Source organism: Rhinichthys klamathensis, unplaced genomic scaffold (genome assembly GCF_029890125.1).
Source record: "Rhinichthys klamathensis goyatoka isolate OS25496 unplaced genomic scaffold, OSU_Roscu_1.1 h1tg000037l_1, whole genome shotgun sequence".
Classification (NCBI taxonomy): Eukaryota; Metazoa; Chordata; class Actinopteri; order Cypriniformes; family Leuciscidae; genus Rhinichthys; species Rhinichthys klamathensis.
In genome coordinates this window covers 687,662-759,750 of record NW_026606585.1, presented here as the reverse complement: position 1 = coordinate 759,750, position 72,089 = coordinate 687,662, and the positions used below count along the sequence as shown (strand labels likewise).

At 38.0% G+C, this 72,089-nt stretch overlaps 3 protein-coding genes across 3 annotated transcripts; 1 reads left to right on the top strand and 2 right to left on the bottom strand.

Annotated features, from left to right (window-relative positions):
* Positions 1–17,451: 17,451 nt before the first annotated feature.
* hsd17b10 (hydroxysteroid (17-beta) dehydrogenase 10) lies at positions 17,452–20,706 on the bottom strand. The gene is made up of 6 exons (XM_056246428.1): positions 20,619–20,706; positions 19,396–19,560; positions 19,112–19,276; positions 18,797–18,925; positions 18,136–18,244; positions 17,452–17,973 (listed from the first exon to the last, which is right to left on the bottom strand). Exons 1-6 carry the CDS (start codon positions 20,640–20,642, stop codon positions 17,783–17,785), a joined length of 783 nt encoding a protein of 260 aa, XP_056102403.1. The 5' UTR covers positions 20,643–20,706; the 3' UTR covers positions 17,452–17,782.
* A 3,299-nt stretch (positions 20,707–24,005) lies between these two features.
* Positions 24,006–55,765, bottom strand: fam120c (family with sequence similarity 120C). The gene is made up of 16 exons (XM_056246427.1): positions 54,436–55,765; positions 50,017–50,263; positions 49,840–49,922; positions 49,585–49,713; positions 49,360–49,462; positions 48,798–48,871; positions 48,003–48,289; positions 47,659–47,905; positions 46,993–47,164; positions 42,482–42,731; positions 42,245–42,359; positions 36,657–36,866; positions 36,349–36,568; positions 36,125–36,257; positions 29,357–29,420; positions 24,006–29,248 (listed from the first exon to the last, which is right to left on the bottom strand). The coding sequence occupies exons 1-16, from the start codon at positions 54,961–54,963 to the stop codon at positions 28,967–28,969; spliced, it is 3,144 nt and encodes a 1,047-aa protein (XP_056102402.1). The 5' UTR covers positions 54,964–55,765; the 3' UTR covers positions 24,006–28,966.
* Positions 55,766–60,082: 4,317 nt separating this feature from the next.
* On the top strand, positions 60,083–68,745 carry LOC130081674 (isocitrate dehydrogenase [NAD] subunit gamma, mitochondrial-like). The gene is made up of 11 exons (XM_056246382.1): positions 60,083–60,172; positions 63,153–63,250; positions 63,340–63,455; positions 65,729–65,789; positions 65,882–66,014; positions 66,098–66,231; positions 66,893–66,995; positions 67,605–67,751; positions 67,836–67,930; positions 68,117–68,177; positions 68,349–68,745. The coding sequence occupies exons 1-11, from the start codon at positions 60,083–60,085 to the stop codon at positions 68,451–68,453; spliced, it is 1,143 nt and encodes a 380-aa protein (XP_056102357.1). The 3' UTR covers positions 68,454–68,745.
* The last annotated feature ends 3,344 nt before the right edge of the window (positions 68,746–72,089 follow it).

The window sequence follows — 72,089 nt, the reverse complement described above, 5'->3', positions numbered from 1 at the left end:
GTTACAATATACTTTTTTTCTGTAACTGCATGCTTTGTGGTCTCTTTTTTTTTTTTTTTTTTGATGTAGTGTCTAATGAATTATCTGTATTATTGACTCATGTGTGTATGATCTGAAAGCATTTTTTGATTTTGAGCGCAGATAAAATGGTTTTGAGGCAATTGTTTGATTTTGAGTCAGATGTTCTCTGAATGTAGATGGAAGATTGGAAGGTTTTGTGTTTAAGGTTTTAAAGAAAGTGGGTGATAGTTTTGAGAAATGTGTTTTAGCAATTCAGAAAACTAAAATAGTTTTGAATTAAGTGTTTGCTTTTGCAAGAGATGTGTGACGTTTTGCATCTTGTGCGCGTGTTTTGTGGTGAGAAATGGAGCCATAGTTTCAGAAATTGTGTGTAAGCAATTTTAAAAATCTGTAATACAAAGTTCTGTCATGAAACTCTAGATGGTGCTGATCCTTAACTCAATCTGCTTGCAATCACATAATCACTATAGAGCAGCCATATCACCCTGTAGCCCAAGACTGGTTGCCCACTGAAGCTAAGCAGGGCTGAGCCTGGTTAGTATCTGGATGGGAGACCTTCTGAGAAAACCAGGTTGCTGCTGGAAGAGGTGTTAGTGAGGCCAGCAGGGGGCGCTCACCCTGTGGTCTGTGTGGGTCCTAACGCCCCAGTATAGTGACGGGGACACTATACTGTCAAAGAGCACCGTCCTTCGGATGAGACGTTAAACCGAGGTCCTGACTCTCTGTGGTCATTAAACATCCCAGGATGTCTTTCGAAAGAGTAGGGGTGTAACCCCGGCATCCTGGCCAAATTTGCCCAGTGGCCTCTGTCCATCATGGCCTCCTAATCATCCCCATATATATATATATACACTGATTGGCTTCATCACTCTGTCTCCTCTCCACCAGTAAGCTGGTGTGTGGTGAGCATTCTGGCGCACTATGGCAGCCGTCGCATCATCCAGGTGGATGCTGCACATTGGTGGTGGTTGAGGAGATTCCCCCTTCCATGTGAAGCGCTTTGAGTGCCTAGAAAAGCGCTATATAAATGTAATGAATTATTTTTATTATTATTATTAGAGCACAGCTGATTGGTTTCTGTTATATCGGTAGCCAATGAGCTTACTGCTTAACCTTCAAATTCTTGGTTAGCATTTGCTGTAGCACCTAAAGCACAATTTTCAGAAACCCTCCACCTTCCCCAGCTCCACCTGTATAGATCTGCTACAGGTAATTCATGTACGCTATATATTGTACTGGCATGTATTGTCAAAAAAGTCCTGTATACTTTCTCTGCTGCAGCAGCAGAAATAACAGAGCGTAGCGGATCTATTCCACCGAGACCAAATATATCAACATTGTCATATCCATTACCATGCCAAACACTCAGAGTTGTCATGACAAAAATACTTTTATTCAGCAAGGATGCATTAAATTGATCAAAAGTGATGGTAAAGACATTTTATAAAGTTACAACAAGATTTCTAAACTTGTTTTAATCGAGTTCACTAAAACAATAATATTTCTTAAAACACAATTAAACTTTACACTGCATTTAATAATGTATGTAGCTGAGACTTCACTTTATTGAGTAAAAACAGTGAAATGACAAACTGTAAATGAACTCAGAGCACTTGCAGTTACTTCTAGCTCACAATATCACACACAAAGTCAAATACAAGGAGTTAAACTAACTCATTACATTTGAGGAAACCGATTGCCTCAATTCATTTAAGTTTATAAAAAAAACTATAGTTATGAGTGCTCTGAAATTATTTCAGTTGAGTTCACTATATTCAGTTGAGTAAAACTATATTGCAGTCAAGAAATTAAGTGATTAATTAAGTGATCGTTGAGCATTAGTGATGAACACCTGCTGTTAACATGCAGAATCACTGAAGGACAGAGAAACACAAGAACTACAACTGATTTCCAACCACAGCCTTGGATGAAATCAACTGAAGATAAAATATGTTTAAATCTCTCAAGATCTCAGCAGAGGAGGATTGAACAACTCCACAAACAGCATTACCAGCTTCACTTATTACCAACCAGTTTGACTTTTATCATGCGTCTACAGTGTTATTGTGAATGAACAGATTTAGATGATGATGATTTATTGAGCTTCATTTAAAGACACCATGACACCCTTGACTTTATAACACCAGTTTTTCCTCTGGCTGCTGTAACTGAGTGTTTATATAACCCATTTGTTATGGAACAAAAGCCAAAAGAAAATTTGAGCATGTGGTTGTGTTTTGATGATGATTTATGGAATGATGAATCATAATCTGGTGTCTTGATTCTCTGATCTTTTCTAGAGAATAATCTCTGATTAAACAGGTGATATGTAACTTGTATTATTCATTATAAAAGAACTGTGATTCTGCTGTAAGGCCCAGTGTTGTTACAATCAGATTTTAAAAACCTCTATGGTGTCTTGCAGACTTACACAGACATCAAGAATCAGTATATGAATCTCAACAATGGTGACCATTAAAAAATGATTCATGTTGCAATGCATGCTGGGAGCCATGGATAAGGTTTGTATTATGGTAGTACCCAGCATGCATTGCAGTAAGAATAGTTTTTTAATGGTCACCAGCATTGTTGAGATTCATATGCTGATTCTTGATATCTGTGTTAGCTTTGGTAATGCATTACATTTTCTGTAAAATCCTTCATACTATCTGATTATCATAACATTGTTAGTTCTTATGTTGTAGAATCTTAGTTTTGAATACAACTAATAATATAATCAGAGACTAGACTCTGAATGAGATCAGTGAATCAAGTCATTAAATAATGATTGTCATCATCAAACCTTGATCATCATCATCCGATCATACTTTTCCTTAAATTTTGTGCCATAACAAAAGTTTCATAAACACTCAATTACAGCAGCCAAAGAAAAACTCGTACTCAAAAGTCAAGGGTCAAGAGCCCAACTAAAGCAAACACTGATCTCCATCATGGTGACCTTAAATCTTGTATTTCTTGTGTTTCTCTTTCTTTCAGTGATTCTGCTTTTTAACAGCAGGTGTTAATCACTAATGATCAATCATCACTTTATTGATGATTAATTAACTTAACTATACAGTTATTATTCAATTAACATTCTGGGATCTAGAAATGTTCTATAACTCATTCAGTTTGACTTCTGTTACAGTCATTCAAGACACTTCAAGTTTCGATATTATTTTAGTGCAGTGAACTCAATTTAATTGAGTGAATATTACTGTTAGGTTTTACAGTGAACGTAAAATGTATTATGGTTTCTACAAAAATATTAATTGAAAAAATACAGCACTGATAATAATAAGAAATGTTTCTTGAGCATCAAATCATCATATTAGAATGATTTCTGAAGGATCAAGTGACACTGAATACTGGAGTAATGATGCTGAAAATTCATCATAGAAATAAATGACATTTTAAAATATATTCAAATAGAAAAACATTATTTTAAATTGAATTAATATTTCACAAAATCCCTGTTTTTACTAGATTTTTTTCTCTCTCAAAAAAAAAAAAATCTTACTGACCCGAAAGCTTTGATTGGTATATGTTGATTAACAGACTGAATATTAATTTTCGTATGTAAATGAAGTATCTTGCTAAAAGGCACAACAGTGAGCTGGGCATGATAGTGATTTCAGTAGCTTTACAATTATTGGGTCATCTACTCTGAACCAAACCAGCCAGCTTTGAAGTCCACACCATTTTCAAATTATTTTTAGACTCTAAAAGTATCTTTTTGCCTTGAAGGACAATCAAAAGAGTATGAAGCACATTGGAGGTTGACTTGTCTATGAACATTTATTTGACTTTCTGTTCCAGCCACAGGAAACGGCAGTATTTTGACATGGATCGAGCACTCCACGAGTGAAACGGGTAAGATGCAGCCACTTCACCGCAGGAGTTTTCAAAGAATATTAACAACAGGAAGTTAATGACCTCTCTGAACTGTTCTTTGTTTTAGACCTTCACAATTACATTAGTGTTGAATTGAAAGATGGGAGCCCTTTATCTTTAATTATCCCTTCAAGTTGAGTGGATCATTCCACCGGCCAGATTGTTCAGGACTCGATTAGGATCTTGGCCAAGACATTAGCCACAAATATGGACCTGCTTCACCCACCAACCTGGATTCATTATCTGATAACTGCATCCAAGTTCCTTTTTCGACACTGATTTACAAATCAAGGGCATGTTCTTCATCATTCAGACGCCATTAAATTCACTTTTGTCCAGTTTCCAGTGAACCTGCCTTTCAAAGAGCGAGAGGACAGGCGTTCATTTCATAGTCCAGTGCTCAGTGAGGGGCGATGGCTCTCTGGATGCCTCTGTCTGTCTTCGTTCAGTGTTATGCATTCAGAGCAGTCATGTAACATGCTCTAATGTTCTATTCATGCTCTTGAATACAGGATCACGCAGCCTCATCATCTCATAGCCATTGCTGACACAACCTGTATGACATGCGCTGCCGGTCAGGTGAGTTATTCTCCTAAAAGGAGCATCCATGAAGTCCATACATCGCATAATGAAGGTGAAGGGACCCAAAATGTCATCTGTCTTACTAAATCATTCACATCACGCAGTACTGCGAGGAAGTTTGCCATACAAACTTTGCCCTATTTAAGGCTAGCTGTGATCCCATTAGAAACAATGCAACATTGAATGATAAATGAGGTAATTTCAGATTGTGCATGATTTCCAACAAAAAGAGCCAATTTGACAAAGAAGATAGGAGATAGGAGAGCTAATCTCTTCCCTCTCCTCAAAATGATTCATTCACTGAAGAACACTTGAAATGTGTAACAATCATCCGGTTTCCACTGAGCTGGCTGTACAGTTTTGTGTAATTGACTGAATAGTTATACTTTCAGAAATAGGTTTCATGTAGAAGAACACCTTTTTGCAACCATGATTTGAGAGCAAAGGCATATTAAAATTAGAGAAGATCTCTGTCGCAATTTTCCCCTGAATTATATTGTTTTGTTTTTATTGTGGCAGACAAGATCCAAAAGCAGTACCCTGAACAAAAAACAAAGAATGCAAAGGTTGTACTACTTTGACATACTTGGATTAGAAATGTACCAATGGACAAACGTTTTATTATTGGACTATCAATAATGTAATTGATGCTGTATTTGAACTGTAATTGAACACTTATTCAATTACATTAATTGAACAAGTAGATTAAAGAGGCATTTCTTTAGCCAAGCATTCACATAATGCTTACCTTTTATACCACTGTTGAATCAGATCAAATGCATTTAATATTATAAAACTTGAAGAGTCTGTAGGTTATTTGTATAGGTTGCATAGTATTTACAGTCATTAGGTTCCTGTGTATATTGCGTGAATGACGGGTGGTTGGGCAGATATTGTGTTTTGCGGTATAGTTACGGAACCGTTGCCACTGAAACTGCATTAACGCACCAGTGGGGCTCGACAGCCTTAGTCAAACGGGTTGGCGCGTATGGTTGGGCTGCGGAGAGATTGGGAGAATGTGGTTAGGTCTCAGCAGCAGGAGGGATGTAGAGGTCAGTAAGCAGGGCTGAGTTGAGTGGGGGACGGAGGGGGGTGACTCTGGGACGCAAGAGTCACTGTCTTCATGTTTTTATCATCTACGCTCGTGCTATGTAAATCATTATGAACAGCAGCTATGCTAATTATTTTCCCTTTTTGCTTTTCTGCTGTTATCTCGGGACGCATTTTCCCTTTTTGCTTTTCTGCTGTTATCTCGGGACGCGAGTCCCAAGGAAAATGGCGTTCGTCAGCTCCAGTTTGTATCCAGCCTCTCATGGAGACTTCAGATGCCCCAATCACAAAGCCTGTGAAGTGACGACTCAACACCGGCGATATGGAGCCTCTATGGTGGACGGGACTGATCCTCAACAACTCGTCTCCATACCGGCGTGACTACTTCGACTTCCAAAAAGATGGAAATGGATAAATACTCTAAATGTTCCGATCCAATCTGACTTGTAATGCTGCCCGAATCATGCACTGTTCCTTCGTTGGCCAGAGGAGAACTGGCCCCCGACTGAGTCTGGTTTCTCCCAAGGTTTTTTTCTCCATTCTGTCACTGATGGAGTTTTGGTTCCTTGCCACTGTTGCCTTGGCTTTTGGCTTGCTTAGTTGGGGACATTTAATATTCAATAATATTATTGATCTGCCTAACTTAAGGTGGACGTTGACGCAATTTTCTTTTAGAAACAAACTTTGTTGTATTATTTTCATGTTATCACTGTGAAGCTGCTTTGATACAATCTGTATTGTAAAAAGCGCTATATAAATAAAAGTGACTTGACTTGACTTATTGTAAAGTGTTACCAACTTACCTTGTAGGATTTACTTTGAAAGGATTTTCACTCAGATATGGGGTTAGAATTGTGGCATTATTCCAAATAAATAGATTGAGATTCACAAACAAATGTAAAGAGATTCACAAAAATGTATCAAATTCACAAATAAATAGATTAAGATCCACAAATAAATGTAAAGAGTTTCACAAAAATGTTTAAAACTCACAAATAAATAAAATGACATTTGCAAATAAAAGAAAAAATATTTACAAATGTGTTTTATGTCACAAACACAAGTCTGTCTGGCATTTATTTGTGAACCGCTTTATGTGCATTTGTAAATCCCCTCGCGCATCTGTGGATTTTGAAACACTTCTAGCGTCGATGTGCAGAAAAATCCACAAATAAGTAGACTCCACCCACCGTTTACTCAAGCCAATCAGATAACGGCCACATTGAGCTGACCAATCGTAGCACGTTCTCGCTACAACCAATCACGGTAGGGCTTTACACTCGGGGCGGGAACTGAATCTGATTCATTTTGCACCCTTGAAAGGAGCTGTAATCTATGCATGGGCGCTTCATTCAAATTCAGCTTGTGTGGTTAAAATACTTTTTTCACAAAAAAGGTTGTTGGAGTTTAAGGCTTCTTTATATTTCCATCAGGATAAACACAGGATTACACACAAATTATGATCATCACAGATTCCGAGCATCATGATCAGTAACACCCTCTCTACACCGGCAAGCGGTGCGTCAAAAGCAAATAGCAAAAGCATTACCTTCCCTGCTGCCGTAGCAGTTTCAAATAATGAAAAAACTAGCATGTTTGAAATGTTAACACTGCCCTATGCGACGTCTGTTTTCTTACCTGCAGATATGTGTCTGCATGATCTTCCTTATAGTGCTGGCTACATGAAAATTCATAATTCGTGATACACTGGACGCGACGCAGCGCGACACGGTGATTCACTAACAGTAAACGGATGCCCGTTATACTTTTGTAGTAGCGGCTAGGCTAACACACAAAGTAGACACGATGTAAGAAATGGCAACACGGATGATTTTGTCTTTTAAAGCCCAATCGCGGTGACAAATAGCTATAGGACACAAATATTATGTAGAATACCAAATATGAGCCCAAATGACCATCAGTGATGCAAGTACGAGCCTCAGAAACAGCGTGTATGGGGTTTTGGATAATGCAATGCTGACAAATACATCTTTGCATTATTTTGGATGCTGTAAGTAACTTTTACAATCAAAAACGATTAAGTCTGATTCATATGAAATATTATTTGTGTGATTTAAGTGTTTTAACTGAAAAATAAATGCATATTGCTTGTCAGCTGCATGGGCATTTCACTTTTAAATGCATGATATCTCTTGGAATGCAACCTGTCACACGTTTAAAAATCACCCACCTACATCTTCTCTACAAACAAAGGGAATCGTAATACAGGTAGCCTATTTAATCTATAGATCATTAGATCCACAGACCTGCTGCATATTCATCATTAAAACCTGACTGAAGAAATGGTAAAAGCAGTTGGCTGTTCAGTAATTTCACCTATAGCCTATACACAAACTCGCGTATTTATCACAAGGTTGAATCCAATTATTCATTAGCTTTGCTGTTCTATCTTGAATAACGTGACATTTCCATAACAGAGATGTAGGCGCTGTTTCTCTGGCATTTTCAAAGGCTCAAAAAAATGTGGTTTGGCTTGATAGATACACAGTCTAATGGTCTAACAACTCTACCGAAATCCAAATGTTAAACATATTTTACTGTAGCAATTTTATGGGCCTTAGCCTTACACTTCCTATTTGAGCCAATGCAGATGAACCAAGGGGGTAATCCACCAGCCGGAAACTGAAGTCTCCCCGGGGGCCGCCATTGGTTAGCAAGCCTTCACCTGCTGTTAGCATTCCATTGACTCCCATTCATTTTGGCGTCACTTTGACAGCGAATAACTTTACATCTGAGGCGTTTAAAGACTCCATTTGTCCATTGTTTATTTCTAAAGAAACACGACAATGTATAAACTGGCTCCATTACTTTGTATCTTACGTTATGGCCCCGCAGAAGCAGTTTTTGTAAAAATAGGCTAACGATTGCGTCATAACACGCGACTCTCTGTCGCACAGTAGAGAAATTACCGTATAGACAGGAGGAGAACCTCATGGGCAATCGGGGGACGTGGAGGCATAAAGTCAAGGGAGAAGCCCATAGACTAGAGAGTCATAAAGTTGATCCTGCTGCTAGCTCATGGACCGCTCAATCTCTGCAAGATTCGGAAGGGAATGATTCAGATTCCTCTTGGCACAGCTACTAGAAGACTTACAACTGTCAGACAGGTTGCTCACGTCACATCTATGTCGTCAAGCTCAGTTTGAGCCTGCGTAGTACGCTCAGCCATCAGGAAGTGAGTACTTCTAATTGACTTCACTTTTCTCTGTTGTCTATGGGGTCGCTGTGTCCATTTCTTTTACTGTCTATAAGAGGAACGAGCAAAGTTATTTGAGGGCAAGACCGCCCCGAGTGTAAAGCCCTCGAGGCAAACTAGTGATTGTTTCAGTGAGAACGTGCTACGATTGGTCAGCTCAATGTGGCCGTTATCTGATTGGCTTGAGTAAACGGTGGGTGGAGTCTACTTATTTGTGGATTTTTCTGCACATCGACGCTAGAAGTATTTCAAAATCCACAGATGCGTGAGGGGATTTACAAATGCACAGAAGCGGTTCACAAATAAATGCCAGACAGACTTGTGTTTGTGACATAAAACACATTTGTAAATATTTTTTTTATTTGCAAAACTCATTTTATTTATTTGTGAGTTTTATACATGTTTGTGAAACTCTTTACATTTGTTTGTGAATCTCAATCTATTTATTTGGAATATGCAACAATTCTACTCAGAAAGTGAGATTTTCACTGCTAGTAAGTTGCACAAGTAATTTCAAAGAAATGCAGAGTAACACATGAAATGTTGAAGTAGAAAGACTGAAAAAGTATTTTCTTGCGCTCCTATTGGTTTTTGATTTGACGGTTGTCGTAGGAGAAGTCACACTGCAGGACTGTGCCTCTAAACTTCTGACACTGACAGAATTTTGTCAGAGGTCAAATTGTTTCGCAATGGTCATTAATCGGCTGCCAGAGAACATGTCAAACTAGCGGACAAAGACTACAGATTTTAGCCTTATCTGAGGAATCGTTTAGGATTCTCAAAATTTTCTCAGATGGCCAAATCGTGAACAAAATCGTACAGTGTGCACCGGCTTAAGTTGAAATGTAACAGAATAGCGAGGGATTCCATATTGTGACGTACATCCGAATGAAATGGATTATCGAAAAAGAAAAAAAGTAGGGCAAAGACTAAAGAATATATTAGGAATGTATTAGTTTTGTAAGAAAGGGGCAGGTTTAAGCAATGATTGGAGATGTCCAGCATATGTCACCAGAGAGAATCTGCCGTTTTAATGGAAGATCGAGTTATGACATTCAAAATGGTCAAAAAAATCTAAAATGCATGATCATTAAGAGAGATATTACTATAAGTAAATCAACCAATTGTGTACTGTAAATAATAACTCGCTGTATTTTTTCTTCAGCAGTGTATTTCGTTGTTTCAGGACAGTCTACCTGCGTGTTCGTGTTTGTCATGTTAGCCCCAAGTATGCTGATGGCTGTTTTGAGGCTTACTGGCATGTCCTGTATCAGATTCATCTGACTCAGACTCTTTTACATAATTGAGCTTCTGTTTGAATAGATTTCAATATATTAAAACTGATTGGACACACAAGTGTTATAAACTAGAGCAAAAGTGTTTTATATTCAGCTGCAGGTTTTTCGTGCTGGTCTCTAAGGTGATTATCAATGCCATCCGATATTATTATGAGTTTTGTTTCAGTCGAGATGTGTGGAAGAGATGTGCGAATGCTGTTCGAGAGAAAAAGGTGTGATAGACAGACAGATGCATAGATAATTGAATTAATCTCCGAGGACAATTCAGGTGCAAAACATGTGTCACGTTAAGTGCACAAATATGCAGAACTGTGATTCAGGATCACCCTCCATCCCCAGATTAATATCTGGCTTTAATGTTAATCATGAAGGCAGGGTTGAAAAATGCCCATGTAAACTTTCCTTCAGTTCTGATATTAACCTATATGCATAATTTACCCTGAACTTTGGAAAGGGGGTTTTGGTATTCCAGAGAAGAGCTGGCCGTAATGCGTTTAATAGCTGCTCTTCCAGCCTGAGTTTCTTGCTCTCGAGGGGAAGTTGGAGAGAACTGCACCCTGCTGTAGGAATGGAAAGAGGCTGAGTTTGCCTCTCCTTTGGGCTCACTACATGAAACTGCTTTGCTAATGAAGTCTCGCTGACTACATCCCAGACTATGACCATGTTTGTGTTCTGTGGTAATGATGTCTTTGAAATACTAAGCAATTGGAGTGAGACTGCTATGAATGGATAAAGACAGTTTGCGCTCCATGGCGCTCACTCGCAGTATTTGTGAGCTCGATAATTTGGCTAAAAAAGGTAGAAAACTTCACCAGTTACTGAAATAAAAAATGCATTTTATTTCATGCAAGCCAGTGATACACAGTGACATTTTATGCTGATATGTTCTCATTAACAAAGGATGATTTTCAGGGTTCACATTCCAGTTGCACACGGAAATTAAATATACATGGTAATCATTTTGCAGGTAGAGACGGCCAGACTGAAAATACCACTTTTGCATTGGAGAGGTGTCATATTTATTTAGCACATTGAGAGCCGCAAGATACTTTAAAATCCAACATATAAGCATGATGCAACATGCCCTGTATAGCTGTGCTCATACAACATTCACTTAGCTCAAACAGTACACTATACTGCAATATCAAGGTCATGTGTTTGAATCCCAGGGAATATGTGAAAGGCACCAAGCATATTATGAATGCTATGTAAGTCACTTAGATAAAAGCATCTTTCAAATGACGTAATCTAGAGAAATGTTATCATAGCAAAAGTTGCATGTATGTAGGCCTATTTATGAAACCTTTGAGAATCTTTTGTTTCGAATGATTCAAAGGATTCTGAGTGATTCTGGACAAATCACGTGATTTCAGGCTTCGTTATGTCATGCTGTATCGAATTATTAAATTATGATGCTTCACCACTAGACAGTGTTATCTTGGTGAGCTTGTGAACCATATGGTTTGTTGGTTCAGATTTAATGAGTTTTACTAAACATGCGTGTGACTTGTGTGTAATACAAAAAGGGAGATAGCTGATTGCTTCTGATTGGTCAAACCTAAAAACTAATAAAACAACAGAAACACACATTTCATATTTAATGGTATTTAGTGATTTGTAGATTACATTTAATAGATTACACTTACATAAAATCATTTGCAATTGGTGTGTCTTTATTAGCGTTGGTTTTGTGTTCACGTTGCAATTTTGCAAAGCAATTGATTACATTTATTCAGTTTTGTGAGTGATACGTTTTCAAGATATACCTTGTCAAGTTAAAAAATCAAACTGTTAAACGCATTTATAACATTTAAAAATGAAGAAGAACCCAGTCTGCCCAGCGCCACCAAACAGAATCTTAAAAAAATCAAGCAGGTGTCCTTAAACATCCTTAAACATTACCCCGTTTGCTATTGGTTGAAGAGATTGTCCCGCCTCCAGCCTCATGCCATTGACTGAGCCAATATTACCTGTATATTTAAACAAAACAATGGTTTGATAGCCACAATGTTTACAAAACTTTTTTTATCGTTTAATTTATATTCCATGACAAATCTATGCTTCTGAGTTGATGCTTCTGTCTCTCGCCTCATAGAGCAGACAGACATGCCTCACAGTGTCTAATAATATTTTTTCTGTTTTCTCTCTCCGCTGTTTTTTCCCTAATATCTCTCTCTTTTCCTCATTTTCTCTCAACCCCTCCAGTGAATTGGGGCTGTAGCTGGCATCTGTCTCTCCCGGTGGACCTGTCAACAGTGTGGCTGCCTGTCCCCTTTCTGAAAGTTGGCATGAAACAGAAATTAAAATTATTTTCTTCCCTTTTTTTGACGAATATCTGCTTGAAATTGTTTCTTGAACAAGGAAACGTGTAGGGCTGGTATTGATTTTGTCTGTTGGAATTAATTAGATGGTTGTATAGCTGTTACTTGCTAATTACTGTGATCTTGTGAGTGACAGGATGCAGGAAGAGAGAGATTATTGTCCAGCCTCTTGATTAAAAAAAATCATAATGTACACGGATACATATTTTTACAGTAAACACAGTATTACATAAAAATAACAGATAAATCATTTATTATAAACACTGCAATATTCCATAAAAATAATGATGTTCATGGATAAATCATTTGTTATAAACACTGCAATATTCCATAAAAACAATGATGTTCATGGATAAATCATTTGTTATAAACACTGCAATATTCCATAAAAATAATGATGTTCATGGATAAATCATTTGTTATAAACACTGCAATATTCCATAAAAATAATGATGTTCATGGATAAATCGTTTATTATAAACATTCCATTTCATAGCGACTTTAGTAGAGATTTGAGCATCAGATAAGATCAAATGAGAAAATAAGAAGTAAAATGAAAAGAATTAAAAGAATTTTCTCCCAGTTTGAAATGGCTTTGTAATCACGGTGACCTGACAACACTGTTTCTATGATTCCCTGCACATTGCCACGACTGAAAGTAGGTTGTAAAGAAATGACTCCCACCATTGCGCCGTTCCGTTTAGAGATCAATCTGCCATGTTTGGGGGACGCATACTTCAGATGCAAAGCTTTTCTAGCTGTGGCATTGTGAGGATGTCTGTGTCTGACCCTCGTGAGAGGCTGTTACTGTGTTGTGATTAAATCGGATAACCTCTATCAGCTTTATGGTCATGCTACAATGAAGTGGAGGATGAGGTCAGAAGTCAGTGTGTGTTGCTAAAGAAGTGCTGGATCTTCATCATGCTCTCAAAGCTATGATTACAGGCTATTTCAAAGGCCATCCTGAAAACGATATACTTTCTAGCCTCTCGGGGACACAACTGGCTCTTTATGGTGTGCTGAACACCAGATCTAAAATGTGTAAATATAAAATGAATCCCATTGCTGCCTACACATATATAACCGTGTGGTATTAAAGTCACCGGAGGTGATTCTTTATGTGGCCCGTGTATGTTTGTTATCCTGCAAGCTACAAGCATTCAAATCAACATCCAAGTTTACAAAGGGCCATATAGAACATGCATGACATGATTCATTACAGACGTGAATAATAGCTCTATTTGAGCATACGCTTGTAAAGACTGAATGTCGCGGGAATATTTCTGCCGTGCCTAGTTGGAGGCCTGCTGTGTTGATTTGTTTTCTCCAGCATCGGCAGCATTAGTGGATTCCCTCTTCTGTCTCAAAGCCTCAAGTGGGCACAAATACACACACAGATACAGGATTACCGTCCCTCAGCACAAAGACTGCTACTGTAGCCTGCACTCAACAGATAAACCAGCACAATGCCTCTAATAGGTCCCAGGAAGACTCCATATCCAATGTTTCAGACAAACCTATTTGTTTTCATGAAGGATAAAACGTAAATGAGCGGTGTCAGGCTGGGTTACGGTATTGTCGGATGTGAAAGGTATTGTAAATGTGGGATTGAGTGATAATGCTCGTATTCAAACCAGCCAATGGTCCTAGACATCTGAGATCGTTGGGACTCTTTAGATTTAATGACTGGGAATTATCCTTTCACTGTTTCTTCGGTGGGCGCAGTCGTCCCTTGAAGATTTCTGGGGTGTTTTTCTAGAGTTTTCCAAATTTGATTTGTTTTTTGGGGTTTTGGAGGAGGGATGCTTTTGTCCTAAGCATTCTCACTGCAGCTTCTGCTGGAGATTAAGGATTGAACGTCTCAGTGGGACGTCGCTGTGCTGTTTAATTACAAACGCACTATTCATAAAGCTGTTTCTGTTCATGTGCTTTCTATGGTTTTTAATGACTCGCCAAATATAATTCTTCTATTTCAACTTTTTATTAAAAAAATTACTCTGATAATTGTTCGATTATAAAGTATATTAGAGACTATATAGATCTGACTATGTGGGACTATAGTTTGACTTAATCCATTTTCTTTTCATGACACATTATAGTACAGAATAGCTTTTTGGGCATTATCCTGAACATTGTATAAGCATTCATTTTACGTGTTATTGAATGGAAGAGAGGCTCTCGAGAGCGCGTGTAAATGTCACATTTAGATTTTCCAGGCAAAAATGAGTCCTTCACATAAAAATCAGGACGGACAACAAGTCAAGGAAGGTCTCTTTTCATTAAGTTTCGTTACAAGCTTTTCACACATTAGATCACAGCTGTTTTTGATTAATTCATGGAAATTGTCCCTTTAAAAAATCTTACCGACCCCAAAGTGTTTATATATCGCATGAAAAAAGGAATCTTATTTTTAGGACCATTATGATTTCTGAGCTCACTCTACCTCCAAATTCTCATTACCACAATGCAAAAAGTCTCATTCTCAGTATTGTATTCTCATTAGTGTAATGTGAAAAAACAATGAATTATTATTTACATTTTTTACAAGCATTCTGGTAATAAAAGAGAAAATAATTGGGATGTGTTGTCACTACAGAAAAAAAACAAATCCTGATGGCTCTTAATATTTATGTTCTTTGATTCACCCAGTAACACTAATAAAAGCTACTGATATATCACTGCTATGTCAGTTTATGTTTTAACATATTTATGTTTTAGTAAAGAAAAGAGGTCGGTCTGACTGACCCAGATAAATGACAACCAGCTCACATTCTCTCCTCCTCTTTTCTGCATCTGTCCCCATCTCCAAAAGACTTCCAGCCTATATCCCTTGTATTTTCTTTGGAGGACTTCAAGGAGCACACAGCAGGCTAGACGTGACTTCATGGGGATCTACACTGATAAAATCAACTTGAAGCAATGTCTTTTCTATATCTTGGGGGATTTATAGAGACAGCTTGTTATCCAAATGATGCATGTACATGCTGTCAATGCACGTCTCTAAACACGATCAGGTCGTGGCGTGTTTGTGCAGTCTGCCCCCTAGAGACTCACAATAAAGCGGCCATGTGTTCTGATTACACCCAGGCCCTCATATTTACACAGTCTGGAGGGATTGAATTGTCCCGAGCACATTAATAATGCATATTGATGAATCAGTCTAGTTAGTGTGCTCTTGAAACCTCTGGTGATTCTGGGCAAAACCTTTGTTGCTTTGGGAATAAGCACCTCTGTCTTTAACCTTGTCTTCACACAGTCCCCGATGTTTGTCCTCTGCGGATGGCAGCGCTCCATAGTTAATAGTGAAAGTAATTTTCCTGACAGTGCAGAGATCTATGGGATGACAGCATGTGTCCATCAAAGCTGTCCTAACTCATGGCCCCCTGATAGATGCATGAAATGATGGAGGAGACGCTGGGCAACACATCAGAGTGAAGTGAGACAACACAGTGACACTCAATGACCATCACCCATGATTCAAACCACTCTCTATGTATGGCGTCCCTCAATCTGATGTTTGATCTAACATCTGTTTCACCACACACTTGAGCAAATCTAGTGAAATGCTTGTTTGACCCATATCATATTCATATTTGGTCCAGCTCATCAAAGGAGATGCTTCTTGCATTGTGTGTTACATATTGCTGTATAATGCAAGACTCAATATTTTTATTATTCACAGACAGTTAAAAACTGTTAAAAACTTGCAGTGAAATATCAACCTTGTGAGTTATTTAGACTGTGTATTAAATATATAAAAAGCTTAGTGGATAAAATGGATGAAATAATGGTATACACCTCACAATAATGTTTAATTTGTTAAAGTTGGCATGAAACAGAAGTTGCGATAGCCTTTTCTTCCATATTATCCAAGTGAAACGGTAGGGTGGGACTTCATTTTGTGCTGGGTGTGTGTGTGTAAAGCAGATTTACGAACATTAATCTGGGTTTACTTTAATTATGCTCAATCTGTTCACTAAAGGATTTACCAGGACTTTTGTGCACAGCTGTCAATATTTTTCCGTTTTACTTTTTTTTTCTTTTTCGGGTGGTGATTAGTCTTACATGCTGTTTAAGTAGCTGTATATTTAAGCCACTAATTAATGTTTTACAAAAAACAAAACAGAGAGCGAGAGAGAGAAATCCACAAAAAAAGCCTTTTATCTAATAAATGTTATGCAGGCTACATATATTTAGAATATTTTTGCCAAACAAAAATAGCACTACAGATCTTTTATTAATGTTATTGCAATAAAGACTTGTGACCCTGCTCAGACCCTGACGTGAAGCTAAGCATTTTTCCACGTCAAAGACTTTTTTAATAAATATGAACGTTGGCGTGGATTTTAGCTTTATAAAAGGCCCCCTGTCACAATATAGAAGATCATAATTATGCAAAAGTCATATGAGCCTCCAGTCCTGATTAAGTCAAAAAGCTCAATTCTGCCCTCTATTGGTCCAGCTATTCACTCTACTGTGACACAGTGATTGTAATTTATTCTTTTTTCAAAATGGAAGTATTAATCCATAAATGGAAATAAATAATTCTCCATTCAGAAAGGGTTTATTTTACAGCAAAGGTAATAACATTGTTTTTTTTTAAAGATTTGTTGTATAATATGTATCATATTATAGAGCAGTCACTGGTTCTCAACCTTTTTGACTCAACACAATTTTCAAAAGCCTCTCATTAGGTGAAATATTTCCTGCAATATTTCTATGATTATGACAAAAATGCTTGTTTTGTTTTATGAAAAGAAATTCTGGACACAGAAACAAAAGTTATTGAGGGAACAATATTATATATATATTTCTTTATTTTAGTTTTAAGTTCTATTTATTTTAATTTATTAGTAATATTAATTGCATGAATAATAATATATTAATTTGAATAATTTTAAGTCACCTAGTTGAAAACCACTGATTACAACGAGTCCCATAATGTCAGTATTGGTGACAAATCCATCGTGTCTTATTGACCATCTTGCCTGTAGCTTTATTTTCGGGTTCACTACAGTTGATCCATGAGCTTTTCTACAAAAGCAAATATTCATTCATTAAAACATCCTGTTGTGCTTTAAATATTTTATTTTACACAAAAAGTTATGTTGATACAGAGACATTCAGTTTACATGACTACAACCTTGATTGTATGAACACATTAGTCATTAGTTAGACCACAATCCCTCCGTGGCACAAAAGTGCAGTCAGTATATAAATACCAGACAGACTTAAGAGTGTAAAAATCTACAAGATTTCCAAGAAAAAAAAACAACAACATGGTAGCACTTCCACTCAGGTACAAAGTATCCTGACTTTATGCTGTATCATTTTCTTCAACCACAGGGAAGTTTGGGGTATTTCAAATAGAGTCTGTCCACTCTATTCTCTTTTTTCCTTCAAGGTTGCATGCGAATGGCTCCGTCCAAGCGTATCACTTCGCCGTTGATCATGGGGTTTTCTGCTATTGCAGTCACAAGGTGCGCGAACTCAGCTGGATCTCCCAGACGTGACGGGAAGGGCACCTGCCTGGCCAGGAAGCTCTGCACTTTCTCAGGCAATCCTGCTAGAAGTGGTGTTGCGAACAGACCTGTAGGGAAAGAAGAGGAAAAATGGCAAAGATGATGTAATAGAAAAGGTAACAAAAAGGCATAAGAATGAATTAACTGAGTTAAAAGTATAAGACTAACAGATGGAACATGATGAAGACATCATTCTGTTTAGAGACAAAATGTGTTTCGGGGATACTGACCTGGAGCGATGGTGACCACGCGGATCCCCATTGGTGCAAGGTCTCGAGCAATAGGAAGTGTCATTCCCACAATCCCACCCTTAGAGGCGGAGTATGCAGCCTGACCCACCTTTAAAAGTCAACAAAACACCTTACAAAACATGTAGTGCTGCAATGTTATACATCTGTAAGATTGACAAGTTCCAAAGTAGGGGTCAGTAAGATGTCTCATACTCACCAAAGCTACATTTATTTGATCAAAAATACTGTAAAAACTGTAATATTGTGGAAATATATTAAAATAGAAAACTGTTATTTTAAATTGAAATTATATAGTAAAATGTAATTTATCACTGTGATGCAAAGCTGAATTTATAGCATCATTACTCCAGTCTCCAATGATCCTTCAAATTCTAATATGCTGATCATTCTGATATGCATATTATCAGTGTTATCAGCTACTTCAAATTTTTGTGGAAACATTGATAAATTATTTTAGGATTCTTTGATGAATAGAAAGTTCAAAAGAACAGCATTTATTTTAAATAGAAATCGTCTGTACCAATATAAATGTATTTACTGTCACTTTCACTGTCCTTGCTGAATAAGAGTATTTATTCATTTAAAACATAAAAATCTTACAGACCCCAAACTTCTGGACGTTAGTATATGGCTGTTATACCTGCCCATCATAAGCAGCAACACTGGCTGTGTTGATGATGCAGCCTCTGTGTCCGTCTGCATCAGGCTCATTTTTTCCCATCTCCCCTACAGCTAGTCTGATTACATTAAAAGTCCCAGCGATGTTCACCTTTTATAGATCAAATATATATAATTCAGCCAATAACATGGAAAAAAAGACTGATGCTTTAGAAATTACAGATATGACAAATGACAGTTGCTTTGGCATATTTAGAATAATCATCAGCTGCGCAAGTGTTATGATCCAGTGGCAAATATGAGTTTCAGGCAGCACTGTAAATACAGTGAGGCTTACAGTGATAACACGAATGAAATCCTCCAGGCTGTGGGGAAGGTCCTTTTTAAAGTTGTACGTTTTCACAGCCACAGCTATCCCAGCACAGTTCACCGCCAAGTCCACTTTGCCATACTTCTCCTTGGCCAAATCCACAGCCGATCTCACATCTGACTCCGACGTGACCTGAATTAAAAACAAACGCCAAATCAGAAGGAAAGAACATTTTCGAAATCTGCATTGTCTAAAAGAGCAAAAAGAGAGTGACCAATCCAAAAGGGTGGTTAATAATAAGTGTCACTCACATCAGTTGGTGCAAATGCACATCGCTCCCCAAGAGCAGCGGCCAGATTGTGTCCATCTGAGCTGGGCAGGTCCAGGATCACAGCGCTGGCCCCCTGACGGATGAGCCGCTCCACAGTTGCTCTCCCCAAACCAGAGGCCCCTCCTGTCACCAGACCCACCATACCCTGTCAAATTGTCAAAATGCCTGTTTTTGGGGTGTATCCTCTTAAGTGCAGTCTTAAATGAGTTAATAAGATTTAAAAGAACGTAAAGAGCAGGCAGAAAATCCGATATGTGTCAGATCAATATCATGTTCGTTAAATCTTAAAGTGACAGGGGCCTAATATACCTGCTGCAGCCTGTGTCACTAATGTTAATCAAAGAACAGAAGAAAAGGAGAAAATAACTTGCTACTGAATAAACTTTGTTGCTTTAATAAGGATTTCGTTATATATAATTATTTATACAGTGAAAATAATGCAGTGTATAAAAATTGATTTGAAAATTGTGACTGATATGTGAAATGCTGGTGACATAACCATATTTAATTATAAAAAATACAATGTTGCATGTGTCAAAAACAATAACTTTTACTCATTTCATCCCCAAAAATAAAGAGAAAATCAGTAGCAGTATTTGTATCGGTGATACTGGCCTTAATTCATAGTACCTAGAAGAAATATGCCATTAAACTAATTTGTAAAATATATCTTTATGTTGTTTGTACATTCATTTGGAGATTCAATGAGAATTTTGTATTACAATATAAAAAATATATTACAAATTTAAATGTTAAGTGCCATTAATTACAGAAAAGAGAGCAATTTTAATCGGTGGATACTAGAAAGGCAGACGCAAGGGAAAGAAAGATTAACAACCTGCATTGAGCTTGGTGATGTTTCAGTATACTACAAACACAATACAGTCATGGTTCAACAGTAATATACGGCACCTTATTTTGAGGACTGATACAATGGAACAAATAAGAGCAAAGCTGGATAATCGCCATTGTTTCAAATATTTACCTGTCTATCAGTCAAACTCAACTGCACTGAAGTTCCATTCAACTAAAGTTAGCAGTGAGGCTAGAACTTCAAAATACTGTGAAAAGATGTGAAATACAACCATATAACGACGCAAAAATTCACACGAGTAGCAAAGCAACCTTGACAATTTGAATTACAGGACAGAAGACATTTTTGAGACTGTACATTTCTGTTAATTCATTCAATTTCTCTCTCACCTTGACATTTCTGATGTTCGCCATATTTACACGCTGCTGCAACTGCTTGGGTACCAGCGGTGACGTCAACACGCGACGTAAGATCCCTTGCTTCAGACCAATCAGAAATACGGAGATGATGACACCCTTTAACGCGATTGGCTGCAGTTCATTTGATTGACATCTTCACATGAAGTCGCGCGCCAGTCATTCATATTTTAAGTGCTCGACGCATTTGATTCGCTAAAGGTAGTCTCGTTAACTGAGACGAGATGAGACACAAATGAGACTATTCAGTTTACTTTTATAAATTACAGCAGTTGCACAAATAATGATAATAACATAAATAATCAAAATTGAACGCAAATGCATGAGCCGACTGATCAATTGCATAACAAACAGATACAAACAAACATATTGGATAATGACGATAGTGCAGTCCGATTTCTGACCACCAATTTACACCTCTGTAACCATTAAATAAAGACTGCGTGAAATAAATTAAGACCTTCAGTTATTACCATCAATATTTTTATTAGGGGGTTAAGTCACCATGAAATCAAAACTCACAATTCTTTTTTTTTTTATGGAAATGCAGTATTTATTATAAATGATTCATCCGTGCACATCATTATTTTTTAAATTCATATTAGGGAAGAAAAACTATCACAACTTCCGTTTCATGCCGACTTTAAGGTATTGTGAAGTTTGTACAGTGAGACAATCACCAACTCTCCACAATTTAAACTCTCAGAAGAAAGCACACAGTACAAAGATACGTAAATTCAGCTATCCACAAATGAAGGACCATCATTGGTGCATCTGATGTGAGGGAGCAGCTGTGAGAAAGACAGTAGGCTGTATAGTTATCTCCCAGATCTGGTGTGATCCCAAACTATACAAACTACTACCTCATTCCACAGCCCCCATGCAGCAGCTCCTCTGTCTGAAACCCTGCGGGAGGAGACAGAAGGCAGAAAGACATGTTAGCGCTACAAATAAATAGCTTATTTGTGCTATTTATATTCTAAATTTAATGAACTATCTTTTCCACTGCTAATGTGATTTTCATAAATCCCACAGTGAAGGTTGTCATCATCATCCTTTAACCCCTAGCTCAAACATCCACACCATGGAGTGTGGGCAGACTTCTGGCATTTTTCTTTTGAAATATGAGTCATGATATATCATGAACAACAAAGAGATTACACAAAATGGATCAGGATCTGGTGCTCCGCAGCATTTGATGATTATTCTTGCCACTTATATGTGCTTAGAGAGCAATGGCAAAAAATAATGAATACCGCTTATTAAATAATGTTATGCTTTATAATGTTGTTATTATGCATTATATATTTTCATAATTGTATATTTCACAAAATAATATTTCACTGTATGACTCCAACCCTTGTTATAATATGCATTATGCACCGTATTAGTAAAGATAATGCAATAGCAGTGTCTAGATGTATTAGGACTGGTCCTTGAGTGAAATTAAGCAATGAATCAACCCATATGGAAGATTTTATTGCCACATACAATACAGCATAGCATAGACGCACATACACAGTAGTCAGTAGCCATTATTAATATCCCTGCTGGAAAATCCAGCTTAAGCTGGAGGCTACATTTTGACATGGTAGCTTGTTTCTTAACTCTGTTTGTTGCTGGTCCATGATGATCAGCTAGAATCAAACTGTCATGCTCCAAAGCAAACTCATCTAACGTTGCCATCTTAAACTGGATTTTCCAGCAGGGATGTGATTCCCAGCCATGCACATTTCAAGAGAGCATCAAAATAAACTGCATGTAAACGGAATGTTAGAGGTGATGATGACTGTTCTGGTAACGTTATACAGGTATTATTATTATTGCAAACCATCTATCCTAGCTCAGTACTTGTGTCTTAGCAATTAACAGCTGGCAGAGGCTTAATAATGCATGTCAGTCTGGTGTGTTTGAATCACATCAGTGTTTGATCGGTTGATCTGATCGGTAGACTGTCTGGCCGCCAGATTAACTTTATCATGACAAGCAGAGACACGCGTGCGATTATCAGTGTTTTATCTAGAAAATTCAGCTTTACAAATCAGATCGACACCCTAACTAGACTGACTTACCGCTTGAAATGGAGCATTTTGTCAGCTATTTTTTTCAGTGAATATTGTAGATCTGCATGCATGATCTACTTGCCTTTCACATGCTATTAAGATGATCATATACTCTGAATATTAGTAAAGCTAGCTATCAAATACGAAAAATGGCGGTTGCCTCACTAGTGCCCCCGGTTTGATAATCAATAAATTGCATGATAAAATAACCCTAGTCATTATATTAAACGGAAATGTGTCCATGCAGATGTAAGACAGAATGTAAATTGCTAGGCCCGTGTTCGCAGTGACTGCGGCAATGACAATTTAAAGAAGGAACGTGGTGTTTCGCTCACCTGAGATCACGACTGTACATGATACCGCCATCTTACATCAGCACAAGAGCAGAGTGAGAGACACACTAGCTGCAGGCGCGCAGATCTACCCCTGAGGTGACATGCCCCTTGAGTGATGTGATCCGATCCGCCGTCCTCTCAGTTCACGATTAAGTCATTTAATGGACTACAAAGTGTGCAATTAACAACTAATGGTTGTCAAATGTCACAACTTGCACGAAAGAAAATGCTACTTGTTGCCATTTCACGAGGAAGGTTGCTTTTCCATCTTGAAATGGTGATTTAGTCGTTAAAAGTAGCCTACATTTTAAACATATCAAAGTGTTTAAATGTTAATACATGGGACTTTCTCAAGCTAAATAAAAAAAAAATCGTTTTCGAATATGAGCTGCGTTATACTGTTCATTTTTTTGTGTGCTCCAGGTCATGACATTACAAGAGGTTTAGTAAAAAAGGAACATAATATTACTACAAATCCAAAAATAAAGTTAATAAGGTCAAAAGATTTATAGCAAAAAGATCTTGGAGATAAATTATCATTTTATTCATTTTAATACTTTTTAGTAATACATTTAGAAATTTTATAAGTAACACTTCACAATAATGCAAATGAGCTTGATAAAAACAGTAACATTAGCATCATTACGCCAGTCTTCAGTGTCACATGATCCTTCAGAAATCATTCGAATTTGCTGATTTGGTGCTCAAGAAACATTTCTTCTTATTAGTTGAAGAGTTATGCTGCTTTAAAAATTGAAATCTTCATTTCCCCAAACTGCAGAGCCTAATAAATGCTGTACAATTTTTCATCATCAGTTCATGATACCTAATTAACCAATGTTAACCACTTTAATCTAGTACGAGTGTTAACCTTTCATTTAGAACATGGCAGTATAGCAGCGGGTTCTTCTAGTAGAGTCGTTTACAAAATGACAAAACAGGAAAATAAAAACCCAAACTCCTTTTTACTAAAAGAATAAATTTTATTTCAGCACTGTAAGTCATTTCCCAACCATACAAACATGACTGCCAACTTTGACTTTCTCTCTCTCTCTCCCTCTCTCTCTTTCTTTGAGCCTTTTGGCTTTCTCCCCAATCCATTGTGAAATCAGACCACAACAGCAAGACAAATTAAAAAGAAAAGTTTCTTTCCAAAACAATCAGGTGCTTTCTTTATACTAAAAATAAGAAATTGTTAATAACGATCATAACCATAACAGCAATAATAATAATGAACTTTACCCTTCACTTCACAAGTTTTTTGGAGCTTTTGGAGATCTTGATGCATGCATCAATGCGATTGTGTTGATGAGCGGATCAGTTTTCCAAGCACAAACGACAGAATGTGTTGCCTACAAATGGATGTGTTGAGTTGACGTTGAGTCTTGGGGGCACATGCTATAAAGCAATGGGGACAAGATATATAGGCTACTACATACTTCTAGAAAATGTAGGATGTCAGTGGGCCACTGTACACAACACATTGCTGTTATCAGACTAGGATTGAAACCACACCAGTGGTCCTGTGGAGTGAAGGGCTACAGAGCCAGGATACAGGGGAAACAGTTATAAAGCAAGAGTCAGATCTGAGGTCCAGACACAAATCTACAGGAATGCACAGGCAAAACTCTTTACCAAAATAGCTGTGTGTGTGTGTGTGTGTGTGCGCGCGCATGTGTGCATGGTTACAGTATGTGTTCACACTTAACCTATCCATGACTACATTGAAGCTACATTTTTCAGAGGGACAACACATGTGCATGGGAGCTAAAGTGTTCTAGGGTTAATCGCTATGCTCCACTTGAGAGGAAAAAAGAAATTTTATTTTAGCAATGAAACTGGACGATACAAGATTTAGCCACTTTTCACCAAAAGATGTAAACATCACATTTTTCTTCATTTAGAATCGGATTACGGACCCTTTACGTACTCTAATATCTCAATTACTGAAAACACGTAGCTGTATAATCATATATACAGGATCCAGAAAGAGAATCAAGACTGTTAACTATATACTGGAAGTAGTTTCCAGAAATTTACTTTGGTTGAAAATTAATGTTGCACAGATGTATATTAGTCTGCTTTGTGTGCAAGGAAGCAAAATTAGATTTACTCAAAATAATTCAGCTTTTACATGTAACAATTTTAAAGAGACTGAAAAATCAATGCTTAAAACAAAGTAATGGGTTATTTACGCAAGTGACAAATTACATCATGATGGTGAAGTGGTTTGAAACGATATTATACAAAATAGAGGTGAGGAAAATTGCAATCATTACACTTGAAAAATATCTAGTTATCTCCGCTAAGCAAATTTTAATACTAAATGTAGCAACGGTCAAAGGAGTAGCTGTTGTAATAATTTTTTTTTTTTTTAAGTAAGAAAAACACAATTTCACAACTGAAAGAAACCAAAGATGGTAAGGTTAAATTTCTCAGTTCACTGTTGAAAATGTTACCAACTCTCGTTTAAGATTACTTACAGACAGATTATTAGACTAATTATAAAAGTTAAAATCTCTCACTGTTAGTATGAAGACTGCAGGGGAAACAAAGGCAAGAATAAAAATCAACAGAGACCAGAATTAAGAGGGAAAACATTTGAAAGTGTATACGGCCCAAAACTGTGGGGAAAAAAAAGAAGGAAAAAACATATGGGGATCTGCATTTGGGACCAGATTTGAGAGCTGAAAAATCAGTTTTATCAGAACCAACATCTGGAGTGAAACAGTGCCATTCTAACAGCAACGGCCAGAGCGACCTCACTTATTTCCAGGGCATCAAATATTATCAACTAGATATTTCTTAATCTATATTTTACTCACGTGAATCTCTATAAATGTATGATTGAGAGTTTAAGCAGCAATCTAGAACAGAGAAGAGAAGCTTTGGAGAGGGTAACTTTGGAACCAAGCATCTGAAACTGCAAATTTAAGTATCCAAATAATTATAAGTGAAATTAATACACTGGACAATACATTAATTATCTGAATATGAAAAAGTTCTACTATTTTTCTTCTCCTTTATACTAACTGATGTCTCTCTACAGGTGTAATAAAAGTACTGTGTGTGTGTGTGTGTGTGTGTGTGAAAGAGAGAGAGATTATATCTTTATTTGGTGTGTCTGTATATTTCGGTTTATGCTGTTCCTTTCTTAGATTATACTTAAAACTAAATGTGAAGGAGTTACTGATACTCTATGACAAACACACTGAGGAAAAAAACCCAACTAACTGAGACAGCTGTTAATCACAGATGAAAAAGGACAGATTTTTTTTAAAGGATCTACAGTTATTCGGAGGAAACCAAAATTCCATTAACGGGTGTGTTTGCATGTTCATATGCACTAACATGCTGGAAATCCTTTCTTGAAAACTAGCACTACTGTACTTAACTCGTAATAAAACGTGACAACCTAAGGTTGAGGTTTAAATGCTCTAGTGCACATGACCGTGTAGCGTATTAGTTCACAAACACTACCTGTCACACTACGGTCAAGATTCTTCTTGGTTTAGTCTGTCCAGTATTGTCACATATTCTGACACTGATATATCACCGTCAATTTTTTTTTCTTTCTTTTTTACTCATTTTGCCCATAGCAAACTGCATTCATAATGCATGCTTCAGGTAATTATAATATTTCTGATGGGCTGATCTGTCTGGGTTCCTCAAGAGTGAGAATTTGCTGAATATACATAGTCGCATAACTATAATGGGTGTCTTCCATAATCTGACTTAGAGCTTTCGATATACTTTTAGTGGCACTAAATATAATATTAACTTCTTAACAAAATAAGGTGCATCATAAAACTTCAATAGAAAGCAGTGATGTAATCTTGACATTGTCAATTGTACAGATTTTAAACTATGATATTAAATGCAATAGCCTCTCTCAAGTGTATTAGTTAATTATTACATTTAAATTCTCATTCATTACGTCCAACAAATTATTGGTACAAAACAACAAGTGTTTTGTTTTTTAAAATGGATTTAAAACATTAACATGTAAGTAAAATAATTTTCTAACCATCTGATGCAAAATGGTCAATATAATGGCAAGTGCAGCTTTAATCTTTAGGGTGTTTCGTTCGGTTTTGACTTAAAAGCCCATTTGCCTCAATAGAAGTACTGTCTTGAACACAGAAGTGAACACATGAGTTCATAGGACTGTCACAAAAACAAGACGAGACAGACAGATCATGAAACGGTCTGGAGAACCACAGACTCTGATTTGTTTTTGTTTTCAATAAAAGATGATCCGAAGGTTCGTTCAATAATTACTTTGCAGAGAAACAAAATTGCAATGATTTTAGCGATGGTGGGAGAATGCACATGTACAAAAAAGCATCCACATGGTACACATGCACAAGGGAGACGTGAACAACGAGAGAATGAAAAGAGCTGCTAAAACCCAAAACGGTGTGAAGCTGAGAGATGTCAAATGGCAGGTCTTCAGGTTTCTCGGAGGGACTGTGTGCATTCTCGACCACTGATAAAATCACTCCCGTAAATCACGTCATAGCGTTACAGGATCATGTACATTTGGGTCTATATACAAACGGCTGGGATGTCAAACAGTATCGCGGTTCAATCCGAACACATCCCTAATTCTGGCAGAGGCCTCGATTTTTCTTTATCCTGGTTCGAGGACAACCCAGTGTGTTTTCAGTTTTAAAACAAAGTGCAGATTACAATGCACTCCGTTCTCACATTCAAATGGGTTGGTGTTGATTTGTACGTCATACTGGTAAACAACACGCAAGGTAAAAGTGTATTTGGACAGTTAAACTGTTGAAAGGAATGACTTCAGGTCTGCTGCTCATTAAAAGGAAGTTAACCAATTAACCAAATTACAGTCTCTATATAGCATAGTACTATCCTAAATAACAAGTGCTTTTTTTTAAGTGCTCTACGTTATAGAATACAATCAATGGAGGGGAGGAATTTGCATATGTATATTTTCGGCCGTAAGGTGCTTTTTAAAGATCTCATTTAGAACTATTCTGTGAATCTTCAGTGGGGTTTGGGCCTAAAAAGAAGATTGTCTACATGTGAGATAAAGCAACAGAGTTGGGCTAGCTATGTGATGCTGAGTGTAACCTGTACAACTCTTTCCCTTCCTCTTGCTCATCCTTACTCAAACATGTCTCTCTGAGCCTGGACTTCTCGGGCCGCCTGTGGCCCCTGTGCTGAAGACAATTGCAACTTCTCCACATGCAAATCACTTTTTGATAAGATAATATACAAAACAAAACAAAGGGACTACCATGTGTGTGTGAATGCACACTGTGACATACAAATACAACCCGCGTTCTCCGACGGTTTCCACTCGTCTACTGTATTCAGGGCAGTGTTGACTTTGAATCCTCGCATATGTGGTACACTGCAGATACAGCCACGTGTAGAACAAATAGTGTAATTCTTTGCTGTGTGGTGGAAACTTTAAAACAGCTGGAGCTGCTGTGCAACTGACACGTGCAAGTGTTTTGAGTAGGTCAATTTTCAAATATACTTTGGGCATTACGGGGCTTTTCGTAGCCATTTTAGGCAATCATTTAATGTACGGTCTGAAAAGAAAACTGTGTCAAAATAAAAACACTCGAGAGCTTTGCACTATGCTACAACAATGATGGGCCAGCGGAAAGGATGGGGTCCAGAATCCGAAGATTCAGGGCGATGTGCAATCGAGGGTTGTGATTTAAACGAGCTCAGTTTTAAACCAGACCCGGCTCTTAAGGTGACACATAGACCGCATTCCTGACACTGTCCATCTGTCGTTTCCAGCATGTGCAGCATCATAAATTATACCATGACAACACAAAGTGGCTACTGTGCCCTAAATATTAAATTTTGCAAGGAAAAGGCAGTCGACCTTAAATCATTCCCTCTCACTCTCTCATTCTTATTACATTTTGGGATGTAATTACTCCTCTTTCTGTAGTGCACCATCTGATGGGCAGTCGTCAAGGCAACAAGGGGCCTCTACCTCCACCCCATCTTCTGACTGGTTGTCTCTGCTGGCTAAGGCACACTGGATTGGCTGGGCCAGTGGTGGCAGGTCAAGGGCTTGACCAGTGGCGCTTCCTGAAGAGCTGCCGTTCAGCTGCTGTGAAGGAGTCCCCGTTCCCTCCATGGGCCGTCCCACCGCTTTAACGTCCTCAGTGAGCTTTGGGGGGCTGGAGGAGGGAGGTGAGGAGGACAAAGTCTACGAGAAACATTGGGAAAGGAGGCAAATCAAACTCAATCTCATCGCTAACCAATGTCAATATGAATATTGTGCGTTTATAGAGCAAAATATATATGTCGGACTGACCTGTGTTCTGTTGGTTGTCACTTTCTTCCCTCCCCTTGCTTTCACTGTCAATTCTTTACCCCTTCTGGGAAATAAGAAACAATAGTAGACGTTTTATATACATGCGTGTTAGGAATGCAACAATATTTTGGCAGTATTTTTAATGCTAATAACCAATATGCCTGCTAATACTCTATATTAAAGTAAAATCAAGCACTGAAAAATCAAATATACATGAGAAAAAACATAAGATCTATTTAAAGTGCTACTATAATAAATACACTTGCACTTAGGGTGTGTCTGAATCCCTACACACCTCGTTTTCAGACCAGCGAAAACGTTTTCATGGGCGAACAGATGGGCGCAAATGTATTTGCCATTTAAACAACGTGGCGCAGGATGTGAAAATGATAACTGCGTCGGGCTAAAACTAGCAAAAAACACGCCGTAGTGTAATTTTCACGTCCTGCGCCACGTTGTTTAAATAGCAAGTGCATTTAGACCATGCGCTTAGATCGTTAAAATAGGACCCAAGGTCAAAACAAATCACACATCATTTTGAAAAAAGTTTTTTAATGTGAAAATAACTCATTTTTGAAAATTTGCTGCTCATTGCTACTCATTTTGCCAGCACGGGTCACAAATGATGTTTGTGCTTATATTACAAATGTAAACACTGCACATTTTTATTCACATTTATTTAATATAAATTAAATGATAAATTAGGGCTGCAAAATTAACATGTTAATCTTGTGATAATTGTTTTTTCAGTTTAACCCGCTACAAATATTTAACGCAGCATCCATTTCTTTCTGTCATCCTTTGGCTGCGCTACAGTATATAATGACGTTATTCATTCTGTGAAGCAGGTCTCGGTGAACTAAAGCCGCGGTAACACTAGATTGAGCATGCAAAATTTCTTCAGACACTGTAACGGTCGTGATATGACGTCATGCTTTGAAGTGTCTTTTTTATAAACATCAATTTAACATAACAAATAGTAATACGCTCAAAATGAAAAAAAATATACAATCTACTTGGCTGTATTAAAAGAACAATATTTTTGCAGTAAAGTCAAGAGGTCACGCAGTGATGTATCGATCTTCTACTGGTCACACGTCTTCACATGATGCGAATTCGCAGCACAGAATTCACCAAACTTGAACTTTGGAACACAGTGAAATGCGAAACTTTTCGCATGCGCATTCGTTTGCGGTCTGACGCATTCGCATGTGTATGAATGGAAGTCAATGGAACGAAATGAGTAGTGTGACCGCCCATAAACACCTGAAAGGCGTGCACAGAATGCCGATTAAGACAGCGGGCCAGACAGTGACGCATTGAGTTCTCTTCCACACTTGAATGGACTAAAACACACAAAATTCCTGTTTTGTCGAGTATCCTCGTAAGCAGTCTTAAAATAGTCTAAAAGTGTTAAATGAACAAAGAGTTTTGAGAAAATCGAATGTGTGTCAGATCCATGTCGTGCGTCAGGTATTGAAGTGACAGCAGCCTAATAAACCTGCTGCTGTCTGTTATTAATGTGAACAAAAGAATAAAAGAAAATCACTCACTGCTATTGACTGAATAACTTTTGTAGCTTTAATAAGGATTCTATATGTAATTTATAATTTTTGCAGTGAAGACTGTGCAGTAGGCATGTGCCGGTATCAAATTTTCATGCTGCGGTTAATTGATTGAGCTTTTATCACGGTATACGGTATTATCACGATATTTTAATTGCTCAAGAGAAACAGATGGATTGTGGGTATCTAAAAAAACAACAACTTGCATCACAATGTGTTATTGTGATTTTCAAAACATATGGTAACTAAACAATTTTATTAAGTTTAGTGACAACATGTTACAATGTTTACATGGTACAATGACTGGTAGGCTACTGTTTGTATTATTCAATTAAATTCTTGGATTTGATTTCAATCTTAAATTCAATATTGACTCATTTGGATAAATATTAGGTAGGCTACAGTCTGCATGTTAATTTTTCTCAAGAAAAAAATATATCTCACATAATGCTGTAAACATACAGAGAGAAATGAAATACAATGGGGTTTTCATTATAATAACAATTATGTAATGACAAGTAAACATAATAAATATGTAATGTAGTGCACATATTTAGCAAAATACTCCTCGCTGTACTGTATCTTTAAATAAAAAGTAACAGATGATCGGTTTACTTGAACTGAGGCGCAGCGATCTATCACAATGGACAGCTAAGAGCTGAATGGTTGTTTTTTATATCAAAAGTAACCTGCTCTGTCTAGTCTGTCGGTGTCAGTGTCCTCTTTGCTCCGCGATTTTTCTCTGCGTGAGAGTGTGTGAAAAGTGTCAATTGCGTAAAGCGCCTTTCAGACAGGATGCGGAATGCGCTGCGCTGGCCGCTGGGTTCAACGTTGCCCTTCAGATACAACGCGATTTGCTATTTTGCAAATAAAAAGTTGAACTATTTGAACTTTGACCCAGGCGTGCTTTGGTCGACGCAGCAACAAAACGTCCCCGCGCGTGTTCCGCGTCCTTTCTGAAAGGCGCTTGAGTCTCAAGCTGAATGCGTGAGAGTTGGCAGCTCTGCAATCGCCGGCAGCGTTCCTCCTTCCGCCATGCTTCTACTCCATGTGAGGATTGTTTACATTAGACTAGAGTGCGCACTGCGCTGCATGCACACAGTGCTTATACATGTGGGGATTGTTTACATCAGAGTGCGCACGTGTTTTGCGCAGCATATACGCAGTGTTTAAGCGGTTGATGGAAAATAAGTTAATGCGCGTTCTAAAAGTCTAAATTCGAATTATTATTTTTCACGATATTTTGAAGTGCCCGCGATAACAATATCGCGCATATTCATTACCGCGATTTATCGCATTACCGAATACCGGCACATGTCTACTGTGCAGTGTTTGATAACTTTCTTCAACTTCTGTATATTTCCTACCTGTTTAACCCACCTGAAAATCTTAACGCAATGTTTCCAATGTTACAATAACTTTGTGCATTTTGGCAGAGCAAGTAAAAATCTGAACTGGCCCAACTCGGCCAGTAAAAAAACTTAGCATTGAGCCCTGATATATTAAAACAACAGCTAAATGTGACATTTATTACAATGAGTATTTGTGAATATTGTTTTAAGTTGTTGTTTTTTTTAAGCCTATTAAATGTTTTATAACATATCTTTCATACTGTATTGTTGAATGGCTATAATTTATGGCTTAAACCAGTGGTTCTCAAACTTTTTACACCAAGTACCACCTCAGAAAATATTTGGCTCTCCAAGTACCACCATAATGACCAATATGAAAATACAGTGGCGTAGTAGGCCTAACTATTCAGCTACAGTTATGCACAGCTCAAAAATGAGGCAGTTTAATTTCTAATAAGAATATTTATCATTGTCAGGCCCAGCCACTTAAAACATTGTAAAAACTAGGGCTGGGGTAAACGATTATTAATTAAACGATTAGTCTGTCGATTATTTTATCGATTAGTCGACTAATCTAACGACTAATTGAACGATTCTTTTTTGTAACATGGAAATTGCAGGAGTGCACATTCAATGCACAACAATTTTGATCTGGTTCTTACAGAGTATCTACACTGTAAAATGTTTGGTAGGCTACTCAAATGAGCCCTATCACACTTGGATGTGGTGCTCATTTTAATGTTTTCAGTGCTCATAAAAAACATCCGGACTGATTTTTCGGTTTTGTTGACGGGGGTGGGGTTTTCATGCGCTTCATAAGGCACACACGCACATTTGCACACACACGCGCAAGGTCTCTCGCTCTCTCCCTCGCTGCGCGCGCTACGAGGTTTGGAGCTCGCGAGCTCTAGATTCCGGGAGATTTTAACTAATTTGCGGTCATCAGGGAGCCGCTATCACTATGCGGGAGACTTGGGATGTCAACTCCATTTGACAAAGAGCGCAAATAACGACACCTTTACGTTTGGGACTAAATTTTAAGTATTCCCATACCTTCGATGATTTAGTGCGAGCTGGGTTTTTTTAGGACTTTTTCTTTTGTTGGGACTTTTGCATGGCTTTGTTGTGAATTCTGTGAAGAGGTTGCTGTTTCGTCCTCGATTCTGCAATGTTTCGGTCTCCCACGTGTGTGTGGCGAGCTGTACCGCCGGGTAGGGGTGTAACGGTACATGTATTCGTATTGAACCGTTTCGGTTCGAGGCTTCCGGTTCGGTACGCATACAAACCGAACGATTCCTTGGACCATTTTTCCTACCAACAAAATTCGCGCTGGCACGACCATCACAACGTTGCGCAACATCAAATGGCAAGCGTAAAGAAAGCGGAACGAAACTGCGCTACTCATGTGCTTCACGGATCGTTTATCAGTTCGGAGTTCGGACCAGCAACATCTGTGCAGCGCGAGCCGATCTCGATCAAGCGACACTGTTACAACACAGCGCTAAGACCAAGTGAAGAAAACATTTGAATCCGCCACTGAAGTAATAACATCGCTGCGAGATCTAGTGAGAAGCATTCACATTTCTCCGTTATTAACCGTAGATCTCTATTAGATCAAACAGCGCTGACGTGGACACCAGGAGAAACATTGTGCCGTGAATGAACTAGTAATACTTTACGTCCACAGACCAGCAACATTCACCATAACTGTAACCAGTTTGGCTGGAATAGTGAAATGCTTTCAAGTACTTCACACATCTTTTTCCAGCACTTCAAAACTCAAATATTATATAAATAAATATTTGAAGAGTTCAGATGCAAAAGCCTCTAAGTGCCATTTGAAATTTTCTTCTAGAATGATCATTTTTATAAAGCTTGTACATTTAAGTTCAGTAATTTCACTCAAATGACAATTAATAGGTAATCTTCATTGCCATTTAAGTGAAATTACTGAACTTAAATATACAAGCTTGATAAAAATAAAGGAAATTTCAAATGGCTTTTGCATCTGAACTCTTCATATATTTAAATGTTATTTTTAATGTGATTACCAAAACATTATTTGTTCATCCTTCAAAGATGACACCCATTTATAAACCTGAAAGTTTCAAGATGTAGGAAAACTCACACTTATTTAAAAAATATTTTTTCTTTTAACAAATAGGAAATTTCTCTGGCATTTCTTACTTTTTGCTGTATCGAAAACGTACCGAACCGTGACTTTAAAACCGAGGTACGTACCGAACCGTGATTTTTGTGTACCGTTACACCCCTACCGCCGGGAACGGTGCAAAAAAAATAAATACATAAATAAATAAAGAAGCGTCGACAAAAAAATATGACGTCGAAGCGTCGACGTGCCGCTACAGGCCTAGTAAAAACACAATTTGAACATTAACACTGCACTGTTCTGCTTACATACAGGTAAATAAAAAACTTAAAAAAATGATTAAATTCAAATGTATTGCACCTAAAAGTGAAATAAAAACTGTAGCCTACTGTACTTAAAATATTAAGTAAAAAAACTACTGTAGCCTACTTAATAAAAAAAAAAACACAGGCTGTGTATTCATATTTAACCTTTTTAAACGTACATGTCAAATATTTTTCAAGATGATCATTATTTAGAACTTATCACTTTATTGTTTCCATGGTGACGCGTCATTGTTTGTCACGTGACACACCACAGCCACTGAATGACTAATGATCTGCTTTTATTTTATTTTTATATTCACAAATTTGTTAGCTATGGCATGAAATATTTGATATTCCGATTGTCAAATATATGCAAGTGGAAGTGTTATGTTGTTTAAACACCTTTATAACGATCGCGTTAGTTGAGCTATATGCGCCTCCATGTTAGTTTGTACCACTGTTCAGAGAACCGGATCTGTTGGATTTACAGCACGTGCATTCATCCACTTCTCCCGAAATACATGAAAGTAAGTGGCCGGTGAACTGGGAGAAGAATAGAGTTAACTTTAAAGTTACTTACACAATGTGTAACATTAGAAGACACGTTTTATTCATATCAGATAATTATAAATGGAAATTATTTTTATTTCCGCTTTCATAGACATCAGTGTGTATTTTACAAATTCTAAATGTATTGTTTTTTTAGTACTTATGTGAATTTAAATGTCTGAAACCTAAAATAAACATTATGTGGTTAAAAACACTGAATAATTGTGATATTTGACAGCGCCTGAGTGGCGTGCGTCCGTCTCTGGCTCAGCGCCAGCCAACTCCGAAAGCACATTTGAATTTAGCAGTTGATCACGTGATGCACTGGCCGTTCTACTCACACCAGTGTAATCGTATCATACGCTCCAGGGACCAGCCAAGACTGATCACACAATAGACAGTAAAAGATCAGACCGGTTTGATCTTACGTGCGAAATTCAGTGATTCCTCTGCGTACCACTAGACGGAGCCCGTACCACACTTTGAGAACCACTGGCTTAAACTAAACAATGACATTGGCCTTTAATCATAGTACTTGGTAAAAATTTAAAACATACGTCTTTATGTGGTTTCTACAATGTGTCGGTACAAGCGCAAGGAAACACGGAAGAGGAATCAATTTGGTGTTCGAGTGCTATCCAACCGTGATCCGTTACAACCCTAGGAAATACATATGCAGTCAGCATGCATATTCACTGCATGAAAAGAGATCTTCACCTACTGCTATTAGTCCTTACCAGTAGACGGTGCAAGCGAGAGATAATAAAGATCAAGAGCAACAGGGAGAAAGAAGACCTCACAAGCAAGTTATTTGTTGTGAGGCTTTGTCATACATCCATAAATAATCAGCCAAATGGCCACTATTTTATGACAAAGAATGGACTCACCCTTTCCCTCCTACTGACACCACCTGCATATTGAACCCCCCTCTGCCACGGATTGGCTTGTTCCCAGCCCACTGACCAACAACCATGCCAGCTATTTCCAGCTTGCCCCCCTGTGGAGGTATAGACTGGATTCCTAAAAAAAATACAGACAATTACTAAGTGACACCCAAAGGGCAGTAAAGAAAATGTAAATATAAATGTGCTAAATAAGAGGAAGGTCTAACCTGGGAAGGCCCTGGGCCGGTGCTGGTGGTGATGGTGAGGAGGCATGGAGCCCAATGGGCGAGGAGGATAAAGAGGATGCATGGGGTAAAAAGGGGGCACCATGGAAGGGGGGAGGAATGCAGGGGGTGGCAGTGGTGGAGGTGGAGGTGGCGGCCGGGACAGGTTGATGCCTTCCAGAATGGCCTGGCGCATCTTCTCCACCCTTGAAACCAGTTCCTCCTGCACGGATAGTTTCAAAAACATTAAAAAAAAACCTGAAATATTGTGAAATATTAAACAGCTGCACTTGCACATATACGTTTGTTACCTGGCCTTCACACATATCAAGTAAGGAGGCTCTGTCTCTGGTGGCTTTAGCTAGCTTGCTCTGGAACAACTTCCCATCAAAAAAGCCCCAAGGGCAGCAGTGGTCCCATGGCAGGGGCTGTCCACATACATCATTCACAAACAGAGCAGTGTCCACTCCGCTCATGAACAGAGAGGCCAGCTGCACCCCACGGTTATCCACCTTCTCCACCTGGTATCAGTGTCAAAGAGAAGAAATATGATCCGGCGGCATGCTTGGCATCAGCCTGGTAAATGTCACAGAAGCGTGTCATTTCAGATTTCACAGAGGTCTTTCAAAACAGATTATTGACAGCCTGACAGTTGAAAGACAGCATCTATTTTAAAGAAATGCTATGCCTATGCCATAATTGCTTTATGTGACATACAGCTATTGAAGTTGAGCTGAGCTATTGAGTCCTTATTTACAACAAGTGTTGCCTCAAGGCAAAAAAAACCTGTCAAAATTGTTGTGAACAAACATTTAATAAAGCATGGAAGATACAAAGATAAAGAGTGCATGGGGTATGTTGTGTGCAGTGTTCAATTCAATCACTCCCACTGCTTTTACTGTAATCTGGGTCTTTACCGTTATATAAGAACATGAAAACACATGCAAATGTGCTTTAGTCTCAAACCACAGCTCTCTATCCATCTGTTTTTAACAATTTCACTCAACAAAAAGTAAATATTTAATTAGAAACATGATTCAAGGTTCATGCACTTTAAACAAAACATATATTTTGAACTGTTCTCTGAAGAAAATGTAATTTATAAGCATCTAATCAATCATATCAATAATGCTGGTACTGAACATCCCAACATAAAATATTTATTTTTGAGCATATTTTCACATTCATAGAATAAATAAAATAATTGAAATTAAATACATCTGCCCAAGTAATGCCCAAAGTAAATTTTTGGTAGGGCTGCACGATTAAATAAAATAAAACTGAAATCACAATTTGACTTGGCAAATAAAATGATCAAATTGCAGAGGCTGCAGTTTAATTAAATAAATATATGGGCTGGGTGTTTCAGTCTGAAACACGGCCATGTCTCAGAACGGCTCGGTTTGCAGTAAATGCTGCTCTAGACTAGTGTTAATTTCGTTAACGAAATCTATGAGGAAAAAATGTTCGTTGACACCCTTTTTTTCCATGAACAAGACAAGATGACGAGACAACACTGTCATTAAACGATAACTGTGACTACCGTAAAACTTAATAATAGGCCAGGCTTTTATTTTCCCAAATCGCCGAACTGCACCGGCTTGTATTTGAGACAGGCATCTATATGAGACAGGCCTTTAATTTAGTGTTGAGATGTTGTAATGAGACAGGCCTTTAATTTAGTGTTGAGATGTTGTACATTGAGTGTAGGCCTAGAGATAACGATCCAAATAGCATAGGCTGATAGACGGAAAGAATGACAGTCGGAAATTACCACATTATATTACGTTTTATTTATAATTCGAATGTGTTTAACAAATCAGTTAATGTAAGAATTAGCCTACTATATACTGTATGTCGAAAGGGGGTTGCACACCGGACGAGAAGCACAGCGACGGCAACGGCTCAGGACCTTGTTCAAAATCCTAACGCGCCACAGAGCACCATTTACATAGTTTTATATTAAATTTACATTTATTTGTCTCAAATCGTCGTTATGTATATACTGACTTCACCCTGTGCTGAAATATACATTTACAGGGTATCTGCACATTTTTTAACAGCAAATTTAATGACTTTTAAGACCTTTTTAAGTCCTCTAAAAGGCAAATTTAAGACTTTACCACGACAAAAAAAACCAGGAAAATGTTCAGCACGACACGACAGTGTTAATTTTGGCAGCCGTTTTTGTTTTAGTCTTAAGATGAAAATGCTTATTGGTCTTAGTCACATTTTTGTAATTTTCTCTTTCATAGTTTTAGTCTAGTTTTAGTTGACAAAGTCATTGCATTTTTTTGTCAACTTTTAGTCAAACTTCAGTTACCGACATTAATTTTGGCAGCTATTTTATATGTCGTCTTTAGACAAAAAATGACATTATAATTTTTTGCTTTAGGCCAATTCAGTTAAGCTTATGAGACATTTGAATCAAGGTAACAGGCTGTATTGACAATTAACTCTTTAGCAGTAGCACTTGTGCAATTCTACATATCCCTGTTCCTTAGTTCAGTGGTACTCCAATTTTTTAGAGTGCCGTAACCCCTCTTGCACTTAGACTGCAGTCACACCTTTTCCATTAAGGGACAATATCTGCCCCTTTTAATCGATTTTTTCCAGTTAATTTTTTACCTTTATAAATACTTTTATAAAAGAAATAATGCTTTAAATAAAACAATGTTCAATAAATATGCAATGATGGTAAAAACGAGGTAATACTTTTTAACATTAAATTAAAATCGCCAGTAGGTGGCGGTAAGTCACTGTCTTTATGAGTGAGTCATCCGTCATCGAGTCATTCATTCATTCAGTATCAAACACAACAGTCTATGGTAACAAAGCAAGTGGCTGTATTTATGAACGGGTCATTGAATCTCACGATTCGTTCAAAGCCACAGATTCGTTCTCGAATCACCACTGTCTGCTGCCGTGGCTTTTGTTGCAAAATAGCAATAATATGCAATAATATGATCAACATTAAAAACACTGCTGGATATCAGCCTGTATTGATCGCAGATTTAGTCACACAAACAGCGCAAGCGGCTCGTGACAGAATAAAGACCAACTGAATGACACTTTAATTAATGTAAGTAGAAAATCTCAAATGAAGATCACTGAACTCCAGCTTACTTGTCAGTGTTTTCAGATCATCCGCGCTTCTTCAGCAGTGTAGAGAGCGCGCGCGAGCATGGTTGCCAGATACTATTGACAAGACCGGGTAGAAAGCGTGTTATTTTAACAGAAAAGCTCTGACTGGGGATTTAATTATTTAAATCTGGCAACCCGACCGTAAGCATGAACGGTCGTAAACACCGTCTGTAATGTGTTGTTGTCTCCTTCTCCGTACGTGAAATTTAAGACCTCCTTATTGGAAATTTCAGATTTTAAGACATTTTCAGACCTTAAAAACCGAAAATGTTATTTAAGACCTTTTAAGACTTTTTAAGGACCCGCGGGGACCCTGATTTAGTTTTACATTCATTTACAGAAATCAGCTGGTTGAATGAAAACTGCTGATGTTATTGGATTTTCAGGTGATATTCTCAATTCATTCGGTTAACGGACACTCTGAGGTAAAGTGTGTTCAGACTGCAGACTAGGGCTGTCAACTTTAGTCGTTTAGTCGACTAGTCGGTCGATGCCGTCTTGGTCGACTGACATTCTTATTGGTCGACCAGTTGCATTTTTTTTTTTTACCAATCTAGAAATTTTCAATGATTTACTCCTTGATATTTATTCCTTTATAAGCAGTTAAATATTACTGTATTCTAAATATAATTAGCCTATGGTTTATCCCCAACTTTAAATGCTTTAATTTAGGCTATTTTTTACAGCGCCACAGTTTAGCGCACACACATAGAACACTCGGCTCGCACCTGTGGCTGGCTGCGCTGCTGCTTCGTGCTCAGTAAGGGATATAGGTAGTTTAGCTGTATTCATTCAGTTAGAACGCTACTTGTTTCGGTTTTTATGTTTTTATACACTATATGTTTGTATCTCGATGCGGCGTGGATGCACTTGGAAAAAAAAAAAAAAGAGCGCGTCGCACCGCGACCGTTGCTTCCATCATTAGCGCACACCGCGCGCCTACATTTGAAATCGAACTTGAGCGCGCAAAAGACGTGAGCAGTCCCTTTAACGGCTTTATCATGCTGACTCAATAGATTGTGTTTTCTTGATATATTTTTGTTTTTATTTGTACACTTGACGCATTTTAAAATAGCCTAAATAATGTAACAAAACGAAAATAAACCTATATGCGGTCCTACAATAAAGCCTATTATTATTAGGATTGTTTTTTAGGCTCTTTGGGTTTTTGTGTGTGTTTGTTTTAAAACGCCTAGATAGGCTGGACAAAAGTTAACCTATAGCTTTGAAAGTAAAGAAGAATATACAGCCTGTATAAACGAGAGCTTTTGTTAGGATTTTTCATTGTGGCAGATAGCAGTTCTATTTTTTGTAGCGTGTGGTGTGGTCAGGTGCGCGATTGTGACTGTCACTATAGACCTAGGACAGTGCTCCTCACTTTTTGCAGTTAAAAAAAAAATCACTTAATTTTCAAAGAATTGTATTATTATTATAGTTTTATGTATTTTTGATGTTTTTTCGTTGTTGTTTTATAAATGCTCTATGACAATTGTTAAAAAATGTTCAATCAAAACATCGCGTCTTTTTTTTTTTTTTTTGTCGACTAATCGTTGTGCAGGACAAGACTTTGGTCGACTAAGGATTTCTTTGGTTGACTACAGCCCTACTGCAGACCTAGCAACGATTGTAATTAATTGTACAGTACAATCATAACTTAGTACAGACATGATCTTAATTCCATAATGTCCTTAAACATAACAATATTGCTGGCCATAAACTGACAAAGTGCGCGTCCGGTGTGCGATACCTCCAGTTGTCATAGACGCGACGTGCTGCGGAGCTTCTCGTCCGGTGTGCGACCCCCTTTAGATTATTGGCAGCATAAAAAAAACGAAACGATGTGACAGCCATGGGCTGAACAATACAAGTTACCGGTAATATCCTTCGAGCCTATGAACCCGAAACACATCAACAAGAAAGAATGAAGGCTACCCTGTTAAACAACTGCAATCATGCGATACAAAATGACCATATTCATCACTATCATCATCACTGCGATCCTCAACTACAAGTTCATTGGCGAATTCCCCCTCCTCGTCGCTCTCTTCCACTTCTCCCTCTCCTGCCTCCGCTAACTCTGCCTGTCTTTCTTGAGCTAACAGCTCCCGCCCAGATGCGCAGGGCTCTCTTTTGCGTGCGCAATCTGCACCATTGAACTGGCTTAAACAGACCATTTGACGAGTTTTAGAAGATTAAATACAACGTGGAACTAAAAAACAGACCAGGCCTCTATTTGAGACCGGCCTTTATTTATCCAAACCTGCAGCCAAACCAGGCGTGTAAAAGAGATCGGCGTCTATTTGGGACTTTTCTATTTTGTTCTATTTGAAGTTTTACGGTATAGCAACATGAAATAACGTTGCCGAAAAAAGACAAGACTAAAATGTAGATAAAAGAATAAAAACTTTACCCCAAATATCTTTGTTTATGTAGAATAAAAAGGAGTCAAAATATTACAGACTGTTTTTAACAAGTCCCTACTATGAGCCATGATGCTTGCGGTTGCCAAATGTCAAGATTTTAAATCCCCAATCAGAGCCTTGCTATTAATAGAATACATTTTCTGGCAGATTTTTTATTTATTTGTGTCGCTTATAACGTGCATTTGGGAATGCAACCATCTTCCTAAAATTGTAACGAGAAGCACTTGTAAATCGGCTGTTGTCAACAAAAGAGAAGCTTTAAAAGATCCTGCAGTTTTTGCCCTAATAATAGGTGGTTACTGTATGACAACAGTTAATGAGACATAACTTGCCTTGAGTTCCTGAAGTTGGTCAGGCTCATAGAGCTGGTTGGACACAGCTTGAGCCAAAAAGGCATCAAGCTCATGGCGCTGAAGAATGCGACCCCCCGGCCACTGCATCATATACCTGTAAACACACATTACTGTTCAAAACACCCAGAGCTACTCAGATTCAGTGCTGACCTACTAATCCAGTCTTTCAGAGTGGAGTGAACCATATGTCCAATGAGAAACATCTCACAAATATACCTGAGCACGCAGCACATGAGCAGCAGGTGAGATGGCACACAGGTCGGGTTGAGCAGGGCAGGGCAGTCAGAGCGCATGCAGGCTAGAAAGGCTCGCGTACGACGGCTACGGTCCTCTGAGGCTCTGCCCAGCCACAACCGCCTCAGGTTGGGACATGTCCACTCGCGGAAACACAGGGCTGGAACGAGCTCTGGGGTCAGGGCAGATTTAGCTTTACTGGCACACCACTCCTTTACAATCACCGGGGGAACTGTAGAGTCAAACAGAAACAAGATTTAGATTGATTTTGATCTTCTGACGATGTCTTCCTCTCAGTTAGTGGAGACATAGTAGGCCAAAATACCTGCATTGTTAAAAAGCAACACAAAACAAGAGCTAATTCACTGGTCAGACAAATATTTGCATTTTAGGGATGTTCAATACTGAATAATGAAAAGCTGAATAAACACCTGTAAACTGATGTGCTTTGTTAGCGGGTTAATTAACTCAACGAAACCTATATGAGATTAATCAGATATTTATGCAACAAACATAATATTACAACTTATAACTGCACAAAATAACGCAAATTACGTAGTTAGAATCTATATAACTCCTATTGTGAATGCGCTCTTCTCGTAACAACGCTCTGTACGGCAACTAAACCCAAAGGATTCACAACATTTTATTGCAATAGTGTTCTCTTTATAAAGTTATGTAATATGACAGTCACAATCATAGTTATTAATGTTGTGCATTGCTGTTTGAGCTGCATGCACTGAAGCTTAAGATGATCGCCAGTAAACTGGAGCGCTTTGCTAGTGGGTTAACTCTTAACCCAATGCATCCTATATGAGATAAATCAGAGATATATATGCAAAATAAACATAATATTAAAACTTGCAATTGCACAAAACAAAAGGCTGCGAATGCACAAGTGAACTTGTAGTCATGAAGGTGTAACTTCTGGATGCGTTTATCCAGTAACAACTAGGGGTGGGAATCTTTGGTCACCTCACGATCCGATCCGATTCCGATTCTGGGAGTCACGATCCGATTCCAAAACGATTCTTTATCTGCCTCCCCCACCTTATTAATTCATTAGTTTACATAAGTAATTAAGTACTTTTTAAAAAATAATTACAAATTAATTTGTTTTTATTAAAACAGTTGTATGTTAAGAATTTTAAACTAATATAACTAATATAACAAAGCATAGAAATATATAACAAACAACAAACAAAAAGCGCGTGTCAGCATTTGAAATTGAAAGCAGCCTTCTGTTAGTGAGGTTCATATTTTAAATATATAAGTCCACTGCATTCCAAACCACATAAATGATGACTTCGTAGAGCATTTGTAAGGAAAATACCGACGGGCGAGACAGCACACTTCAAGTGTAACATCAAAGAAAGCGCGCGTCTCTCACAGCGTGTGCAATGAAGCCTATGAATGTCCTTGTAATTCGCTTCAACCTTTCCGAACTTTATGAAAGATTATTTTACGGAAGGTTCGAGTGGTGTATGTGTGTGAGGAATTGGAAGCAAGCAGAATACGGGTGTTTCTAAAGCAAACTCAACGTCATCGCACATCTGGTTAAAAACTAAGCTCAGTCAGAATCGATTCTGGAATTCTCAGAATCGATCCAGAATCGTTGGAGAGTAAATCGCGATGCATCGATGGATCGATTTTTTTCTCCCACCCCTAGTAACAACCCGCTAAAACATGGATGTACAAAGAATTCACAACATTCTTATACAGTAAAGTAGGGCTGTTTTCGACAAAGGATTTTCATAGTCGAATCTGATTCGTTAGATTTTGCCGTAGTCGACTGATAGTCGAACCTTTTTTTTTTCTTTTCTTTTTTTTAGATAGCAGCCAGACGTTCAGTTGAATAACTGTTCGTCTGTTATAGGACAACTCACTCTACGTTTATTTAAATGAACAGCAAGACAACTAGAAGTGAATGTGCTTTCCATTAAATGAATCCTTAACAAAAAAACAACAAAAAATAAATCACAATAAATTGTTTTAAATAAATCACACACAGTAAACAAAACCTTAACAAAAAAACTTTGCAATGAACTTTGCAATTTAGACGCGCAAACTGCGTGCCAGTGCGGTGAGACGTACATGCTCGGGCAGATTCGGCTTGAAGTCGTTCATCCTCGGATGCGGCGTCGCGCGCGCTGTTACAAAAAAAGCCGTGCACACAGCCAAGCGAAATGGGGTCTTGCGCACCCAACTCGTCATATTGCCGCACGCACCTTCGCGCTCGTGCGGACGCGTCGAGTATAAACAAGGCTTTACAGTCCGTGTCAGCCCGCGCTCTGATCGGTAAAGGTGCACAGACCTCTCCCGAATCATCTCCAGCAGTAGCAGCCTCTGAAGCACCACTAACTCCGCCTCCGTTTCCCTCGTAAGACGATATATTAGTATTTAAACATTCTCTATGATAAAAGATGTTTGTAAAAAATATTTTAATAGCACGCTTTTGGCGGTTATAGAGTTCTAATGACGGTGTTCAACTATAACCGTCGGTCTCACGGTTATATAATAACCATCACACCCCTATTGGTTACATAACCAGGGCCGTTTGAAGGAATTTGGGGGCCCCAAGCAAAATGGACATGGAGGCCCCCCAAGCAATTTTGAGATTAGAAGGGAAGGGATGCTGCTTTCACTACCAATGCTTAAAAACATCCCAAGCTAATGTTTGATGCACGGAATTTATTGTGTGGTTTTCCTAACCCCCATTGGTAAATAGATTATCACGGTGGAATAGTTATGCTATGCCACTTTCATCAAAACATATTAGCTATAGCAATGTCATGTCATTAAATACGATAAACAGTGATTCTGGAACTCCTTAAACCGTTAAAAAACATATTACAGTATGTAACGTTAACCATATTCCGTCCGTTCGGAAAAATTTTTGCACTAACTGTTCGTTACAAGCAGCATTTGCCGTCAGGCAGGTAGCTAACATAAACATATTTTTGCTAGCCTAATGTTACCTGCTGCAAAATTACACCATTTGTACAAGACAAGTAGAGCTATTTTTATGCAGTGTAATTTATTACTTTACCACCATCTGGTATTTTTCTTAACCTTCTCTTCCTTTCTCTTCTTTCTTTTCTGGCTTCCTGAAGCATAATTCCGCTTCATGATAACTCCCGAGGAGGTTTGTATTTTGCCGGCAGCAGAGATCACGTGGTTGGCTGGCTACTGTCAGCGACTACTGAGGGGGCCCCCTTGAGGGGGATTTCGATAACAGTGTCATTGCACTTTACTGCATTGACTATCAAAGGGGCGCTCACAGTTTGTCGTTGCATTTTATTCTTAAACAGTCGTTGTCTTGGGGCCCCAGTCCAGCTCGGGGCCCCAAGCAATTGCTTGGTTTGCCTGTCCTGTTCCGACGGGCCTGTACATAACACTTCCCTACTATTCGACTATGAGGTTCATAGTTGAATCAGACCTCTCCGAATCGAATCCTCGACTATTAGAAGTCAGCCCTACAGTAGTGTTTTCATGATACCGTAAAACTTCAAATAGTAGCCCGGGCTTTTATTTTCCCAAATCGTCTAACTGCACCGGCTTGTATTTGAGACAGGCGTCTATATGAGACAGGCCTTTATAATTTAGTGTTGAGATGTTGTTCATTGAGTGTAGGCTTAGAGTCTCTGCTCCACGTGAAACTTCCGACCTTTTACTATCGCGTCAATTGATTTTGATTTAATATGCGCGAGGGAGAGAGAGCAAGACAGTGCTCGTGTTGTTTGAAGACGTGAGAGTGCGCGCGCGCGGCCGGAGCGCTCTCTCTGCTCGTAAAGCGCCCTGTCAAGCGCAGCAGTCATTCTATTCTACATCACTCACCGATCAAAAAAGGCTTTGGCGGGACAAACATTTGCGTTGGCGGCCGCCAAAAAGCGGACGAGGTTAAAAACAACCCGAAACTAAAAAACAGACCCGGCCTCTATTTGAGACCGGCCTTTATTTACCCAAACCTGCAGCCACACCAGGCGTGTAAAAGAGACAGGCGTCTATTTGGGACTCGGCTATTATTTGAAGTTTTACGGTTATTTCATGTAGCCTATATGAAAGACTTGCGCTGCACATGTTGCACTTAACTGTATTTTCCTTCAAAGTGATTTTAATCATATTTCAAGCAATTTAAAACCATCATGGTGAACAGTGCACATCTGAAGTGTCTCAGCTGATGGAAATAATCCATTATTTATCAGCTTTAAGATATTGGCCAAATTTTCTTATCGGGAAATGTTCTTATTACTATTTAAATAAATTACATTTAACACAATTAATTAAGACAATTTTTTGTTAATACTTAATCTAAATATTATTGTGTTAAATAACGCACAAATTTCTGCTGTTGTTCTGAAATAAGCATTGAGAATCACAAAATTTTCCTTGTATTGATATCGGCTATTGATTTTTTGGTATTGTGACAACACTTACAACATGCTATTCTACAGTCTCATCTACACAAGGTTTATGCCCACCCTCCCTCTCACCGTCAATGGGACTACGCTTGCGCATGGCCAGTCTCTCAAGCCTTCGCTGGGTCTCAGCCAAGCTGAACAGCACCCCGTAGCCATACTGGCGGGCAGAACGGAAAAGTAGAGAAGCAGGAGGCAGGTCAGGGTTGCACTCATCCTCTATACACACTGGCATCTTCATTTCCCCCTGGGAGGCGACAGAAAATAAGAGAGGGAAGAAATGGAGAGTAAGGGACAGAGAGAGAAGAGTGTTAGAGCTCTCAAAGGTATTATAAGCTACTTTTGAATATTTCAGAGCATTTTCCATCTTAAATGTAAACAATTTTAGTCTACTATTATAAAAGTACTATTTAATTTTTTTTTAAATATACTACACAGTTTTATTATTAATTTTTGAAGTACATAAAAACATGTTGTCATATAAACATCAGTATTGATACTGAATTGAGGTGCACAAGGAGGTTTCATTTTTAAGTTAGACTTGACGTAAAGGAAAAACTAAATAAATAAATGAGTCACTGTGTAACCCCTCTGACGGTTTCAGTGAAGGAAAACTGTACAACTAAAGTTTTTTTTTTTTTTTTGGCTGTGCCGTTGCATATTCAGCAGCGAAAAATATTAAGGCTGAAACTCTCCCAGAATGCTATTTATTTGTGCGCACATGCTGTGTGACTACGGTACCTTGGTCAAGATGTGGTAGATCTGTGGATACATGAGTCCTCTCCTGTGTCTGTGCTCTGCCACTCTCAGCACCTCGGCACTGACCTGTGGAAGGGGTGGAGTTGTGATGTCCATGTGAGTTCGTGTTGGCATGGACAGCAATGATGGAATGGACGGCCCACTTCCGTTACCATGGTGGCCGTCCCCAGAGCCACTGCCGCCCCGTCCACTGGGATCTTCCCATCTTGTGGACTTGTCAGCCAAATGACTACGACAGAAAATGTATATTTATTTTGCTCTGAATACTAGATTGCTAGTTAAACAGGTACAACACAATGAACAGATTCCGTACAAAGTGGACTCACTTAGTGCTGGTGTCATTATGCTCCTCCCCATCTGAAGACGACGATGATGAGGGGGAGGGGCCTGTGGGAGCAGCAGTGTGATGATTGGGCTGTCGGTTGCCATCTTGAGAGGAATCATATGGAGCAGACCAATCAGCAAAGCCCATTTTCCCAACTAGTGAATCATTACAGTCCTGCAGAGGCTGAGTTGGGTTCTGGCATGAAAGGGCTGGACCAGTTACAGGGCTGGGTCCGTAGAGCCCACCTGGATAAGGCACCTTAACACCTGACACCTGGGGTGGGCCAAACTGTGGAGAACAGCAAAAAGTGACTTGCTGAAATCTGTTTCTGGAAAATAAATGTGATTTGAAGCACTAAACATCTGAAGTGTTTCCCACAGGATTTTGTGAATCTGTTCGGGGGCATAAATCTGGTGCACTTTGAGAGTTCAAAATTAAGAGCTCTAACCCAAATTGAAATAAGAAAAAGTCTGTGCATTGAACCTGAACTTTAAAGAGGACTCAAACCTCTTTTTAGTTGTGATATAGTGTCTACATTACACTGCATAATACTTCTAATAATAATACTTCTATTACTAATAAAAATATTATTCCTATGGCAACAATAGCCATATATTGTATAAAAAAAATACAATAATTTCTAATTTCTTTACATGCAAGAGATAAACCCGTGAGCTTTTATTTTGGCGGAAAACAAGTCTACAAACGTGTTGATTTTAGTTTCTTTGACAGCAATGGCGCAAACCACAAGACTAAAGACCTTTTTATGTTATGTTACTGTACAGTAAATAATTACCTGAGCTTTTAGAGGCTGCATCGCCCCCATGTGGCCGGGAGGTCCGCCAAATTGATTAGGCCCAAAGCCTGGAACTGAGAGAAGAGTCAAGAGAAACCAAATTAACATTGTATGAGTATAATATGATGTCAGAGCTTATCTTAAGGCCGCTGAAAGCTAAACAATGGAAACTAAACATATACTATAGTTCAAAAGTTTGAGGTCTGTAATATTTTCTTTATAAAAGAAGTCTCTTGTACTCACCAAGTAAAAAAGCAATATTGTGAAATATTATTATAACTTATAAAACAACTTTTCTATTTGAATATATTTTCAGCAGCCATTACATTATATTCTAAAATGCTAATTTGTTGCTCAATACACATTTCTTATTATTATTAATGTTGAAAAAAGGTGGGCTGCTTAATATTTGTGAAAAGCACATTTTTATCTTGTATTGTGTATTAAAATTACTGTCACTTTTGTTCAATTTAATGCATCCTTGTTGACCCATACTGACCCCAAACTTTTAAAAGGTTGTGCATGTACAGTGAATGGTCTTCAAACACCACATTCTACCTACAGAGGTAAGGAGAAGGTCCCATGGAGAGAGGTCTTGGTTTACTGGCCGCTGAAAAATACTCCACTGCCTTCTTAAACCTCTCAAATTTGTCTTCTGTACGTGACTAGAGGTTAGAAAATGGGGAGTCTCCATGTTAGGATGAGCTTTTAAGATAACAACAACAGTACAGTAAAAGTATACAAAGTAGTACACGAAAATGCAAATGTTAACACAGCCATGCTTCACCTGTGACTGCTTGAAAACATCCTTGGCCACCGAATCTAAATTCCCAAGATCTTTGATGGATGCCACATACTCAGATACAGCCTTGATAACAACCTCACATGGAGGGAGGACTAACTGATGAGCCCTTACCTGAACAAAGGGAAGAAATTAAAAGGGGTTATAGTGATAAATCTGATGCATAAGTCTATATTATCAATTACAATTACAGAAGATTAAAAATATTTTAAAATATGTGAAATGACATTGTATAAGCACCTTGAGGGAGGCAAGAGGGTGTTCTGGGCCTAGAAGACTCCAATGAAAGGCAGCCAAGTCTTCATCTGGTAGAATGTGGTTACCTGATTTTGATGAAGACTCACATTTAGAACTAAACAATGTTATTAAAAAATAAAGTCACATGCCAGGACACAACAAAACTGCAGTGTTCCTTACCAAGAAGAGCAGCAAAGATTGGCAGGTGCTGGGTCTTGAGGCCGAGCTGGCGAGCCGCTTCTGATAGCAGGTACTGGTGAGTGGTCAGATTCTTGCCATTCCAGGAGAGCTTGAGAGCGTGGGAGCTGAAATAGGCTGGAACGTTGCATAGCGCAAACTCGGAGTCCTGTGCGATCAGACCCTGAAAACCATAGTCTCTGTACAGGGATAGCACCTCCTGATGGTGGTCCTCCAGGGTCTGCACCACCTACACCACAAGCAGGGTGGAAGACGACCATGTAACAAGCTCCCATTGCTCTGAACTTTTGATCAAACCACACTGTGAGTGACCATTCATTTAAAGGGGCATTCAGTCACTTTTTGCTTATGTAATTTTGACTTGGAACACAGTGTTGTCAAAAGTATAGATTTTACAATACATATTGATTCTGAATATTTGAAACTGTTTTAATTATCATTTTCTTCAGTATCGATACACTGGAACCAGCTGAGCTTTCTTGCTTCGCAGTGTCTTTAAATTAAGTATATAGTCACTCTGTTGCGTGTTTCAAAGTGAAGGGCATCGCTGTGTTCTTACACTTGAGTGGCTCGGTTCACAGTAAATGCAGCAAACTCCATCTCTGTCTGCAAGTTTAACATGCACCGCTTATGCAGTTTTTTTTCATATTCACATTATTTCCAACACTTCTGTGAATAGATGATTACAGCATTTCACACAGATTTGTAATGAGAAGAGTTTATAAACGTGTTGTCACTGTCACAAAAATAAAAGCTTGAGGGTTAATTCCTTAACTTGCAAGAATTAATGTCATAAGTATTGACATTTTACTACTGTAAAGTAAAATAATTAATATGCTTATTAAATAATCTTTTTATTTTATTTTACAGTGCAGTTGTATTACAATATTAATTGCTTGTCTGAAGTATAAAATCATTGGTTACCCATAAGCCAATCACATAACGTTTGGTTATGACGTGTTATTCGCTAGCTCAGCCGCATCGAACTTCCACTGTAAACACATGTATGATGCGAAAACGAAACCATCGAGCGAAATACCGGAGTGAACATGGCTGACCGAGTTTGCTGCCTCCTTAACCTGATCCTCCATGAGTGCAACCAACGGGGACACAATCACAACTATCGCCTTGCCGGCCTTTGGCCTGCCCAGTTTCTCGCTGACGATCGGTAATAGTTGATAAATTAAACTTTTCCCAAAACCTGTCGTGAGATCAACATCACCTCCATTCAAAATGTTTAACAAACACTCTTCTTGTTCGGGCTTCAGTTTGGAAACGCCGGGAATATTCTCCACAACAGAGCGAATTGCATCCCGTGTCTCCATATCCGCGGTCGTTTTCGATTAACCTAAAATACAATCTTAAACTCGGTGCTTAGCGTCTACGTCACGGCTCTCAGCCCGCCCTCTGTTCGTTGATTGGCCGGCTGTTTTCAGGCCGGAGGAAAACTGAGAGACATGTCGATGTCTCAAGCTATGTTTCCATCCACACGTTTTTATCCGCATTAAGTGATATCGAATAAAAAATGCCTCATGGAAACAGTAAAATTCAATTGAATTTCATGAATATCGACTCAAATGAAATACGATCGGTCTCATCGGATTTTATCTTTATCGATATACGGCTTATGCGATAAACGCGGATGGAAACGTTATTATGGTGCAATCCATTTTGCCTAGTAAAACTTTGTTCGCAAATGTTGGCTTGAATGTTGTGCAATTCGGTGAGAAAATGAATGGAAACACCTTAACATGTCTCAAATCAATTCCAGTGTTTCCCCTACCATTGTTTTGATAAAAAATTTGTGTTTTATTTCTACATTTTATTACCAGAAAAAACACAACACAGAGTTAGTGTGAATTTTTTTTTCATATATTTTTTTTGAATGTTGTATAAGTTTAATGGTTCATAATAAATTATTTCAATTAATTAGACACTCTTTTTGATTGCTAAAAAATTTACACCACGTATCCGTAACACGCCCGCTCCGCAACACTAGCACGCAGTCAGGTATCTCAGATAGATTTATTTTGATAAGAAAATATTTAGACTCTGGTCAAAAGTGAACTAGATACTAGGATAATTGTATTGAATATCGAAAATTTTATTTAATATATTTTTGTATATGGAATATGGATATATATTTTTCAGGGTACTGTCTGTGTCGAAGGTAAAAATTCCAGTATCGAGACAACACTAACACATACTAGCTAGAAAATGTGCAACCAACTGTTAGCCATGATTAAGTTATTCTGCCAGCAAAAGTGTCCATGGGTTATTAAAATAAAGCTAGTAGTATTCGACTAGTCCTGTGATCCAGTCGCGTGCAGTGTCCTGAAATGAGGTGGCAAACTGGCAAAGTCCACATTGTTTTCTGTTTTAAATATAAAATGATGTTCCAGTTATACCTAATTTTGACATTTTTCATAATAAAAAAAATAAACATTACTTGCACTATCAGGAAAATAATAACCAAAACTATTTTGTACAGTAACAACTGAATTATTGTTCTTTTTTATTAAAAAGTGTATTTCTGTAGGCTAAGTTTATTTCTAAGTTTTACATTTACTGCAAAATAATAACTATAAGAATGCATACATTTCATTTAGTCTATATTTTATGTTAACTATAGTTAAGTTGTTAACAGTAACACGTGAAATAAAACAGCTTTTATTGCGCTACTGATTTTGCCTGGACTCACATGAAGATCATTTGAAACATTTTCTAAAAATGATTCACTGCATTATAGGGTTGTCATGATTCCTCAATAAAATTTGAGTACTCAATTTAAAAAAAATCCTCAATTGCAATTTACCTTTGTCAAGTAACTGACAAAATACCGGAAGTTGAGCATTCCACGGAATGCAAATGCTGATCCACAAATGCTGATCCACATGAACTGTTATTATTTACATGCGTGAAGAGTGCATCTCAGACTACTCCATCTCTACATATTCCGTGAGTTTGGGTTGCTTATAACGTTCATCTGGGAACGCAATGTGCGCCATTTCATCAGATTTAACACAGTGGAATGCATCAGTATGTTTCTAAATATGCAAACTGTTCATAGAGATTTCAAAATAAAAAGTTTAAACCCTCACTCTGAGTTTGCACGTTTTGATGTCCACATATTCTTGTTCAAGAAATTACAGTGGCTGTAGCGTTTTTCTATCATAAAAATATAACAGCCAACTATTAAAGATTAAGTTGAACATTTGAATTAAATGTCCTTTGGCCAATATTAACAAGGATTTCATCTGCTGTAAAGTGTAACAACTATGGGTGTAACGATACCCTCATGTCACGATTCGATACATATCACGATACTGAACTCACGATACGATATTATTGCGATACTCCAAGACATATGATAAAAGGTTAACAAAAAATGTACTGTTGATTAAAATGCTAACTTTGATATTACATTGTGGGTTTAAATGAATAGGTTTGGACTTGGTGCTTGTAACCCAAGGACAATAGTGACACCAGAATAAAAATATTAATGATTCTGAAGCTGAAAATACAGAATTATTTTAGACGAATATGCTTGCACTCTGTCACTGACTAGATATATTTAAAATAATGTAGGACACTTTTTACTGGTAACAAAAGACATTTGGCATTATCAGGACACACAAATATTCCCCCATTGCATTATAATCAACATTATGTATAGTAGTTTAATGTAGTACTAAAACACTAAAACTCTGAATTTTTTTTTTTTTCTTTCTCACACAGTCATTTTTATTTTGGGGGAACGATCCACGATACATATTGTCACTATTAACGATACGTATTGTTGCATTTTTGTATTGCGATATATTGTGGCACGATATATTGTTACACCCCTAGTAACAACACTAGGCCTCTGCAGACATTTGTTATAAAACATTACATAGCCTAATGTACACAAGTTGATTGTTAAAATTATGTATATTGTATTATGTATTTTAACAGTGTTGTTCTATAAAACCATATGATCACTTGCTTATAATACCAAATAGTATTGCCTCATTTTTATTATACATGTATTTTAAGTCATTTTAAAGGCAATTGTTTGCTTAGGTCTATTTGTACCACAAAAAAACATCCGATTAATCGCCAAAATAATCGTCCGATTACTTGATTACCAAAATATTAGTTAGTGACAGACAGCCCTACTAGATTATGTGTAAACTTTGCACGAGTGCAGCTTTAAAAGTAGTTTAACTAATATTAATGAATATTTCTGACTTTTGACCTTTTTTTTTTTTTTTTTACAATGACACAAATAACTGAAATTACAGAAGCAAAGCACAAAGCATTTAAAGCACGTTGCATATATAAAAGTAAGGAAGGAAGACAATTCATAGAAATACAACAAGCCACAGTTCCTCTCGAAGAGGGCATCAGGCCACTCACCCGCACGCGGAATCGGAACATGGCGAGGCGGACACAGTGGCTCAGGCAGGCCGGGGGCAGGAACCAGGCCCGCGGAGGGGGCGTGGCCTTGCTTCCGACATGGTTGACGATGAGCTGGGCCGTCTGCCGCTGCCCCTGTGCCCGCCGCGCCCACTCCGGCCAGCGATCCTTCCCAAGCGTGCCGTTAAAAACCACCACCAGCTCCAGTCCGCCTTGGTACAAACAGGCCTGGGAGAGCGCCGCCAGATAGCCGAGCATTGCATTCCACTCGCCTCCACAAACCCAGTCGGTCTGGTAGCCCCCGTAGAGCCGCTGAAGGCCAGAGTCTGCGTCGACCAGAATGCGAGCTGGCGGGGGAGGCGGAGGCAGTGAGCTTGGATGATGGGGATGGTGGTGGTGGTGGTGGTGATGGTGATGATGGTGTGGGGGCTGACGGCCTGCCGTTCGGGCGAGCTTGAGAAGATCTACTGGAACTGCCGCCCCAGGGCAGCGTTTCTCCAAATACTCCTGAAAGCCTTGAACTCCCATATTGTGTCTGTCTATGCGCGTGAGATGGATGAACCTAGTTAAGAAGTTAATTTCTTGGTTATGTGTTCAGAACTAGATCTGGCCAGTTATAGTTGGATAACTAAAGACCTGAAATGTCTGGTAAATCATCCGACAAATGCAACTGTCAACCGACCCCCTGTAAGATTCCAGATACGCGTGGCTATTTATTACATTTGGTCGTGTAAGTGCGATCTGTGTCCATTCCTTACGGTGTCAATATTATAATCCCGCTAAAGTCTCTCTATTTTCATCAATTACAATGTTGCACGTAACGATCTACAACGTAACGATGGAGGATAACGGCGCGCACGCTACAGTTGTGATGTCGACAATGTTGGTAACATCAAAATATAATCCTATTTGTAACACATCTAGCTGCAAACTAAACAACAACTACGCCGTTGCCATCGAACATGCCCGTTAGGTAATTAAAACTAACTCTAGCTGGTAGTGGATACAGTATGTCCTGTACTGGTTAACAGTTATAAGAGCTACAGTTTGTGGCTAACAAACTAGCTCGCGCACTTAGCCAGTTAGCTCAGATCCCGGCGTGATTGACGCGTCAACTAGTCGAGACAAATCGGGGGCTGCTGCGATTCGGAATGAGATGAATAATTAAGGGGAAAATAAAGTAAAACAACTAAAATAAAACAAAAACAAAAGCCCGACGTAAGCTCCCTCGCTCTCTGTCTCACTCACGACTTCATGTTGAGGAGAGGAACATACTTTCATGCGACGTCGGCCATCTTGCGACTTCCCCGCGGACCAACAGAAAGTGGGAGTGGAGGCGAGCTGAGGAAAGTGGGAGGGGCGATGTGCCTTGAGCCTGGGGGATGTAGTTTATTTCTGTCTGAATGTGTATCTGGACGTTTGCTTAAAAGACTACAACTACCATACAGCAAAGTGACAGACCCGAAGCATGCCATATCCAAAAGGACCGGTTCATTCAAAAGTTGAAGAAAATTGGTTCAGTTGGAAAAGCTAGATTAAAATTTCTGAAGTTCTTACATTGTGTAACTTGTGTGGGAATAAACAGTTTAGGGCCAATGGACTGCAAGAGTAGCCTACTAGGGGCTCTGCAGAAATGAGAAGGATATTTTTTTTAACAAATGACTGGTCTGTCAGATATCATATTGATAATGTTTAACAACATTTTCAACACATTTAACTTTTTTTCCCTTTATTTACTGTTTTAATTTTCATTCTGATTGACTTGTCAGTGTTTATTTCATTTGACAGTCGTTGACAGCAAGTTATAAAAAAATGTAATTGAAATATTGTGTTCATCTCATCTATTCTTTGTCAAAATGCTTTGAAAAAGCAATATACAATTTGAATTGACTTTAAAATCTTTTTTCTAATAGTATGTAACATGAAAAACTTTTCCTTTTTTTAAACATAGACCTACTGTCAATTTAACATGATACATCATAGGTATTTTAATAGGCTAGGTTTTGTTTGTTTTTTGTTCAGTTCATTAAAATGACAAAAAAATAAGTTATTTAATTTGGGAAACAACATATGTTTATAATATTCTTATTATTTTCTCGCATGGTACAAATGGGTCTTTAGGCTATATGAAAATATAGCTATGTAGCATTTAGTCCTTCAAAAGGTTTGAAAATCTCTGATTTAGGGATTGCCACAGGTTTTCGTTGCCACATTGAACAGAAGAAAATAGATTATGTATGGTACAGGGTTTCAAATATGTCTGATCTAAATGCAACAATATTGTGAAAAGAAAGAAAGAAAGAAAGAAAGAAAGAAAGAAAGAAAGAAAGAAAGAAAGAAAGAAAGAAAGAAAGAAAGAAAGAAAGAAAGAAAGAAAGAAAGAAAGAAAGAAAGAAAGAAAGAAAGAAAGGGCCATTTTATGTTCGAAAGTTGAAATCTGTGCTCTCTTTTTGAAAAAAATAATAATAATAATAGAAAAAACGATTTTCAAGTAGGCTAATGTTTTATTTTGAATGAAAATCATCACCATTCTAGGCCTACTTTCCAAATAGTGTGGAAAAGAATCTACAACCGGTTCGTTTGTCTGAGCTAGGCTACATGATTTATAAAATCCAAAGCAATTCAATTCAAATGAATGCTTATTTTAATAGCGTAAGTTGCTTCAAAAGGAGAGGCCTACAAATACATTTTTTATATGTCTATGAGCTACAATGGTTGTCTTGGTGTATGAGTCAAGCACGTTCACAATTGTGGTATATTTGTATTCCTTAGCAACTTAAAAAAAAAATAATACTAACGTTTGAGCTATGGATGTATGTCATTTGTGTTGTAGCATAAACCGTGAATGTTTTCAAGTAATGTTATGACAGACCTTAATGAATCGAAAACCGTTTTTTTTTTTAACCCATGGTTTGGCCTACAAACGAGATATATCCAGCTGCAGACCCGCAGCACCACCAGTTTCAGAACCCCAGCGCCAGAACCCCAGTGCCAGAACCGGAAGTGAGGGAGGGGCGGAATTATTGACAATGACACAAGCAAGGTTATTTTTGCAAGTATTTTAAAATATTTAAAATTGTTGCATCTTTTAAATAATATTTAGGGTATGTTTATATTACACAGTGAGTCTATAGGAATACCAGACTTACATTTCACTGCTCGTTGTATGAACTATAACTGGTATGTGACAAATAAAGAGCAAGACAGCGCTCGTGTTGTTTTAAGACAGAGTGCGCGCGCGCGGCCAGGGCTCTCTCTCTCTCTGCTCGTTAAGCGCCCTGTCATGCGCAGCAGTCATTCTTTTCTACATCACTCACCGATCAAAATTGGCTTTGGCGGGACACAAATTTGCTTTGGCGGCCGCCAAAAAGCGGACGATCTGACGGGTTTTAGAAGATTAAATACAACCTGAAACTAAAAAACAGACCCGACCTCTATTTGAGACCGGCCTTTATTGACCCAAACCTGCAGCCACACCAGGCGTGTAGGCTAAAGAGACAATCGGCTATTTGGGACTCGGCTATTATTTGAAGTTTTACGGTACATTTTTATTGTTTCTTTTAAAACAATGCCGAATGTTCAAAGATTTTGGACATTATTTTACATAAAGAAAAATGCATGCTGCACATGTTCTTGTGAAATAAAGTATATTTTATATAAAATTTATTATTATTATTTTTTTTTACCATCATGACCAGGAAGTAACTCTCATAATACAATGAAACGGATAACTATATACAATTATATTACACAAAATCATTGTTTTAAAATGCTTATTGTACTATACCTTAATTTATCATTATAATACGTATAAAGTATGACGTTTCGTGTGTAATAATGCCGTTTCGTGTCTAAGCAAATTACGCTCCAAAACGTTAGGTGGCGTTACTCGGTTTAGAACGTAAGCTCCGCCCCTCACTTCCGGTCCTGGCGCTGGTGTTAGAACGTAAGCTCCGCCCCTACTTCCGGTTCTGGCGCTGGGGTTCTGAAACTGGTGGTGCTGCGGGTCTGCAGCTGGATACTATTGCTACAAACTGACGTCATGACTGAAAAGCTCGACAAGATGGATACAAATGGATATATCCTTGTATATGTTTTTGTTTAATCATTTGTTTTAGTAGTTGTTGTGAGTTGTATTTGTACGAATTTTGTACACACTGGTATTAAAAAAAAAAATATATATATATATATATATATATATATACTGTATATGTGTATATATATTTATATATAGGCTACTGTATATGTGTGTGTGTACGGTATATATACACTCACCGGCCACTTTATTAGGTACCCCATGCTAGTAACGGGTTGGACCCCCTTTTGCCTTCAGAACTGCCTCAATTCTTCGTGGCATAGATTCAACAAGGTGCTGGAAGCATTCCTCAGGGAGTTTGGTCCATATTGACATGATGGCATCACACAGTTGCCGCAGATTTGTCGGCTGCACATCCATGATGCGAATCTCCCGTTCCACCACATCCCAAAGATGCTCTATTGGGTTGAGATCTGGTGACTGTGGAGGCCATTTTAGTACAGTGAACTCATTGTCATGTTCAAGAAACCAATTTGAAATGATTAGAGCTTTGTGACATGGTGGAAGTAGCCATCAGAGGATGGGTACATGGTGGCCATAAAGGGATGGACATGGTCAGAAACAATGCTCAGGTAGGCCGTGGGATTTAAACGATGCCTAATTGGCACTAAGGGGCCTAAAGTGTGCCAGGAAAACATCCCCCACACCATTACACCACCACCACCAGCCTGCACAGTGGTAACAAGGCATGATGGTTCCATGTTCTCATTCTGTTTACGCCAAATTCTGACTCTAACATCTGAATGTCTCAACAGAAATCGAGACTCATCAGACCAGGCAACATTTTTCCAGTCTTCAACTGTTCAATTTTGGTGAGCTCTTGCAAATTGTAGCCTCTTTTTCCTATTTGTAGTGGAGATGAGTGGTACCCGGTGGAGTCTTCTGCTGTTGTAGCCCATCCGCCTCAAGGTTGTGCGTGTTGTGGCTTCACAAATGCTTTGCTGCATACCTCGGTTGTAACGAGTGGTTATTTCAGTCACTGTTGCCCTTCTATCAGCTCGAACCAGTCTGGCCATTCTCCTCTGACCTCTGGCATCAACAAGGCATTTCCGCCCACAGAACTGCCGCTCACTGGATGTTTTTTCTTTTTCGGACCATTCTCTGTAAACCCTAGAGATGGTTGTGCGTGAAAATCCCAGTAGATTAGCAGTTTCTGAAATACTCAGACCAGCCCTTCTGGCACCAACAATCATGCCACGTTCAAAGTCACTCAAATCAACTTTCTTCCCCATACTGATGCTCGGTTTGAACTGCAGGAGATTGTCTTGACCATGTCTACATGCCTAAATGCACTGAGTTGCCGCCATGTGATTGGCTGCGTAGAAATTAAGTGTTAACGAGCAGTTGGACAGGTGTACCTAATAAAGTGGCCGGTGAGTGTATATATATATAAATGGACGCTAGAGCGCGCCAAAGGCAAAATGTGTTTGGTTATAAAAGTTAATTCTTGAGTTTTGTGTCAGCTGATTGTTGTGGAACAACAGCGCTGCTGGCTCAACAATTCGGGTTGTTTGCTGATGCTGGAGCGGCAAAAGCTGAACTCAATGCAAAATGTTCATAGCAGCAGCCAGACCAGCGCTCTTCCTCTCCTCTACGCGTCTGCAGCAGCCATGGACCGGACTAAAGTGCACGCTATGGAAAGTAAGCCTCCGCTTAAATTGTGTCATCAATCAACAAATGTCAAGCACGTGTAGTTTATCGTCAAAGTCAGGTCGGGGAAAGAAAGGTGTGGTGTACGTTCTCTGACAAGGACATGTCTGCTTACATGCCAGAGGTTTCATTGATGTATTTATTGAAATATATTAGACTTTACAGAAAATTTTGCAATTATTTTATGACGGACCAGCTAACATTAACAATGTTTTGTCTCTGGATGCATTTTTCCTTTTTCTAAATAATGTCAGCTGAAAGTGTGCTGCCAGAGGGAGAAGTCCTCATATAGGCCTACTGTAAGTTTTGGACTAAAGCCTTAATTTACGATAATACGCATTATAATTAACGATTACAGCATGACTATTTTTCTTGCAACCCTTTACTGTCACCTCACTCCCTCTTCCTCCCTATTAATCTGAAATGACCTAATTATACTTAGGGTTCCTTGTAGAGAGAGGTAATATATTTATTGTAGTTAAAAAATATTTAATATTAAATCTTTTTTAAGGACTTAAATGCAGCTCCACTGTACCTCCAATGTTCTGCTTCTCTCTTGTGCTTGTAAGCTGATTTGTGTAAGCATAACCAAAGCAGAATGGATTTGACTCTCTCCTCTGACTAACCACTCCTGTTTACTCATTCTGATTCATCAACTCATCGTGACCAGACTATTGTGAGTACTGGTTCTGCAAACTATATATGTGCTTACAGGATGTGTGGTAGATTAGTGATGTCTGGGCTTGACATTTAGATCATCGACAGGTACAAACATCCAGGTCACTGACAGGTATTTGATTACAGTTTCAGAATATAAAATGCCAACGTTTTTGTGCATTAATCTCAATATGGCAATTTATTAGTTGTAACAGCTAAATATATAAATTAATTACAATCACATATTGAGCGTACTGTATGTAATGGTAATTTGGCCCTAAATATTAGCTGTAGCAAAAATATGAAATCATCTTTATTATATGGAAAAAACATATGGTTTATTAAAATGTATGTTTTACCTAGAACTACCGTTTAAAGGGATACTCCACCCAAAAATGAAAATTCTGTCATCATTTACTCACCCTCAGGTTGTTGCAAACCTGTATGAGTTTCTTTCTTCTGCTGAACACAAAGGAAGATATTTTGAAGAACGATTGGAACCAAACAGTTGTTTGGCACCCTTGACATCCATAGTAGAAAAAAAAAAAAATACTATGGAAGTCAATGGTGCCCCACAACTTTTTGGTTCCAATCATTGTTCAAATTATCTTCTTTTGTGTTCAGCAGAAGAAAGAAACTCATACAGGTTTGCAACAACTTGAGGGTGAGTAAATGATGACAGAATTTTCATTTTTGGGTGGAGTATCCCTTTAAGCTTGGGATTGGTAAGATTTCTTTTATGTTTTTGAAAGAAGTCTCTCATACTCAACAAGGCTGCATTTATATATATAAAAAAAACAAATACAGTAAAAACAATATTGTGAAATATAATAAGTTTAAAATAGCCGTTTTCTATTTTAATATATTTTAAACATGTAATTAATTCCTGTGATGTTAAAGCTGAATTTCAGCATCATTACGTCAGTTTTTCAGTGTCACATGAATCTTCAAAAATCCTTCTTCTAATATGATGATTTGCTGCATAAGAAACATTTCTTATTATTATCAATGTTGGAACAGTTGAGCTGCTTAATATTTTTGTGGAAACCGCGATAAAAAGAATTCCAGGATCCTTTGATGAATAGTGTAAGTCCGTCTAATTCGATCCAAGGGCGGCATTCAAATTAGCGGTGAAGGTCTCAACGCGCGTTCCGTCTCTTCCAATGGCAAAAGGATTTTTTAATTAAATATAATATATTTTGTCTTATGTATTAACTCGTTTCATCTGACTCCATAAGATGAAAGTGTTTTTCAATGATATCTGTGCATCATTAAGTATACGTTAATGTTTGACTGTTTCTTTTAACTCCAATGAAAATAATATCAAAGTCTGTTAGAATAATCAAATATAACAATTTATTATGTCAGGTAAAAGTATTATGCCAATTTCATAATCAGTTCAAAGATCATCAATACAAAACATCAAATGCTCTGATAAGAGAAATAGATGCAATCCCAACATTTAAGAACTACATGAGCTAACCTCACGGGCTGATCTGAGATACAGAAAACAGCCCTGATCTTTCAGTTGCATTTCCTTATATACCATGACCTCATTTCATATGTAAGTTCCAGTGGAAATTTACTGGTAGGTAACCATTTGCTTAGTTGTAATTTGCATTCAAACAAAAGGCCAGAAGGTGTTAACTCCAAGACAAACCCTTCTGTGTAAAGGATATTTCTATATTCTTAATAACCTTATTACCTTTTGTTTTACTTCTTTTGGAATGAGACACTCGTACCAGCCACCCTGAGACCTTTAAAATGATACTAAACACAATCCTTAATGATAATCATTCACATTAAAACCATACATATATTCTTATGTGAGTTTCAGGTGATCTGCAAGAGTGGGGGGAAGCTGTGTGTGTGTGTGTGTGTGTGTGAGAGAGTTGTTCACATGTTAATTTGCAAGCAAGGTCCTTTGTCTTCGGAGACCAGTGGTCAGATAATTTCTCTTTAACCAGTTTTCCAGTCTTACAATAGAAAGTTCAAAAGAACAGAAGTTATTTAAAAATAGAAATTGTTTGTAACATAATAAATATCTTTACTGTTGCTTATTATCAATTTAATGCATCTTTGCTGATTAAAAGTATTAATTTCTTTCAAAAAAAAATTAATCTTACTGACCCCAAACCTTTGAATGGCAGTGTTTAGTAGTATTGTGTTGGTAGAATTTAAAGCTGATGAACAAATGACAAGTAGTGGTAATAGTTCCTGTACCTAAGGTTTGGCTTCATATTGTAAGCTTGACCTTTACCCTTGCTTCTACCCTTCTTTTGTCAATGGTCTGTTTTGCATCTTTACCCATCAGCCCCCACCTGCTAAATATGGAGGGAGACACACAGTGACTTTGATCCCTGGCGATGGTATCGGACCAGAACTGTTGAACCACGTCAGAGAGCTTTTCAGGTTTGAATAGAAAGCTCTCTATAAACAGACTTTACCGGCGAACACTAAAGAAACCCTCTTATGTTTTTAGCATTCAACAATATTCCCAGATTCTGCTGTGTGCCTGTGGACTTTGAGGTTGTCAATGTGAATTCGGCTGCTTCCTCTGAGGATGACGTCAATAATGCTGTTACTGCAATCAAACGTAATGGAGTAGCACTTAAGGGTGAGCATGAGAATATGGTTCATTAACCTTAGAAATGTTTGCTATATATAAGGGATATAAATCTATTAGTAACACATCAGTTGTCGGCCAATTCTTGATATTTTAATTGTTCATGCTAATTTCCTCTATTTTTACATTTTGTCACAAGATTACCTTGCACACACTTAAAGTACATATTTAAAAACACTATTTTAATTACTAACAACAATTTATTAACACTTTTAAATATTTGGCAAATCTGAAAATCAATATCAATTTTAAATCATGCCAAAATTCACATAGCATTTAAAATAATTGATTATATTTTTAATTTTAGACAAAATGGTAAAGAATTTTAAAATCGGCCACTTAAAGGGCATATTGCAGGTTAGAGGACCCAACGAGTCAATGTATAGAAAAATAATGTAGGAACTAGATTATCTTTAAAATATTCTTATAAATACGCTACACAAGCTTACAGGAGTCGTTTTTGTGAGAAAATTTTACTTCCGCGTCTGAAAATGGGCGTGGCGGGCGTGACGTAACGGGCGGGAGAGCGGTCGATTCAAACAACAGGAAAACAATGGATCGCAATGACATTTCAGACGCTGAGGAAATACTTACTCGTATGACGGACGACAGCCATACAATTTTTGAGCCTGCTATGCTGCCAAGAGAGTAGGGACAGGCCAGGATTAATGTTAGACAGAACGGTCAGAGACACATTGAGTTGTGGTGTGAGGAGAACCAGTGGAGAACAGGACAGGTGTCTTGGTGAGAGACGTGCTTATAGATACACGTTCGCTAACGATATACACTGTGCTCACAATATTGTACAGATTATTACCATCGTATATCAGTCCAGCAGACATTACTATGTTTAGGGTAGAGGTTGTTTAAATATTCAAATCTTTAATTTTCTGTTTATGTTATAACCCAGGTGAAAAATATGTTTTAAAAATGTACTTGAGTATGTTTTTAGTAACTTACAATAGAAATATACTCAAGTATAGTTTTGTTTTTCAATTAGCCTACAAGTTGCCTCTATTTAGGGCATGACTACCTATATCACACTATTTGATGCCATTGGTACAGTATACGACGATCAATATTATTGCTTCGGCATCCCATGTTAAACTCCATCATATAGCCGGGATGATAATCCTCCGATCTGAAGTGAACGCTACACACGACCGCGTTTCTCGAAGCCGATGCGGAAGAGAAATCCCGTCTCTTCACCTGCACAAACCGCACCAGGCACGAAAGATATACAGCACCGTCCTTTTTCTTATGGAAACCTGTGGACTCGATGTCCTGACAGGCCGGAGTTTTTGCAACCTCCACAAACACAATAATTTACCATGACGATGATAAATTGAAATCCAAAAACTACCTAAAACACACTGACTCACGACTGCTCTCACTGAATACCAGCCTACTCTGCACTGAGCCGAGGCGGAGGCTCCCTGACGTGACGTAAAATGACGCGATGTTGAAAAAAAAGCCGTTGGTTTTTACAAGCAGTCCAAGCTCACTTTATCTACTAAATTAGTGCCCTTATGTCGTTTTAAAACATTTTAAATCCTGCATTAACTTTTCATATGGTATTTTCATACAAGGTTATATATAAATTTAGATATTTTTTTTTACCTGCAATATGCTCTTTAACTGTTAATTTCTAGAACAAAAATCTGAACATCGGATGAAGTCCGGTTCAAAATTCTTGTTTCATTTATTTTTATATGTTAGTCAAAGATTTTTACTGAAGGGATTTTGGATATCTCTATCACTCCACAAATCAGAAAATACTGTCAACAGCCAAAATTAAATATCCATTTTTTAGGAATAAAATGTTGTATAAAATCAGGAAAATTATATATGAACAAACCCCTCGGTAAAAACCTTCAGAATATAAATAAGAATAAAACTGTAAAGTTTGGTGAATGTAAGTGCTACTGAAGTGGAGATTTCTGGTTCAATGTAGGAGGGAAAACTCATTTTGAGAAAACGGCCTTTAAAGATATATACTGTAATTGAAATCTACAGACGCAAATAGATAAAGTGCAATAAAAGATACAGTTAAAAGTGTATTTTGGATGTTTTCTGTCCACTAGTCTGAAAAAACACGTTGTGAAAAGCCAAAAAGCCCAAAATCTCAAAATTGATAGATGCATGAAAAAACACTGTTTTTGCCTGTTGTGTCTCCCATTAACATAGAAGTAATGGACTTTATCATCATAATTAAATAGCGGTGCTCGCAGTCCTATTATATTACAGGTAATACTCTTTTACAGGTAACATAGAGACTAATCACAACCTTCCTCCATCTCATAAATCCCGGAACAATTTGCTTCGGTAAGATGTTTAAATGTATTTTTTTCTTTACTTGATTATCTATGATAAGTCCAGAGGGTGAGTTTATATAAACTGTTTGAACTCTCCCACAGTACATCTTTGGACCTGTATGCTAACGTGATGCACTGTCAGTCTCTTCCCGGAGTCCCGAGCCACCACAGAGACATTGATGTCATCATCATTAGGGAGAATACTGAAGGAGAGTACAGCAGCTTGGAGCATGAGGTCCGTGTGTTTGGGTCTCTTACAGTTTGAGGACACCAGGTACTGAACACACATTCCTCAAGTTTAAATCTTCTTACTTTCAGAATGTTCCCGGGGTGGTGGAGAGTCTAAAGATCATAACACGTGTGAATTCATTGCGGATCGCTGAGTATGCCTTTAACTTGGCCAGGGAGAAAGGTCGCCGCAAGGTCACAGCAGTACACAAAGCTAATATCATGTGAGAGTCTGTCCTTACCTGCTTTGTTTTCAGCCAATTCATCAGGCAAAATACTGCTTCAGAACATATCTGCCTAAACGTTATTGTTCAAAAGTTTGGGGTCAGTCAGATTTTTTTTGTTTAATTTTATTTATATATATATATTTGAAAGAAATTAATACTTTTTCAGCAGGCATTAAACGGATCAAATGTGATAGAAATATTTTGTATTTAATAAATAAAAACATTATAAAAACGTTCCTATCTCAAATAAATGCTGTTCTCTTGAACTTTCTATTCATCAAAGAATCCCGAAAAAACATATGTTTTCCACAAAAATAGCAAGCAGCACATCTGTTTTCAGCACAGATAATAAGAAATGTTTCTTGATCATATTAGAATGATTTCTGAACGATCATGTGACACTGAAGACTGGAGTAATGATGCTGAAAATTCAGCTTTACAACACAGGAATTTTAGAATATATTGAAATAAAATGTCATAATATTTATATTTTGCTTTATTTTTGATCAAATAAATTCAGCTTTGGTGAGCATAAGAGACTTCTTTCAAAGACATTTTACCAAGCCCAAACTTTTGAATGGTTGAATCCTGTTCAAATATTGGTTTAATATGGTACAAGTTTGAATGAGTTTGGGATTGTTTTTCTTTTGCTTTATAGGAAGCTGTGTGACGGCCTTTTCCTGCAGTGCTGTAAAGAGGTGGCAGCTGGATATCCTGATATCACGTTTGATGACATGATTGTGGATAATACCACCATGCAGGTATTTAAATGGGGAACTACATAAGTGAATGATATTTTATTGCATTATTATGTTATAACTATTCTTTGGAGGCTTAAGCATCATTTCTGACAATATATTTATCTAGTTATTTATTTTGAGTTCATTTGTATAGGGACAGTATAACAGTTTTAATTGAAAGACTAAATAAGAGGCATTGTACATGGAGATTATATCAAAAGCTAATTTGCTCACACTACTGTTCAAAAGTAATAATAATAAAAACATTAAACATCAGAAATGTTTCTTGAGCATCAAATCAGTATTAGTTATTTCTGAAGGATCATTTGACACTGAAGACTGGAGTAATGACACTGAAAATTCACCTTTGCATCACATAAATAAATTAAACTTTTATTGTAATATTTCATAATATCTGTGTTTTTACTGTATTTTTGATCAAATAAATGCATACTTGGTGAGCACAAGAAAAAAAAAACATTAAAAATCTTACTGAACCCAAACCTTTGAACGGTAGAGTATTCATAGAAAGGCTTAAAAACAGACCCATAAAAAGCTAAACATAATTACTCTATAGGACATTATAAGTTGTACGGTATATGTATATATATTTTTTTTTTTTTTGTATAGCTGGTCTCTAAGCCCCAGCAGTTTGATGTGATGGTGATGCCAAATCTCTATGGAAATGTGGTGAGCAATGTGTGTGCTGGACTTGTTGGAGGTCCAGGTCTGGTACCAGGAGTCAACTACGGCAAGGACTGTGCTGTTTTTGAGAGCGTAAGAATGAACAGAGCAGGCACTGGATATGTCAGCTGTCGGAGTGACTAGAGGATATATGAGGTATTATTTGTGTTTATACAGGCCACAAGGAACACTGGGAAAAGCATTGCTAACAAGAATATTGCAAACCCCACGGCCACACTGCTGGCCGGATGCGTGATGCTGGACCACTTGAAGTGCGTGTGTATGAATATTAATTTTATTATTTTCATTGGACCTTTTACCAATATTCCAGTTATTAGATCCTCATTTCCTTCATGCATTATGACATACACCATAATTATACATACAAATCAAGAAAAAGTTGCTGCATGATTAGAACTGTGCATTGTTCATGTCTGGGCTGTCTTTTCCTTTCCTAGGCTTCACGCATATGCCAGGATGATTCGAAAGGCAGTTTTGAAAACTTTGTCTGAAACTCGGGTATGATACATGCTAAATCTCATTATGTCAAACAGCTGTATGATTGCATGCCATTCCACTTTGCCTATGATAAGCCAAATCAGTTAATGTTACTCAAACACGTCTGCTGTATTATATCTCTATGTCTCTTCTGTACTCATACAGCTTGTATGGTCATTTGTTTCATTGCAGTTGCAGACTGCTGATTTGGGAGGTCAGTGTACTACATCTGAAGTGGTCCACTCCATTATGCAGGAGATCCAGAGAGGAGGACCACGCACATCAAAACAGATCTGAACTTCATTTCAGCAGGTTCTAGAGACCACACAAACAATCCAAATACATGCCTAATGCTTCTGTGAAAAACAGGTGAAATACAGAATCTCTATGTTTAACAGTATAAGTGTTATAATCAGGTTAAGTTAAAGCCTTTGTCTGAAGTGGCATGGACAGGTTCTGTATGAATTTTTCTGAATTTATGGATATTTATTGCCTGTTGTTAACTGATGATGCACCAAACACTTTCATTAATACATTTCATACATTGTACATCAAACTTTTGTTCATGCCTCGAAAGACATTTCATGAAGTTCAGTGAAGTAAAAAAGATAAGATGACTTGGTTTGATTGACAAACTTTTTCCAGTAGGTGGCACTGAAACGCTTTACTTCAGCCTCATTAAATTTGGATGCTTTTTGACATTAATTCATGAAAATCCTAAAACGTGTTGATTTTGTTTTTAGTGCAGAAAATGGAAAAATATATTACATGTAATGTTTACTTTCAGTGCAGGTGTGCAGTAATAAGTGACAAATAAATTAACTGATATATTTTGAACATGACATTTAAGTGTTTTCACCTATGCTGGTCATTCATTAGATATTTTGCATCATGAATCCTGTAGGAATGTTGAATGTATTTGGAAACAAAGTAAATCTACCATCAGTGAAATGTTAATTTAAAAGTCAAGAGCTTGAGATACTTGCCCAAAATATATGCCTATGAAATTTCTCTGTACGAGAGTGTTGGCGGTCGTTGCTGTTCGATTATGATTAATACTAGCCATTTTTTTGAAGTTGATTTTCATTTTTTTATGAATGATGCAGAGAAAGGGAAATCACTCAACTGCTGGCTGAATTAGTGAGGTGTGACAAGCGGCAACACTTGTTTTTGACCTGCAGGAGTTCAAATAATTGTATGGAGGAGAAACAAAAAGGTCAGATGAGGAAAAGATCCATCAAAGGGGAGAAAGTCTTCAAAGGAACTAATGTCACCCTGTGGTTATTAAATCAATGCAAGTGAACTCTCTTGATGAGGGAGCAATTGAGTGGAAAAAATACATTTTCCCATTGCCAGTGAGAGGGCGATGAAAAGGAAAGAGATGGAATGTCAAAAAAGGAATGAAAAGGAAGAGAAACTGATGTTGAAATGAAAAACAAAGACCTTAGCAGGGTTATATTGATCACATTTTTCTGTTGATCACACGTACATTCTCACATGATTTGAATTATTGGCTAAATATATATATATATATACATTTGGCCATCTTTGCTCACAGCAGGAGGGAGAGGGTCACGGGTGGGCTGTTACGAGCGCTTTGCCAGTAATATACTATGAAGTACTGAAGTGAACTAGAATGAGAAAAACAGCTTCAGCTTCTCAGGTCCAGCAATGCAGAGAAAAACAGCTCGTGAATCAGACTGAAAAGGGCCAAAAGTAATTTTGCTGCCTGTAACTGTGCTTTCAAAAACAAGACACATTCCAACTGAAGAGGACTCTCCAAAACCAAGGGTGTAGTTTTTGTCTGAACATTGGAGTGTGAACAGTTTTAGCGGTTTAGTTAAAAATGGTCTTTTGTGGTATCTATATCATCCACACGTGCAAAATTGGTTAATAACATAATTGCAATAAAGTAATAGTTAACAATTACTTGTTTAAATAGGATATATGATGTATTTACTTTATTTAAGCATCTGGAGTTTTATCAGTTTGACAGAATTTTCTATTTGAAAGTGCCATGGGAAGTCAAACTTTATTTAACATTCTTATATGAAAATAGTTTATTTCCTACTCCTTGACAGTTCATGCAGCCTCTATGATTTTGGCTATGTCATATCTTGGAATATCTGAAGGCCAGTTTTTTCCTAATATCAGTTATCATTAGAACAGAACAACTTTCACACATGGAGAAAACTTGATTGTTTGGCCAATAATTCAAGAAGCTCTTGATAGCTCTAACTTGTACTTGTACTGAAAATGTACCATACATCTTGTAATTGTTTACCTGTAACGTGTTACAATAAGGCAAGCTGTAACTGGCTCCTTATTTGGCCAATGTTGCTTTTTTTATTATTGATCGATTTGTTATGAAAAATAGCAGCCAGCTCATTTAGAAACTAGCTAATACTTTCCCCTCCTAACATTATCCACTAGCATTCCCCAGACGTTATATTCTAACATTATCCACTAGCATTCCCCAGACGTTATATTTTAACGTTTTCCTCTAACGTTCCCCTGACGTTATATTCTAACATTATCCTCCCGTAATTTGCATGGCCCAAACTCCTTTATGAATAATCGGACCAATATGTTTGTCTAATGTTGACCAGTTGCCAGATCTTGTATTAAATGCATACAATCCACACACCATATACAATTTCAACCCGTTTGTCATCTCAACCTGGCAACCTATAACCCAGTTGCGCAGTCGCGGAAAGCTTAACCCGGAAGCGAGCACCACACCCCAATCCCCCCCGCGCCGAACGGTCCCCGCACAAATCTCCCGGATTTTGAAAAACAAATGTTGACAGCTGTCTCCCACTCAAACGCACACATACAGTATGAACACACACTTGTACAGAAATGTGTTGTCAGCGCTGCTCTGATGATTTTATCAGTAAAATAGTTTAAATAACTTAAAACCTACATGACATTTCTCACCAGCGAAGTAATAAAGGTGCTGTTCTAGGAAATACTGAAGCCTGATTGCATGGAGCCGGTAAAATTAACTGGCCAACGGCCTACTACAGTATATAGCTCGGCGCTCACTGTCAATCTTTCGACAGGCATACAAGACTCAAGGCACAACACAGCAGCGTGTGCAATGTCTCGTTCGCTCCTCTCAGGGAAATGAGGTAACTTAAGAGTAACCAGAGACGTTCCCTTTCGAGTTGGTCTCTCGACATTGCTTAGCTATGCTGGGGATCGCGTTCAATCCTGCTGTGTTGTAACCTAACATAGAGAAGAGTACACGAGCCAGACTCAATAGAGCCGAGCCCGTTGACCATTTCACATCCCCTAGTGCACCTAGGGTAAAAGATAGTAGAGACTTCATATTAGTAAAGAGTATGCGTATTTGGCATGCTGTCCGAGGGGACGGCTCAGAGCTTGGAATTTGGCCCGAACCCAGAGTACTCCCCCCGTATCCTTGGTTAGGAAAGTAATCAGGCGAGATTGAGGAGACGGGGTGGTGGAGGGATGCAAAAAAACTGTCGGGGAACATAGGTGAGTTGGCTATATACAGTGGGGAGAACAAGTATTTGATACACTGCTGATTTTGCAGGTTTTCCCACTTACAAAGCATGTAGAAGTCTGTAATTTTTATCATAGGTAGGACTCTTCAACTGTGAGTGACGGAATCTAAAACAAAAATCCAGAAAATCACATTGTATTAGGGGTGGAACGGTACATGTATTCGTATTGAACCGAAACGGTACGGGCGTCACGGTTCGGTGCACGAATTTGCACGCAGAATACACGGTACAAATAAAAAAAACCTCTTAAATAGCGATAAATTTCGCTCTATTCGCTTTTGGTGTGACTGTGAACGCAGCAATGAACAGGCTGCGATCAAGATTGCAATGCAGGAGTGTGTGTGTGTGTGTGTGTCTGTGTGCGCGAGAGAGAGAGAGAGAGAGGCGCGATGAACAGTGT

What these genes read in the sequence shown, in the direction of transcription:
- hsd17b10 (XM_056246428.1), bottom strand. Translation starts at nt 20,642, where the DNA reads ATGGCGAACATCAGAAATGTCAAG. An exon ending in GTGCATTTGCACCAACTGAT is followed by an intron (nt 19,277 to 19,395) that starts GTGAGTGACACT and finishes TTTTTAATTCAG; the next exon opens with GTCACGTCGGAGTCAGATGT. An exon ending in TTGCTGCTTATGATGGGCAG is followed by an intron (nt 18,245 to 18,796) that starts GTATAACAGCCA and finishes TGACTTTTAAAG; the next exon opens with GTGGGTCAGGCTGCATACTC.
- fam120c (XM_056246427.1), bottom strand. Translation starts at nt 54,963, where the DNA reads ATGGGAGTTCAAGGCTTTCAGGAGTATTTGGAGAAACGCTGCCCTGGG. An exon ending in TGTTCCGATTCCGCGTGCGG is followed by an intron (nt 50,264 to 54,435) that starts GTGAGTGGCCTG and finishes CTTGTGGTGTAG; the next exon opens with GTGGTGCAGACCCTGGAGGA. An exon ending in TGACAACCAACAGAACACAG is followed by an intron (nt 29,249 to 29,356) that starts GTCAGTCCGACA and finishes TGTTTCTCGTAG; the next exon opens with ACTTTGTCCTCCTCACCTCC.
- LOC130081674 (XM_056246382.1), top strand. Translation starts at nt 60,083, where the DNA reads ATGTTCATAGCAGCAGCCAGACCAGCGCTCTTCCTCTCCTCTACGCGT. An exon ending in CACGTCAGAGAGCTTTTCAG is followed by an intron (nt 63,251 to 63,339) that starts GTTTGAATAGAA and finishes CAATATTCCCAG; the next exon opens with ATTCTGCTGTGTGCCTGTGG. An exon ending in GTACACAAAGCTAATATCAT is followed by an intron (nt 66,232 to 66,892) that starts GTGAGAGTCTGT and finishes TTTGCTTTATAG; the next exon opens with GAAGCTGTGTGACGGCCTTT.